Below are 72,089 nucleotides of genomic sequence, written 5' to 3' on the forward strand. Positions count from 1 at the left end.
CAAGAAAATATCCTTGCCAGAGACATTCATCTTCTCACACTGGCAATTCAGTAGAATTAATGATCTTCCCTTAAAGACTTTTAAAGTACAAAAATAACAAATACAAATCTTGCTGACATAAATGAAACCCTCACGCAAGCACCTCAATGTTAAAAACAAAAAAAAAAAGAAAAATAGAAGAGTAGAAGAGGTACTACCTTGGCTTTTTTTCCTCCATCTCCTATGCTTTTGTGCTGTCTGGCGTCAAGTTGGCCTTCAGCAGCTCATCCAGCATGCGTGAGACACACCACTCTTCTTCCCTTGGCTGCCATAGGGATTCTGCCTGTGTTTATGATTAACCCACTGAGATATCCGCCACAGTAGGGTGAGGCTGTTTAAACACTTAATTATATTCATTGCTCTTATTCCAGATAAGGCTTCCCAAAGCACTAGAGTGCACAAGTGCAGTTAGCTGCTTAGTGAAGCCTTGCAAAACTCTGTGGTTTTGGCTCATAGTGCTCTTATGACTCAGACAGCATTTTGGCTCATAAAACAGCTCCAGAAACACAGTAGCCTGATGTTCTGGCGTGTGACAATGCCAAAATGAAGTATGCATTTCCTTTCACAGGGCTTCATGAAGTTCAGGTTTGACTGCTGCACTAATACAATTTCTGCTCCTCCACATGCACAGACCCTCTCTCCAGACTTGCCAGTCCACATTGCTCTTACCAGTGTACAAATATCCCAGGCAGACGAATGGGAGTTTGGTCAAGATATTAGAAACTGGCAGAGTGGATGGGCACAAGAAAAGGTTTGAGAGTTTAATTCCCTCCAGGGTTCAGCCATATTGCTCCCTATATATCCTGGATCTGCAGAAAAAAAAATGTTTTCACAATGAGGACAGTCCAGCATGAGAACAAGCTGCTCAGTGAGGTCGTACAGTCTCTGTTCTTGCTCACGGTTCGCTCTCCTCTGAGCAGGAGGTTGGACTAGAGACCACCAAAGGGCCCTTCCAAGCTCAGTTCTCCTCTGATCCTGTCCTGGGATCCTATATTCTGATACTAGTCATGTTGTGCAGGTATCACACAGTATCACAGTATGTTTGGGATTGGAAGGGACCTCAAAAGATCATCTAGTCCAATCCCCCTGCTGGAGCAGGAACGCCTAGGTGAGGTCGCACAGGAAGGTGTCCAGGCGGGCTTTGAATGTCTCCAGAGAAGGAGACTCCACAACCTCCCTGGGTAGCCTGTTCCAGTGCTCTGTTACCCTCACTGAGAAGAAGTTCTTTCTCAAATTTAAGTGGAACCTCTTGTGTTCCAGCTTGATCCCATTGCCCCTTGTCCTATCATTGTTTGCCACTGAGAAGAGCCTGGCTCCATCCTCGTGGCACTCACCCTGAAGGTCTGTCAGGATGAAATCTGCTCACTGCAGCGATATTGGCATTACTGTGACCACACAAGTCACACGTCCTCTCCGAACTACTGCTTATGCAGCTGCAATAATGGAGTGATTCTCTCTGGGGCATTTGCAAGTGTAGCATAACATTTTCAAATCATTTGTACAGCAAACGACGTTCTACTGTGTCACAGTGATACAGCAAATGTAACGTTTCCATTAGTCCTTGGACCAATACAAATGTAAATTTTGGGACAAAGCACAGACATATTTTAGGCAATGTTTCGTGTAACCTAATTAAATTAACTGAACAGCAACCTGGTAACCAAATACAGAGTGTTAACTAGCTGATCATTTCTCCTCTTATATCAAAAATATATACATGCTTCACCGTGCTCCATAGTTCTGCAAAAGTAAATCTCTTTCACTTATTAAAAAATGCCATTCACACAAGAGGATAAACAAACAGCTGCAATTAATACAATTAGCACAAAAAGGGGAGACCTGGCTCACCGTGCAGTACATTGCATACACAGTCATTTCGCTACTCAGGTCAGTAGCTTTGCAATGTATGTTCAAGTGTTGCCAAAGAGTTGTGCTGAGGAGCAAATGGGGAAGAAAAGCCTGATCTCTTGGCAAGAGGAATGTCCTACATCACAAAGGTTAATTCAGGTCTTTCCAAACAGAAACTGCTCTCCAGCTTGGTTAAAACAGGTTGTATCAGAGCGACACAATAAAGTCTCAACAGTCATTAGGATTTTTTATTTGAATTTTAGGGTTTACGGCTGTTTTAGCACTTGGTTAGTCAGCACAGATGTTCTAGGTGCTAAGGTAAAGACACAGGGACATGTCCATATCACCAAGTTTAGACATTTATCATTGGTGGGTTTTCATGTAGCAATCTGAGCCAATTTAACAGCTCACTGCTGTTGAGAAAGGATGGGGACATCACTCCCCTTTACCAATCCCCTCTTCTGCTCTCAGCCTTGTTCCTGATGCTTGTTATGCCAAGGACAGCAGCACTGCTCTGAGCCAGTTTAACTCACCATTCCACCAGAAATGATGAACAATTTGGGACTATCTTGCAGGAGCCAGGAGGAAAGGAGGGAGAGCCACCATGGAGCAGGGAGCAGGAAGAAGAATGGGAGGGAAGATTAAACCATCAGGTTGGCTCAGCTGCTGATGAAGCCACAACCTTAAGTCCTTGTTCCAAATCCACAGGTTCCCTATGTGGCCTATGAAGATACCAGGAAAGCTGTTTCTTCCTTCCTTCACCCAAAGATAAGTTTATCCCAACAAAGTAATTTCAGCAGCTTGCTGAGGAAGGGCTCTAGGTAGGTCCATATGGGTCCTCATCAGGACAGCAACTGGAGACAAGAGAGGTTCAGAAATAAGAATGCAAAGGGAGCAATTCTGCCTTAACAGGGGCAATCAGTGTAATCTGTGGTGCTTCAGGACATCCTGCTCTGTCTCCCTTCACTGCTCCAGAAATGCGTGAGTGTCCTATGGATGCTGTGCTATACCTGCCAGCCCGGGTGGCTGGCTGAAGTCCCGGACATCTCTAGGGACACTAGATGCTTGTATTTATACAGTTCCAATTTCACTTGTGATAGCACAGATTAGGGGAGCTGAGTGTGACCCTCTAATTTTCAGAAGGAAATGTGACAGGGCTGAGTTCTGAAAACTGACTAAAATAAAACAACAGATGGAAATTTGACTCTTTTTGGAAGTAATTCCAAGCTATTCTGGTGAACCTAAATCAGTCCAGCTCTCACATTCAAAAGATTTTGCTTTTCACAGTGCTGAGTTCTTTCACTTCGTAATTATTTGTAGCATTTTTCCGGAGTGCAGTTAGCTCAGTGGGTGTTATAGCTGCCACTGATCATTATGTTACAGAATTGATGTAGTTTCCTTCACACTTAGGATACTGACTGGAAAGGAGCTTTGTGAGATTAAGTGACATTAATCTCACTCCAGGTATTTTTATTTCCCAAATTTCCTGGAAGTCACTAGTATCTTGGCTCTGTGGGAGACTACTGATGGCTCTACTGCACAGAGGGCCCTGCGGAGTTAATCTGAATTAACTTTTGAAGTGGACAAATTCAACTGCATTAATCGCTGAGCAGAGACACCTGCTCAGAATTACCATGACAGTAATTTGATTTGGTTTGATTAAGTTTGGAAATGAAACAAGTGAAAGTGAGATGAGGGACCCTTCAGTGCCCTGGACGAGGTGACCCAGGAGTCCAACGAGGTCTGTCTGATCCACTTGAGCACCCCGGGGGCAGACGCTGCAAAATAACTGTGACCTGGAAAGCAGTGATGGTCAGCTGTCTGCAGGGAGGAAAGGAAAAGTGTGTAGATAATAGGCTTTCACTCTACCAGTATCTTAGGGTTAATATATACTCATAGAAACGGCAGGGTATTTTTACAGTATAAATAGACTTTTATAGTACAAATAGTAATAATTGACCATACTGGAAATCCACAGTGGGATTTGGTTTGTAATCAGTTCACACTAACAACTCAAGAATAACGCATGAACACTGTTTTCAAAACAGCTGCTTGATGATTAAACGTGGAAAACATTGTGTGTTTTCACAGGGGCAAAAATAGGGAGAAGCAGGTCTGTCAGGACTCATCTCCAGCAATGCGATGCTGGTCAGAGAGAGCTCCCAGCTGAGGGACTTTCCTGCTTCCTGGGCAGGTGACTTCTAGAAACCCCTGTGACTCATAAGTGTTTACCCACTAATATTTCCTCAATCCCTGACAGAGTGAGTTAATCAGATAGTTTAGACAAGAGTAGCCAAAAGGTGTGGCTAGTTTTCATTATATGGTTATCGTTATTAGTTTGAACAGTGTCATTATGCTTGCAAGGAGGGGTTTGAGCAGCGTAGTGTAGTGCATTGAAATGCTGAGGAGAAGCACGGTCCAGGTAAAGCACCTTGTTGGACAGAGATGGGAAAACAGGCAATGAGGAACAGAGTTCCACCCAGGCAGCTGCCAAGCTGGCAGAGGTTCTCATACACTTCAGAAGGAAAGGAGAAAGACAGACAAACAGAGCCAGATGTAAATGTCAATCAAATAAATTTCTTCTCATTTGTATTCTTACAGCTACCCATGCAATCCATATGCAGGTATTTTGGTTTCCCTCTGTGTCTATATAAACCATTTCCCTCTGTGTCTATATAAACCATTCAAACTGCTGTGTCTACACAACTGTAGTTAAAAATGTGATAAAATCAATTTGTTTTCTTAGAATCATAGAATAGTTTGGGTTGGAAGGGACCTTCAAAGCTCACCTAGTCCAATGCCCCCTGCAATGAGCAGGGACATCTTCAACCAGCTCAGGTTGCTCAGAGCCCCATCCAGCCTGGCCTGGGATGTCTCCAGGGATGGGGCGTCTACCACCTCTTTAGGCAACCTGGGCCAGTGTTTTACCAACCTCATTGAAAAAGATTTCTTTCTCAGCTGTGTTACACTAGAAAAGGGAAATAAAATTTTTAGCATTTCTTGGATTCCCATATAGATACACTCTGTTGGTTTATTTAATCCACAACAAGGTTATTCATTTAAATTGAATCTGAAATCCTGTGGGTGACATTTTTATGCTTATATGTCAGCAGATGCCTATTTTGCTTTTTTTAAACTTCGACAGAAACAAGTTTATACAGCATTTTCTCAGCAGTGTCCATAATCCAATCTCACCTCTGGGCAAGCTTCCAAGCCTCAGCTGCTTGGTCATATGCATGAGGGAGTGTTTTGTGCTTTTAAACGTCACAGCAATCTTTTATTCTCCTTTCCAAAATTAATCTCATTACTTTCCTCTGATGCCCCTGAACCTACTTTTCAACAAACATGTTCTTTAAAATTAACATTGCCCATAGAATTATTTGTACACTTTCTCATCTTTTGCATGACCGGGTAGTTATTGCATCTGTAATAACACGTGCTTCTTCATTTGTTCAAACCTTATTTCATGGTATATACTTGGTAGGGGAAAGAGCAGCTATACCTTTTGATTTTGGTGTGAGTCAGACCGAGCCCCTGATTGTACATAATTACTTTCTTCCTTTTTCTTAATTTCTGCATTAAACAGACTAATTCTTCTGTTTCTCTGTGTGTATAGTTATGGAGAATAATTAGCATCAAAGCCATGCACAGCTCTCCCATTACGGTTCCAGCCTCAGCATCATAAGCCTTGCTCGGAGTATGCATTCGTATTAATTTATGGACAGCTGCCAACCAATTTCCATAATAGACATGGGGCTGCTAAACACATCCAGTGCTAGTGGATCTGGAACTGTTCCATGTATTTTATCTGCACCAGTTTGTCTTCATAATACCTGTGGGATAATTTGTAAAGCAGTCTTTACATTACCTCCTTATTTAATTTTCTTCTGTGATGTTTGAAACCAGAATGAAACAAGAATGGTGATGTCTTCACACGACTCTGCTTCAAAGCTGCATGCAGGTCTTAGACAGAAGATTACAGCAGTATTAGGTAGGAGTCTCGCTTCTTGATGTCCTAACATCACTGCGGACCGACTCCAGAAACCAAAAAGCAGCAGAGGGCCAGATGCAGACAGCCTGTCTTCAGCTTCCTGTCCATAAAATAGCCAGTACCTCAAATGCTGTAATGCAGAGCCCCTAAAATAACTCCAAATACAGCTGGTAAACACTTTTCAGGCATGGTCCTGCTTGCCAATACAAGGTGCCACTCTCCCCCTCATTTGATTTTTTAGGAAGATAAAGACTCCCCCTGTGAACAGCTCTGAGGTCCCTATACTGACTGTGCAGCTGACCTGCGCCAGGGAACATCAACAGGGCTTTTGAATTGGCAACTTTTGATTCAGCTCATTCAGGAACAGAATTTTTAATCAAATCAAGCTTTCCAAATGATTGCGTTAACTTTTGGGCATGGCAAACCTCTTCAACAATAGCCACATCGCCACTTCTGAATGCCTGATAACTTGGCCTCAATTTAGACATCCCAGATGGCATTCAGCTCTCATTAGTCCTCACAAAACACTCAGTCAGTAGTAGCTCAATTCAGGTAAAGAAAATGATAGAGAAATATTGCATATTCTGATATCAAAACAACAAATTTGAAGGGATTTTTCCCACTGGTGTCATTACTTTGACAGGAACGATGCTAGAAAATTTTCACGAGTATTTCCATGAGCAGGTTTATATTGATTTTGGCATGATTTTACCATTAGAGGTTTTGTAAGGTATCTTAGTATCCTTTTCTGTGTTTTGTTGTCATTTTGTGTTTTTGTTACTGGGGTTTTTTGTTTTTTATTTGTTTGTTTGTTTTTTAATAGCCTGAGCTGTTGGAACAATATCACCTGAGAATCTCAGCCTTTGCTTCCATTCTTTCCATTTCTAACATGCTTTGACTGCAGAGAAATACCCATCCACATATGCAGCAAAACCACCTACAGGCTGAGAAATCAAGGAATAACTCAGATTCTTACCTGCTGGGGCACTCCACCCATGGGTGGTTTGTAGTTTTTAATGTTCCCATATATCATGCAAATAACTCATAAGGGATCAGATAATTTGTCATGATTATTGCAAATCATTCAGGCGTAGCATGGAAAAGGAGAAGGAGATGCAATGCAAACTCCTGACTACAGTTCTGGCAATGGGACCCATTTTTTCCCTTTGCTATGGCTATTTTTCAGTTCTTGGCTTCCTTTTGACTGTCATCCCATTGAGACTGTTCTGTGGTGCAGCTTTTATAGCACATATCAAATGACAGGCCACGTACAAATATAAAATTGGACTATAACACAGAATTTCTGTCAAGTAGGCTGGTGTGTCAACACCTCCATACATTGTGTGTTCAGACCAGTTTGAGTCAATATCAAACATGCAGCTGAATTTGAGGAAGTATCTTGTTATTTCAGTGCTGCAGTCGTGAGAGTTTTCCTTGTGCTTTTGGTAAATGTTTATTTACACAGTCATGATTTCAGGTGCAACTTCAGATCAGAATATGCAAAGCCAGGATGGTGGTTTCTCTGGCTCAGTGGACTCACTTCCCTTATCAGGGCACAGAACAGACAGCAAGACTGGCAAACATCACCCAGCAAAGTCACCGTGGTGGATCTCACCAGCCTTGCCCTGGTGGGTACCTCCTGGCTCCACATTTGCACTTACACATTTTTCCTTGGTCACTCAAATCTCTTCATAAGAGAGATGCTGCTGCTGTTGCCCATACACGAGTATTTTACATTTCCCTCAATGGCCTCAGCAACTGCTAAGTGCTTGTGAGTGATCTTTTAGCAAGAGTGACCTCTCTTTAAGAATCTCACTCAACATTGGGTGCCACCCTCTTAAGACTCATTCAGAGCTACGCAGAGGGATAATTCCTGCCCCCAAAAGCTTAAAAACCTGGGCAAACAGGGTATGCTTCAGTAGGTATACTGGCCTATAAATAGACCCTGAGGCACGGCCTCTCTTCCTTGGCTTTGCTTTTCATATCACTTACACATAAAACTGACTTACAAAACGACAAGGTAGAAAAAAGAACTCAAAGTTGTTAAAAAACTCACAACTCCATATTGAGTCAAGAAGGCAACAGCGCAACATGGAAATACCAGAATCACCAGTGTATCCTCACAGCAGGGCACTGGCAAAGCCCTCAGAGATGCCAGCACCGGACAGCCGACCCAAGCTGTGCTCCATGGATGGTGGGACAAAGGTGGGCCAGAGCCTGCCCCTTTGCTTTCCAGTACCCAAAACCTGCTCCAAGGGAATCTGACTCCCAACACATAGACCCTTAATAGAGACTATTATAATGCCCAAAATCCTGGTCATTCTCACTCTGAAAGGTTTTTTTCTCTTGTTTTGTGGTGGTGACATTTAACCAGCAGCACAGAGCTGGCTGAAACATCGGTCCAAGCTCTTTCTGTGGCAGCATCTTTTTCCTATTGAGAGTTTGAAGAATGGACAAGAGCATTTTGGCCTCAGGGCTTTAATTCAGAGTTTCAAGCGCAAACCAGGGGCTGAAGGGATCTCATATATGGCATAGATTACTCCATCCCTCCCCAAACACCAAATATGCCATCTGGTTGCGGGGTGAATTGGTTTCACAGTGCGAGTTTGACATCTTCATTCTGATCACTGCCTCCAACTACACTAAAAATATGGTAACCACAAAAGGCAAAGGTAAAAGGTGATTATTATTTTCTTAAAAATCACCAAGTCATTTCTATGCTCCTTTTTTAATACTCTGTGAGATGTTCAAGTCCATCGAGCTCTGACCAGACCGTCAGAGAGGCAGGAAAACATAGTTGCTGCCTCAAAGCCCCACTAACCAGGAAAGTAAAGAGCAGATAAGAGATGAAGCATCTCCCTAGGCTCTCTGTGTTTGACTCACTGCTCATTAGGAGGGTTTGGTTTCTGAATAGGAGGAAATATTTCTTCATTTTTTTTTCCACACCAAACACATGCTGCAGAAATTACCCTCTTCGTTAAACAAGGAGGTGTACAAAAAGCTGCATTGCTTTGTGTCATTTATTCTGCACAAAATGTAGTTAGCGATAATATTTGCTATTCTGAACTGCCATAAGTCACAGTGAGACATCTAGTTATTGATCACACTCTGCCAGAATCAACACAGAAACAACCTGCCTCCTCGCAGCACCAGCACAGGTTAGCAAAGCTCCTGGTGTGGAAGTACATTTGTTGTCCTGCAAAGGAATTACTTCAATTTAAACAGGAAAAATCCACTGCACTGGGAACTTGAAAGCCAGATAAAACAGGCATCTCAATGAATGTGAGTTAAAATCTTTTTTTCAAGACATTTAGCCTAGTTTTGTGAAAGGTACTGTGTAAGCTGCTGGCCATGCTTTTCACTTTGAATTTAGATATTAACTTAATAAAAAGGTAGTAACACAAAGTTGAGGCATAGTGAAACTCAATTAGTACAAGGCAAACGCAAGCAGCGGTGTGAAAATCTTTGATATTGAAAATGCAGCTTCAGTCACCTGTGATATAACTAACTTACGTCAGCATTTGAGCACATACAGCTTTTGCTTTCTCCAAAATCTCTGTGGAATGCAGACCTGGATTGCTCTTATACAGGGTTTCATATCCTGGGGTAGTTTATCAAACCAGAAAACAGGATGATCTAAGAAATTTATATCTGTCCCTAAAAGCCTGTCTCTTCTCTGTTCAGATCCTTTCAAAATAATTAGCTGATCCTTCATGAAAAGACAGTGGATTTATTAATAAACGCACTGTCACATTCACACAATTTTTTTCCTCCCATTTCAAATGGCAGAAAAATTACTTCAGATGGAACAGAAGAAAATTCAGGATCTCTCAGAACAGCCACTCACAGGAATTTCTGTGTGCAAAAATGAGCAGCTGGATGTAGGAATCCTTGATTTGCAGACCTCAGTATTTGTAGGAGTCTCTGCAAGAAAGTCTGTTGGGAAAATGCTAGACTCTGTTTTAACTCCTCTGCCTTCTCCACAGCTAACATGTTTTATGAAAGATTTAACAAAGCTCATTTAACTGGCATTATGTTTTCACACAAACACTGAACAGAAATCAAGGGAAGAGAGCTTAATGCTTTTTTGCAAAGGGTAACCAAAATCCTTTGCCACTAAATTGCTTTCTTTCTGAGTAGAGAACCATTTGCAAGCAGAGCCCAAAGCCCATATGGTCTCTCCCTTTTCCCCCAAATCTGCAGCAGCAGAGCCCTCACCCCATTTCTTAGAGATTCATTTCCACAGAAAATAAGGTGCAGCATCAGGAACACACAGAGCTCTGACCACACACTGCAAATAATGCCATATCTTGGAGTACAATATATATATATTCAGGAGCCAAATATTCACTTATCAGAGGCTGGATAAAGCCAGTTACTAATCTGAAATGACATTTACTTCCGAAAACTCTAGGCATTTCTCCTAACGCGCCTGTACAGCAATTGAAGCTTCCCATGGTAAAGTCTTGACACTCACCACCTGCTAAGGTATTTTGTAAAAATGTGGGAAATGCCAGATTATGTAGCTGTCTGACAGAAACCCGACCGGGAGGTGAGCCTTCTGCATCCTGGCTGGATGTGCTCATCACGACACTGTGGTTTTAGGAAAAAATGAAAAGAGAGAGGAAACATGAGTCTCAGTCTCTCCTGAACTTGTTCTTCTGCTTTATTTAAATAACAGTATATTCATGGGGCCGCCAGGGAGAGGCTCCTGAACCAGTACATGCTCTGGATAATCTTCAGCTGCCACGGGCTCACCACCCCCGGCCGGGCTGGATCTCAGAGCTGGCAGACAAATATATTCTCCAAACAGAAAATCAAAAAATCTTGGATCGCTGCTATCCCCATCCCTCAGGTGCTAAGCTGCCATGGGCCAGGCTGGCCCAGCCCTGGGACAGCCCGGGAAGGCCTCAATAAGCATTAATCCAGCAGAGCACAGGAACAGTCAGGTGCTGAACTCAGAGCAAATGCACCCTGGAAGATTTTGAGGGCTGGTGTCAGTGTTTTCTATTTTATTTTTAGGTCAGCTACTTCCAAATCCAGTTTGCCTGCAAGAAAGATACAACCATCTTTATTTTTTTCAGATGGCAATTCCCAGGTTGCTGGAGCTTTTCCATTGCACTTTATTCCCCCTTGGGCTGGTCCCGAAGGGCACCTTTACTAGCAGAATTCTCTGGATTTATTTAACTGCAGGCTGGTCCCATAAAGCAAATCCTTGACTTGGGAAACCTTGAATTACTGCCCACATCTCTCTTTCCAGAACAACTGCAGCCTCTCTAGCTCCAAAACCCAGCAGCCATCTCCGTGGCAGCGCAGCAGTGACATGTCTGGTTGAAGACCAGTGTTACCTGGTCTCTTGTGGTTTTAAAAGCTCTGACAGATTTATGATCTGGAGTTAAATTCAGCCTTGAATCTTGCCAGAAGTTGCCTGAATAACTGGGGACTGCAAGGGTCCCTACAGACACAGGTCAAAGAGGTTGAAGTTAGACCTTGTATTTATGTTATCTGTCCCATTACACTACAATGACTGTAGCATCAAGTTCAACAACATTTGTGGGGTTTTTACGCTGATTTAAGCATACAGCAGGAACAAAATCCCCATTTTGGCTGACGGTGGGACAAAACTCTCCTGCAACAAGCACTCCGGGACAGGCATGTGGATTCCTCCTTGCCTTTGGAAATATCAAACCATTTTGTCCCCTAACTTGCAATGCCAAATCCTTGGTGTTAACAACACAGTAAGGCACAATTCCAGCAACATCTGTTTAACCAAATATTTGCCAGAAAGGCAGGAAACAGTGCATTTTTGTGTGTGTATCTAGAAATAGACTTAGCCTCTGACAGAGCCATTTCAAACTATGCTGTGCAAACACGGCTGTGTTTGAAACTACCAGACACAGGGATTTGCAAGCTATTTTTGGAACTAATCTGGTGCATTGAAAGACAAGATATTTTGCCCCTTTTATTGTTACAGGTCACAGTACCTGGGTTGCTCCTGGTGAACTCGCTCTTGTGGTTACCATACTGGCTTGGGAGTGTTTCAGTAATATTGCTCTTGGCACAGTTCAGAAATAAATGTTTCTTTGTTTCAGTGTGATGATATGGATCTTTACTCTTTTCCTTTAAAACAAAAGGAATTATTTGACCACCATATGATGGCGAAGCTGATGAACAAGTGAGTCCTAGAGGGTTTGTAGGGTCCACTGTAGTTAGGAGATCACTTCACTTCTGTCCTTCTATTTTCATCCAGGTCTTTACTCCTTATTCCAAAGCACCATTGTTCCAGGTGTCAGCCAGATGACACAGACACAGCACTGCTGCTCAGCAAGTTGGGAAAACTGAGGAATTACTTAGAGGTAAAATCTTTCTGGCCTTTACATCTCTCCAACAGAGGAACCTATTGACACAGCTGGTTACAATCTCACTTCAGCATTTTGCCTCCCCAAACAGCTTCCACTGGCTGCTTGGGGTTTGACGCTGCTTCTCCATCAGGTGTGTGGATTTAGGTGAAATCAGCAAATAGTTCAGAAAAAATAAAAACCTGTTTCATTTGCATTTTTTCAACAGGTAAACTATTTGTCCAAAATACGACATTCAAACAGAGTGTTTCAGCTCCGGTCTTCAGATTTAACTGGCTGCTTTGCCTTCAAAAGAAAATGGGGTGATGCTTCAGCCTGAATTTTAGAAATATTATGACAATTCCTTCAGGGATGATCATGTACCATAACATACCCCTCTAAATAAGCACTTTGCTATTAGTGTAAGCATTTTTTTCCTTTCATAGATGAAATTGCCTCAACAATTTTCTGATTAATTTTGTTTTATATCCTCCATTGAAAAAGATTAATTCAATTTCTTTAGAAAATACTAGCTATCTGTATTCTTCGAAGTGAGTGACAAAAACAAATTAGAGCTTGGTGCAGGCATGAATCTTTCTGCCATCCCACCTGCTGCACAGGACTGCAGATTGCTTTGCAATTTTTTTAAACAAGTGAGGGTGAAATCTCTAGATAAATCTGAGCAGCAGAACACAGACAATTCGTTTTTTCTTGTTGTCGCCGTTCATCCCAAGGAAGAGCTGACAAAAGCAGAGCCTGTGGAGCAAAGCTGTGAGGGGTACACGGCACAGCGGGAGAGGTGCACGGAACGGCAGCTCGATCTCCTCCTCCATAGCCAGCCACACAGATGTAAAAACTATCCCAGTTTTCAGAGTTCAAGACAACAAGCTGTGGAAGTGACATACTACCAGCTTCAGAATAAATAAAATATGATCAAAAGAAGACCTTCAAGCGATTTTTATTTCTGAAGAAGGGCTCACAGCACCCTGAAATGAAACTTTTGATACAACTGGCTACAAGCTCTTCTGACCTTATTTCTCTTAAGACACCTTTTGAGCCGCAGTTCCCACGGGCAGGTAACACGGAGGAAGGAAGCACAACTAAAACACAGACTGGAAAATACATGTACATGGAGCACTGAAACAGGCTCCCCAGGGAGGTGTCACGGCCCCAAGCCTGACTGTTCAAGAAGAGACTGGACAACACCCTCAGACACACGGTGTGAACTGTGGGGTTGTCATATGCAGGGACAGGAGTTGGAGTCGATGATCCTTGTGGGTCCCTTGTGGCATCTCACACTTGAACACCAGCAAGAGGTCATGCACATCTTGGGCAATAAAACATTTGCGTGTTTTGCTCCAAAACCCACCAGAGAAGTTGGTTTCTCCTGGGCTTTGCCCAGGATCACTGCACTTGCCCTGAGGTTTGTGGCACGCTCAGGTTTGAACCAAGCTCAAAGTGAGAGCCGGGGGACAGCACGTCCCCCTGGGAGAAACACAAACCAGAGTGTTATTTCTTACAATTTTAGTCCCTGCCTGTACTGGTGAAGCAAAAGAACAGCCCCGTCCCTGCTGGTAACCCAGCCAGCTGTCCCTGCCAGACATCCCATTGTCCCCCACACCTCACATCTGCCTGCACCCAAAATTCGGGATGCAAACAGGCCTGTGTGCTTCCCTCTCCAGCCACAACAACATTGGACCTGAAATACCCTATGTCAGACAAACACCCTGTGTGGGGATGTTTCAGTTGCCATTTCCCAGGGCTGACATCCCCATAGGGAAGAGCCCTGCACTGTGGAGCTCAGTCCACACTGTGAGCAGGGCTCAACAGAGCTGTCATGTCAGCTTTTCCTTCCCACATCATCGCTTGAGATGGGATATTCAGGTAGATAAATACACTTCAGAGAACCTCCGTTCTGAAAACCGTCTCTCTCACCTCAGTGGAATCAAATACAGTAGTACCACTGTGGCCAACAGAGCTTCAACTGCAGCTCAGGTTCCCAAACACAGGTTTTCAGCTAGATTTTCAGCACTAAATACCTGCTTCAACCACATCAAAAAGCTGCTGGCACGATTTGCAAGTGCAACTCAATAGATTTCTAAAAGTTAAAAAGTTTTGTGTCTAACTTAAAAACATTATTTGATTTTTTTTTTTTTAAACCATAAAAACTGCATTATTTTTAAAATAGTTATCTCTTTGGAAAAAGTGCCATGCTCAAATGATCTGTAAAACTAGGAACAGCTGCTCCGGAGTCTAATCCCATGATTTTTCAGCCTCTTTGGAGTAGATAACTAAAATCCATTTACAGCAACGCCAGCGCCCTGTACAGCTATTGAATACTTAGTAGAGAACTATGGCACCAGAACCAGAGCCAAAGCTTTATGGACAGCAGGTGTTAGGCGGGGATTAAACACCATGGGGAAGACAGTCACTTCAATATCCCTCTTTTTGCAGGCGAACACCGAACCCTCCATCCTTTCTGCTTTACTGTTCCCATCCTCAGAAGTACAACTCCATGCAGAAGCTTCTAACACAGACAATACCAGTTAGTGTTTCTGTGCATAAAATTAACATACAAACCATACTAAGTCACTCTGTCTACAACAGTCTAATAGGTTTTACAAATATAAATTGTCATAGCGTAACTATGCATCACATATTTGGTTTGGGTTTTAATTCCCATTAGTTTGCCATCAGAACTGTCTGATGAAAAGACTAACTCCAGTCCAGCTCACAAAATCACACTTGGAAGTTAAATATTTACGGTAAAAAAAAGCAAATATTAAATATGGCAGCAAAAAACCCATGAAGGCCAGCTGGAGTCTGCAGAGACTATGGTAAACTTTCAAATTACAATGACAAAATAGTGTTAATGTGTCTGGCACCCTCAGTCCCATGTTCAGACAAGTGTTTCAGACCCACTCCATGCTTTGAGCACCCCGCTGCTGCTGAACCTGCAGGACCCAACTTCGTTTGGTAACCTTTGTGCTGCCCTCCCAGGCACTTTCAGCCAAATCCGCTCAAATGCTCCAAGAGCATCTCCCTGACCTGCCACGCCACACAGACTTCTGTGCATCTTTTCACTTGTTACTTCCTTCATTATCATTAATAAAACATAGACATCTCAACTGTGTCATTCAGGATCTTCACAGGTTTGCCCTTCTTTACTCCTACAACACAGATGAGTGTAAATTTGGCATCTGATCCAGAAAAAAACAACATGCACGAGTCTTGGACAACCACGAAGCCCCAGGACATTTCTGACAAAATGACTGTTACCTCCGTAGTTAGTTACTGCTGTATCAGAGCAGAATCCTCCACGGTGTTCACAGCATCACCAACGCTGGATCTTCTGCTTGCATTTGCCAGAGACACCTGGGTTTGCCCAAGATGTTTGTGTTACACCACCAGTGTGACCAAGAGCAGATGCACCATGGTCTGGAGCTTCAATAACTGCGATCAAAGGCTCTCAAGGCTCTGCTATGCAGAAAGACACCAGGGCACAGCAGTGCATATTGCCATGCACAGCAGCACTCCTCCTCTTCTTCAGCCCCCAGCTCTTGGCCCAAAATGACTTCTGATAAAGGAGCAAGACCCTAAGCCAAGCAGAAATCAGAGCAGTGGTGTTTTATTCACAAGGTTTACATAGCAGCACAGGTACCCAGCACAACATGTGGAAAGTGTCACCTGTGTTCAGTGATGCCATCATGAAAACTTAAACCCAGCAGGATGAGGACTCACATACATGACCTCCAAACCATGTTTCATGCCATTACAGACACACTAAGCAAAACGCCCACTTGCGTGTTTTGCTGCATCATGCTGAAGCATCATAAATTGTTATAACAATAATTTAAATTGACTGTGCAAAGCATGTAAAGAATGTGCAAGAGAAAGTTAAGAAAGGGGTTGTGGGGCAGAAAAGGTTAGCAGTCCCTGCAAAAGTCAAATAATTGACTTAATATCATTTGTATACTTTGAAACTAAAAGAAGGGGCATCTGGACTATGAATTGACGGATTTTTGTCTTTGCCTGTTGTGATACAAATAACCATTTTTTCTTGCTGAAAGCAACACAGATTCAGAAAGTCGCCTTGCTGCATAATTGGTGCTGCAGATAAGAACGTCAGCGTTTCCTCCTGGAACGTGTGGCTGCACTTCACTATCATGTTCATTTCTCAGAAAACTTAGTCTTGGCCCATGATTTGAGCATAAAACACTAATTCTACAATCAAAGGCAAAAATCCCTCAACATAGTTCTCTCATATTTTATCACTTTTTTTAGGTTGGGAAGACTCATCCTGGCCAAACACCTGAGTGCTGCATCTCTGATAGCGTGTGAAACAATGACAAATCTGGCTAATTTTAGTCATTTCGTGAGAATTTGGTATCATCTGCCTTGAAATGAGACAACAGCCAGCAGAGAAAGTTGAGCTGTTCCCACAGGATTACCAGATTTAGACTTTAATTAGTGCCGAGCTATTCATTAACACCTCTGATTTCTTCTTTGCTCTTCGGTATTTGAGTATAAGACTTTCAAGCAACTCATCAGTGGGAAAAAGATGAACTTTTGCTATGAATGTGTATATTCAAGATCTGCCTCTTTTAAGTAGCTAACAGAAGGGGGATGATGTGTATCCCCCGGGAGGGTCCCTGACAGGGTGATAAGGCCAGAGCTTTTCTGCATTTCACACATAGAGACTCACCCGTCTGAGAGCATTTGCTCCAGAGCCATTTGTCAGGGGACACATTTCAGAGCAGGGAAAGAGGGCGTAGAAGGAAGAAACACACATGTGGCACTACGTATGGATGTTACACAGATACATACACAACTTCCCTACCAGCTTCATACAAAACTATCCATTAGAACCCTCGGCTTTGGCAGAAGCAGGCAACGCTGCATAGGAGCTCTTCGCAACAAAGGGCTGTCCCTGCTTTGCAGTATGCAGAACAACCTTCCAGTAGCTTTCTGGGCAATTAAAGTTATAAGTTCAGTCAAGTTTGCAAATCTACAGCAAATTCATTGCTTCAGGGCTCGGTGCTTTTTAGACACAGCCCAGCACAGATGCAGCACAAGGCTGGAACATCTCCTGAAGCATTGCCCTCCCTTCACCCACGTTTGACCTTCTGCTGACTCCAGCTCTGGAGAGAGCTCCAGCAGCAACCTAGGGAAGGGGAAAGTCAAGGGGAAAAGGTCTCCATCATTTGTAGAGCATCAGCAGGTATCAAACAAACACCACGGTGCCAGCTGCAAGACCCTTCTGACCTCATTATAATTCCTTAGAAATGCAGTCTTCAGGAGTAAAGTATCTTTTTTTTCTAATTATTAATAAGGAGGTATCTATGCTGCTCATAGCGAAGTCAGTGGTGGCCTACCTGTTTTTATTTATAAATAAAATGGCACAATGCAGCCACAGTCACTCTCTGTCCCACTTAAGGCAAAGATAAGCCTGCAGCAAAATGCCTTGATACACAGCGTGATTCTGTAATTTTCAGAGCTAGGAGCTCTATTTCTAAATATGAATGAGATGTCCCAAACCTCAGAAGACCTTCATGCATTTTATTTAGGTTTAAGTATCCTTTCCTCCCTCCAAAAGTGCAATCTCTGCCCTGATCCTGCTTCTCACATCACCCATCCATATGCAGCCTCACACAGCCCGAGGCACCACTGAGCACTGAAGCCTCAAGCCCACGTGTGACAGGCACAGCAATACAACATGAATTAACAAAGGGTGTCTGCACTGGTATCATAATAAAGCCTAGAACTGTCACTGTGATAAAATACAGATCTGCAACAGAAATAAACTCTTCCTGAGTCTGACCTGTGCCTGAGCAACGCAGATGAGTTGTTGGCAGACAGGACTAATCTTTCCCCACAGCTGTAATTAGCATGATAGATTCATCATTACATTGAAATCTAGATTTGTTTGGAGACAAAAAAGCCTACTGGGATTCTGGTGACTGTATTCATTACCTGCAGAAGTTTTTGCATCTATATCAGGGTTGGATACAGCTATAGGTGCTGCTGTGAAATTCAAGAGCACACTCGCTGGTCTGTAAATGTGGTACTGGGAGCACCCCAGGAACAGATGCTAAACATGTCCCCTTCAGTGCCACCAAAGCCCTTTGATTTCTAAATACCCAAAGCTAACCATTCTGCAGTTCTTGTCTTCTGTGTCACCATAGCTCTGTTAAGATGACAGAGGTGCAGAAAGATGAAGGTAATGAACTGTGTCTCAAGCATCCAGACCCCTGCCTTTATTTCCACAACCAGAACTGGGAAGTGCAAGGCTACATTAAAACGCAACGTAGCTCAGGGGTGGCAAAATGAGAAAGCACCTGCAAAGGGCAGCGTTTGTTCCTTCCACAGCAGCATGATGGTTTACAAGAGCTGCTGAACATGGGTACAAGATCACTCCAGGCACCTGCTGGTTGTCCTTCGGTTGGAGATGTACCAAATCCCAGCTAGTCCTGATGAGCTGCATGTTAACCATGTTACACTGGTGTATTAAACAGGTCGGGGTGCTCTGGCGTGCTGCTGAGCCTCCCAGCCCAGCTGCCCCACGTGCTGCCTTGCTGAAATCCTCAGAAAGAAAGAAACTGAACCTGCTGGGGAAATCACAAAGCCCAAAAATAAGCCAGACTTAGGCTAGCATCTTCCCTGCAGCTTAGCCTTGGCAGAAGGGAGCTCAGCACAGCTGGCCCGAGGACCTGGTCACCACCAGCTGTGCTGAAGTGGCCCCAGGAGAAGAGCAGCTACTTCAGCCCAGCTCCCTCTGCAGCACTTGCAGCAACAGAAACACTCTTACAGCAGCCGTCTCTGTTTCTACAACTACCTGAAACGAGGTTGTAACAAGGAGGGGCTTGGTCTCTTCTCCCAAGTAAAAAGCAATAGGACAAAAGCAAACAGCCTCAAGTTGCACCAGGGAAGGTTCAGATTGGATATTAGGAAAAAATTCTTCATGGAAAGGGATGACAGGCACTGGAACAGGCTGCCCAGGGAAGTGGTAGAGTCACCATACCTGGCAGTGTTTAAAAGACACATAAACGAGGTTCTCAGGGACATGGTTTAGTACCAGAGTTAGGTTAATGGTTGGACTCTATGATCTTGAGGGTCTCTTCCAAACAAAGGGATTCTATGATTACTCCAGGAGAGGTTTTGAAGAGGTGACAGCAGCCAGGCTGGTGATGTTGTATTTGCATCTCACAGACAAGAAAAGAGGCAGAAAAGCAACTTGCCAAGGCCCATTAGGAGACAGCAGCAGGCCTAACGTCAGAAGTTGAACTCTTGCACCCAGTTTAACCTGTTGTTTCTTCACCTGCACACAGCGCTGGGAGCAAAGAGGGGCTGGAGGATGCCACCAGCTCTCCCCCAGCACCCTGTGGTCCCAGGGTGTGGACACAGAGCTCAGCTCTGTCTCTCAGCCCAGAGCCAGGTCTGACACCCTGACACCATGGAGAAGTGCCCCTCCAAGGTACCTGTTTCTAAAGCATCTCAGTCTGCTGAAATAAATTGTCACAAGGTCTCAGGACACCAGGGCGAAGCTCCACATGCAGGCAAGCTACCCAAGCTCACATCAGCTGTGTGTCGCCCCTCCTCTTTACACCCATGTTGCTTATACCCCTTGTGCACCTTAGCAGAGCTTCCTTAGAAAGACCAAGACAAAGGAATTCATGCTATTTTTTGGTGATAACAGTTTTCCTCCTGAAAATAACCAGCTTCAGCTTCTACAGTCTGATCTGCTGCAAGGAAATCTGCGTTCAATGGTTTCGCACAGTTGCTCCAAAGCAGGACGTTTCTGAAGGCAGCAAGCGCCAGAGTCTGTCCCCTCCACCCACTGCTGCCTGTGCTATGTGGAAAGATGAATCTGCTCTGGGGACAACGCCTCAGTTGTTCTGCAAACCAGTAAGTCAGAAAATGAATCTAATTTATCCGCAGTACAAAACGCCAGTGCCAATCAGTCACACCAGGGCAGAAAAGAATTGTTCGGTGCTCTTCACATGCAAACTCTGACCATTTTGTCAGTGTAAAATTCAGAGGCCATAATTGCTCTGGAGCGTTGGGTGCTTCAGGACTGGCCTTTGAAGCCAGGAGACCATGAGATATCTGGCTACAGGATCATGGCAAGGAGATGAGAGGTATATATTCCCACAGCAGACATTTTAAATATACAGAAATCATACTCAGAATGAAGATTTATGCTGTCTGCTAGGAAAACCTTTCCAGCCCACCGCTGTACGTGTGTCAGGTGTCTGAGAAGTGAAGACAGCAAACTGGCCACTATAAAAAGCCAGAACCCTCCAGGAAACGTTCCCAAGTGGGAAGTGACATCCAGAGACACACCAGTGCCATAGGCCGCTCTCTCCCCTCCTCCTTTAAACACTTTTTAAAACAAAATACTATAAAACCACAAGGGAATGGGAAGACGAACACATTTATACCATGCACATCCCAACCGCAGCCACATCACCCACAAAGCGACCACTGCCACCATTTCAGTCACCCGACTGCTTTGACTCACAACCGGGTGAGCTCAGGAGCTGCAGCCGCCTTCTTAATAATCCATTAAACCAGGCTGAAATTCAGCCAGGCTGGACTGGGTTCTGCGTGGAGAAGGGTCCCTGCGGAGCAGCTCTGAGCAGCAAACTCTGCAGCACGTCCAACCTCTGCAAAACTCCCAGGGGCAGAAATTTGCCAAGGAACAGGGGATGGGAGGCAGGAAGAGGTGGTTGCACCCCATCTGTCAATACATTTATGTGCAAAAGTCAACACTAGTTTGGAGGTAGGAGCACAGTTCTGTAAAACCTTTTCTTTTCAAGCTAAGCCTGACCCCAGAGGACAGTTACCAAACATATATGGTAATTAAAAAAAAACCTTATTTGACAGGTAAACTCAGCTGAAGCTTTTTTGAAGCATTTGGAGGTTTTCTGTCATTTTTCCCTTCATATGCAAGTCAAGTTTGATTGGCAAGTTTGAAGCTTGCTATTAAATTACCTCCTATTTTTACACCTTGGGGACCATAATATAGGACAAAGCAAACTTTAGGCAAATGAAACCTCTAAGACCACACGAGGACAGAGGAAGGGGCGAGCAATATTCCAGCAGAGGGATGGGGCAGCTCAGGTACACCAGTGTAACTCCCATGGGGGCACCTAATCCCAGATTAAAAATGACCCTGTTCCAGATTGATGTCTCCACTTTGAAGTGCAATTACCCTCTTCCCAAGTTGTCAATCAATTCCCCACTCTACAAAAATTAAACTTTATAGTTACTATGATTGAAAATATTTTAGGGACACAAATAATTCACAACAGTTGAAAGAAGTTCACAGCATTAAAAAAATAAAAGAGCTTGCTGTGTTTTTCCCCCCTGTGCAACCCTCTGTGTTTTCTAACACCTTGCAAGGCTCCTTCCAACATCAGTCTTTCAATTTTTCTCATGCACAGAGAAATCCTTCCAAATGTAAAGGCTACGTACAGCTTTGCAGCTCTGAAAGACTCAGGCATCACCGCACACCTTCGGGAGACACAGGTTCTTCTTACAGAGACAGGGCAGCTCGGTCAGGGGCCTCTCTGCTGTTTATTGTGGCCCAGCTGTCCCTTCCAGCCCCAGGTCCCTGCACAGACCTTTCTGAAGCCACCTGAGATGACAGGACCCGGAGATGGTCAGGAGCAGTTTGGGATGGGTTTGATCTCCATCCCTCTGGCACGGTGAAGGTGCCATGGGTGGGAAGGGGAGGTGAGCAGCGTGGTATGGACAGGAGCCTCGGCTGATGGACACAGCGTGACTGCTGTGGGGAAAAACACTTTCCAAAGAGCCGTTGTGTGCTGGAACAGCAACACGGAGCAAGTTGGGGGTTTGACAGCAGAGCCAGAGCAAATGGAGCAGGAAGATCTGCAAAAGCAACCCTGGCCCAGCAGTCGTGGCACGGAAATGCAGCAGCAATAGCAATAAAATCCCTTTGAGTCCCCTCAGATGTGTTATACCATCAATTTCCACTCTTCTTCCCATACAGCCCTGCTAAGAGCCCAGAGATACCCCGGTGTCAGGCTCCTTCCCTTGGATCACCTCACCAGCACTGCTAATTGATCTCAGCACACACTAATTGGTCTCAGAAAGGGAGATTTTTTTCCCCACTGTGGCAACTTTCTTCAGTGGCAGACCACATAGCATTTAATCTAACTAAACCCATCACCTAAATATTTTAAGAAATCCACCGGAGCTCTTCTCGAGCAAGTGGGAATCTACTAACAGTACTAAAAATTCTTAGGTTTCTTAAAGTCTAATAAGATTTACACACTAAGAATCATTTCATTCTCTCTCTCTCCTTCCCTCCTCCCACAAAATATTACCCAACTATACGCCTGACTATAAACCCATTAAAAAAACAAAGCATAACTTGGAGCCCAGGGGACACTTGTCTACGAATCATAGAATCATAGAATGTCCTGAGTCGGAAAGGACACAAAAGGATCATGGAGTCCAACTCCTGTCCCTGCCCAGGACAACCCCACAGTTCACACCATGTGTCTGAGGGTGTTGTCCAGTCTCTTCTTGAACACTGTCAGGCTTGGGGCCGTGACACCTCCCTGGGGAGCCTGTTCCAGTGCTCCAGCACCCTCTGGGTGAAGAACCTTTTCTAATGTCCAGCCTAAACATCCCCTGGCACATCTTCCTACCATTCCCTCAGGTCCTATTAAATAAGATCATCTGCCACATTGTGCCACCAGCTTGGGTTTGTTAGAAGCCAGCCAGCACTCCCACGTTGCGAGAGCACCAGGGAATTCAGCCTCATTTCGCCAACATAGATAGTCCAAAGGGGCTGGACGCAGGGATGAAACTGGTTTTGGGGGCATGTGCTTGGGCTGCACTGCTGAAGTGGTCCAGGGGTCCCTTCCAAGCGCAAAGGCAGCAATGGTCTCTGCCCCGGGGGTGGACGATGTCTGCACACTGACTGCACCGAGCACGCACAGAGGCTGCCAGCTGGGATGTTTGAACAGCACAAACTCCTCGTCTTCGAGAAAAAGCAATCGAACGGGGTATGCAGCTCACAGGCTGCTGGGCACACGATGGCAATGCCTCCCAGGGCCTGCTGTGCAGGCACCGCACCTGCAGACGGCGGGAAGCTTCGTCTGCCCTGTGAGAACTTGCAAAGATGAAGTAAAAGCAAGAAGCCAAGCCAGGAGCTGCAGTCAGAAACCTAGCACGTTCACAACAAGCTCATCCACTCTCTGCAGGTGGAGATTCAGCCAGGAATAGGGGTAGGAGGGGAGAGGGCCTATTTGGAAAAACAAAAGTACATTTTTGGAAAACCAAGAGCTTCTGGGTAGCTGCTCTCACTCCTGACCTAGGAGGAGCAGACAGAACAGCACTTCTCTGCAATACATCGGTCTCATGTTTCAAATGCAAGACTGCTCTCTGTTGGACTGGAAAAGCCCTCTCCACTGTTTGCATCCTATTAAAACCCCGTTAGGCAGCAACTGGTACTTTCCCAGTGTCAGCAGGAAAGCAGCACCACTGGCTAGGAGATAAAAATCAGTTTATGAAAAAAGTAACGGTTTGTTCTGCCTCATAAGAAAGCGGAATCTAGATTTTTCCCTTGATAAACGAGGCAGCTGTTCTGCCCAACTCAGAGCAAGGCCTGTAAACAATTCTTCTACATGGGATGCTGATTTTTTAATTTTTCTAGCCTTGGGCTACAGAGTTTCTTTCCATAATATGCAGCTACTTATATGAATTATATTAGTTACAGCAAAGTAGAGCATCCCATTTCAGAGTAATGGCACATCTGGTTCAAAGCAGGGACTGAAAGCCCTGCAGACAAAAAAGACATACACACACATACAGGCATCTTGGGCCCGTGGGGTTCCCTTTCAGCAAATAAGCACTTTTTGTCCAGGACTGCTTGTAAAACGTCCCCAACCAGTTCCAGTTTTGCTGGTCTAAAGTGCAGGTTTACACAAAGTGTGCAGAGAAGGTGTCCACGTGCAGCTTCACACAGGTGTCTCCTGTGGCACAAGCTGAGGGACCTGGGTCTCTCTCACCCGCTGCCCTCCCTGGGTTTCCAAAAGCAGAGGTTGATTCTGACATCCCCGGTATTTATGCAGCTCCACGGGTGTATTGCGTAGCCAAGGTCAAGCTCTCCATTGCTGGACTTTGGACAGGACAGGCTGCCTTTGCCCAATTCCTCTCACTTAAAAAAAGGCTCAGCAACATTCCCAGGAGCTCCTGGGTCCATCAAGTCAGTCTGCATGAATAAATTCATTTTTTCAATGCATTAGCTCAAGTCAAAAGACAATCTCTAGACCATCCTGTCCAGAGAAACTGCATTTTATCTTCTTTCACTCATATCCCATGGTACCTGCACCCCTATACAGCCAGCCTGAAGACAAACATGCAGAGCACTTCAAATATAGATCCTGCTGTCTGTTTAGTACTGGATTTGAGATGCATCTGCTCTGAAGAGTAGGAAAGACAGCACCTCCTTCTCCCTTCTGAAACATTATCACGTGTGTTACCATGGATAAACCTTCAGCATCATCGCTGACATCTATCCAGTCCCCTGCATAGCTGTAAAATCTGCCCTCTAGAAAGAGGGCAAGAAATGTTGGTCCAATGGAGAATACGAGTCAACATAATCAGATCTGTTTGCCAAAGAAACTTTAGGAACTGCTGTATGGAAGTTCAGCTAATAATACTTTATCAGACTGCCTTGGAAGCAAGGGCCAAGGAGAAGAGCTCCGGCTGGTAATTCACAAGGTAAGAAATACAGAAATGGTCTAAACAAATCACCAGCCAGGATCAGTACAGAGCAAGAACCACAAGGAATGCTACAAAACTGAGCTTCAGCTCTCTTCTAAATAAAAATCCCAATTTATTTCCAAATTAAATGGCTATGCTACCACTGTCAGGCTTTCCAGGCATTTGAGGGAGTACCAGCTCCAAGACAGAGGATGCTCCATGCTGATTTTCTATCTATGCATTAAAAAGACATTTCAAACTCACTCTTGCATCCTCCCAATCACAATTATATATATAAAAAACACTTATGTAAACAGAGTTGAGCTAAAACCATGTTCCTCCTCTTGTTTCCAAGGAGCCCCACACTCAGATTCCCCAGGTTGCTCGGACACTCGAATCTCACGCAGTTACTCAGCACAGAACCACCTTTCCAGAGCTGGACTCGGGTCCTCCAGGAGAGCTGAGTCACATTAAGCTGCTTTTGTTGGGTGTACAGCAAACTAACAACAAGAACACGAAGGAGTTGCGCGTAAGGAGTGACAAAGTCCTACACCCCATCCGTGTCTTGGGTTCCTGGTTCTGCTTCAAAAGCCACAACTTGGCCAGCCTGGAGCTAATGCTTAACCTAAGCGACACTGTTGTGTATCAAAATGCTTATGGTATCAACACAGTTGTTACAACTGATGAATGTAATTCATCATATCAATATTTGCCAAAGGCTTAGTCCTATTATATAGGTAGTTTTATAAAGAGATACGTGATACTCTGCAAGTAACATTTTAACCAAGTCTATTTTCTGAAGCCTCTTTATCCATGAAGGAGAATTCTGCCGCTTAATTATATTAAACTGCCCTATTTCAGTAGCGTTCACTAGCAAAGAACATTGACCTGAATAATACCTTAAAAACAACAACAACCACAAAACAAATCCACAGTTTCTTCCTGATGCTGCCTGTTGCTGCAGGTGAAGACAATAATAAGAGAAGTGCTGACACCTACAGGGCAAGACATCACTGTGTCGAATCCTCCATCTGGTAAATCACACTGTATGGTCCCATTCAACAAGCACATAATGTAAGAGTATGACAGCTACTAGATCTGATTTAATTTTAAAAATTATTGGAGTAATACGTCATCAGTCCTTTCCAAAATATGTCTTGTTTTTACACATCAGGTGAAAACACCATCCAGGCCAATTCATGTTGATTGTTTCAAGGAGTTCAGAGAGCTGGAAAAATAAGCCATAACTTTCCAATTCAATTTCTAGTCCCTGTTTGCCTGTCTGCTCACATCTCTCATTTCTGTGTCTAACTTCTTTCCAGGTTTTTTGGGGGTAAGAATGGTCCCCAAGGACTTCTAATGAAGAGGTACGATTCCATTTCTCTGTTTTGCAAGACTTAGCTCTGGGATGTAAAAGGTCAGACAGACACTTCTCCCCTTCTCCCAGAATGTTTTCTACACTGTTATTCCTTGCCCCTCCTCATCATTAGCTTATTTCCCATTTATATTCCCCTGTTGAATGTATTCTTTCTATCATAACAACTCTTTCCAGTCAACAAGGCTGTGCCAAGACTCCATTCACTAAATCTTGTGGCTCATACGAATGCTATACGTGTCGCAGACTACACATGCTTACAAATGACTGCAAGTTCAGCACCTATGTCACACGGAACATTTTATTCCTGATGACCAACTGAATTCTTCCCATTGTTTCTAAATCTCTCTCTTCCCAGGTTCAGGGACCCCACTGTCCTGCAGCTTTTGAAGAAGTACTTTCCAACTGAAGAAACAAAGCAGCAGTGTCTTGCCAAGCCAAATCATTCAATCAGAACCTGTGTCTGAACCTCTGTCTGAATTCAGGAGCTTCTGGGAAGTAAAGGCCCACATAACTCACAGAAATGTAGAGCTATCAGTGTATGCAATGCTACTCTTCAAGCCCATGGTGTAAGGGGTGGACTCACGAGCAGGGTAGAAGCTGATATTACTGTGATGGAAAACCAGAATAACAGAGATTCCCCCAAACCCATGTGAGATTTTATGCAATAACTGCAATGAAAGAAACCTTTCAGCTTGCCGAAGGCTTCAGAAAAGGAAAAACAAGGGCAAGTGTAGGGTCCTGTACCTGGGGAGGAATAACCCAGTCACCAGTACAGGGTAGGGGCAAACCTGCTGGAAAACAGCACTGCAGAGAAGGACTTGGGAGTTCTGGTTGAGCATGAGTCAACAATGTGCCCGTGTGGCCAAGAAAGCCAACGGTGTCCTGGGCTATATTAAGAAGAGAGTAACCAGAAGGTCAAGGGAGATTATTCCCCCCCTCTACTCTACCCTCATGAGGCCGCACCTGCAGTACCACATCCAGTTCTGGGCTGCCCAGTTTAAGAAAGATAAAATACCACTGGAAAATAGTCCAGCACTGGGCTACGAAGATTATTATGGCCTAGAGCACCTTTCTTATTAAGAGAGACGACAGAGCTGGGTCTGTTCAGCCTGGAGAAGCTGAGAGGTGATCTTACCAATATTTATAAATATCTCAAGGGTGGGTGTCAAGAGGATGGGACCAGACTCCTTTCAGTGGTGCCCAGCGATAGGATGGGGTGTAACAGGCACAGACTGAAGCACAGGAGATTCCATCTAAACATGAAGAGAAACTTAGAGGTGCCAGAGCCCTGGACCAGGCTGCCCAGAGAGGCTGTGGAGTCTCCTTCTCTGGAGACATTCAAACCCACCTGGACACATTCCTGTGTGATCTGCTCCGGTGAACCTGCTTCAGCAGGTGGGTTGGACTGAATGATCTCCAGAGGTCCCTTCCAACCCCAACCATTCTGTGATTCTGTGAACCCACATGAAGATTATAAATAACAGGAAAGACAAGAAAAGATTCAAGGCTGGATTTTGCACGAGCGTGACAAGCACAATATAAAGTGACCAAGAGGGATGTGTAAGCTGATCACGGGTAAAGAGCTGAGGCTGCAGTGCAAAAACTCATGGGAAACAAAATGTCACAAAGAACATGGGCATCACGAAAAACATTATTTTCTGTCTGCAGAAGAAAAGCAAAAGCTACAGCCCAAGAATGACAAGTTCTATGATGGTAGAACCATAAAAGAACTAAACCCTTATTTACAAACAAAACAGCAAATAGGTTGAAACAAGACAAACACAGAAACCACCGTTCTCAAGTGGTATCATCATTGACTCAGACAACACAGAACCAGTTCAGAAGACAATGAAACCACCTATGAAAGCTCTGCAAGAGATCTCTTCACAGTTTTTCACAGTGCTTTTTTCAGCTGAGATGCTTCCTACAGCTACATGACATCAAGAAATAAAAGATGGAGACAGTTCTTTAGTAGTTTCCTCTTTCACTTGAGGGGGAAACAAAAAGAGAAACCAATAAAAAAGGAGCCCTCTCTGAGGTTCAGAAATGAGGTTAGCTGCCCAGTAACCAACAAATAACTCTCCTGTATTGATCTACATAACAGAGCCACAAAAATCTCACTCCTGCAGGACAGCGGTGGCTGGAGCAGTGGTGGGTTCCTCAGCAGCAAAACACCCCCAGAGCTTGAGGCCCCAGAGGCCGTTTGGCGCTGCTGGACCAGGAAGGCGGCAGTAGCTCAGTGCAGCCCCCACAAGTACTTTACACCTCCAAACCAGCTCAGTTCCTAAAGCCTGCCCAGTTCCAGCTCACCAGAAGGCCCATTTCCAAAAGGTATCTTGTATCAAATAGTTCCTAAGCAAGCGATCTTGATATCAAAGTCATCCAAAGTTTTCTTAAAGAAGCGTTAAGAAGCATCACTTTGTTCCAGGGGATGGGGAAAAATTTAATATTAGCTTTAAGTGTTGAATGATAAGACCAGATACATTTCTCTTGCGGTCTAAAAGGAGCCTTAAGGTCTATCACAGTGACAGAGCTAGAGGTGCTCATATGGAGTATTCAAGTGAAACAAAAGACTGTTGGATGGGGCAGGGGAGGGGGGCAAATCTATATATAGTTACATATATCTTCTCAAGAAAATCTGAGCTAGAATAAAGGAAGGTTTAAACCCAAGAAGGAGGTTAAAGTTTCTGTCAACATCTAGATCTGTATTTCTTCTTTATATTGTAATCAGACATTCAGACAGTTATACTGCTAAGATGAATCCTGGGCCTGGCTTACTTTAAAGAAATAAACTAATGAAAATTTTGGTCTCATTTCTTCCAAGTTCCCAGCCAAAAATATCTTTAGTCAAATAGATGAGACACCACACACACAAGTGCCTTCAGATATCCAATATCAAACACTACAGGTTTAGATTGTTGCTGAACGAGGCGGCAGAACATACATCATCCTCTTGTACTTTCTCTTCTTCTTAGAGGTTAAGCATATGGTATGGAGAAGACAATAAAATAAGGTTTCCATTGATAAAATGACATTTCTCCAGGAAAAAAATACTTTGACATTCAGTATTTCTGAGCACTACAGGGACAGGGTGACATTTTAGTGCTACGCCCAAGAAGAAAACTACTGCATGTGAAGGATTCTGCACATGTTTGACCTACACCACAGTTTATTTGTAAACAGTTTTTACATGTGCCAATAATTTAATTGAACACAGACTTTGTACAATTCAATGTATAATATTAACAATGTCACACTAGAAGAGTGCAACTGTATTCCGTTACAGTCAGACTTTAAAACTTTCAAAATACAAACTGTTTGGAACACTGAACAAGAAAGGAAAAATTGAGGACAATCATAAAAACAAAGAACTGTGAAATAGTATGTCACGATCAGAACAACTGAAAACAAACCGCACACTTTCTAGCTGGCTGCTGAACAACTTCAGGTATATCCATCTTGAATGAAAAACACTTGGGTTGTGCCAGAGCACAAAGCCAACTTCTCTTCTGCAAGTTAAAATATCCTGCTGAAGACAGAAACTTAAAACAGGTTTACAATGTGTAATGCATGTGATTTCTCCCCACTGCCAATAAAACTACCTGAAAAGACATTGATTTAATTTGTCTTTATTTGCAATACAATATAAAATAGATTCTTTTGGTATGAAGATCTTTGAGATCTTATTTTTACACCACGTTTAAAATAAAAGTCACATAATTTGAGTAAAGCCTCTGGACCATCCCAGCACTGGAGCTGTAGTTGAGTTTCAGGTATTTTATGGACTTCTTTGGTTGCAATCTACTCAGTAAACTTCGGATATACAGACTTGAACATTTAAGCTCCTAAATTAATGTTGAAGCACCTAAATTAGAGTGGCTTGAGTTCTAAAACACTGCAATGTAACTGTAATTCTCACCATTAAACTCATGGGTACTAAACTCCGAAGAGCAAACTACTTTTATTTAGAAACTTTAGACAACCTAACAACAAAGTGTATCCTTCACTTAGTAACACAGAAGAATATGCAGTGAGAACAAGAAATTTTCATCCGTTTTCAAACTTCCATACAACTTGTGCTATCATCACTTTACATACTAGAATAGACAGTGCATGGCAAAATTCAATACAATATGCCCAACTAGCTCATTACTACAGCTCACTGCAGCATTTAAAGTGACACCTATAGTACTGAAAGCGTAAGTCATCGCCTACTGCTTGTTTCCTCTACAGTGCTAGATACTGGCCTAATCTCCACATAACAATTCTCACAGTAACTGTTTCCTCTGCCATTTCTAGCAGATTGACATCCAATTCCCCTTTAATTTCTTTTGAAGGAAATAAGGCAACTTAAAAAAACCCCAAACACTATGGAGAATATGCACATCCAGTACAAAAGTCACTGTGGTGTAAATTATCAACTTTATATAGATAATCTAGCTCTGTAATATATGCAATATACCAAGGTCAGCTGCTGTTGGTGAAATACAAAATCAAGACAGATGTAAGAAAGCAGCACTAAGCAAACTGAAGTACTACAGACTTCCAGTTTCTTGGAGCGCAAGTCCCACACTTACACTTTAGGAATGTATATAAAGCAAAGGAAAAAAATATAAGGATGGACTTTTCACAGTTGTAACTGAAGCCACTGCATTATCCTCTCACGGTATGTTTGTCCTTTTCAAACTTCCGTCACGTTTTTTTCTCACAGCCATACAGAACAGGATACAGACCCACGTTGCCATGTTTCTCCCTGCTGTTGTGCAGCATCATCTATGCCAAAGATTCTTGGTGCATTGTGCACTGTGGGCTAGTAAAGACAGGCTAGTTAAGTCTCATTTTTAATTATGACTATCTAAAACAAGGCAGTTCCAGCAGAGAAGGGAGTTGGCAGAGTACTTTAGACAGTCGAGTTAAGTCTTAACATCTTACATCTCTTGTTCTCCTCATGTGCTAAATGAGACAGACTTCTTTTAAATTGACAAAAAGTTCTTAATGACTAACATAAACAAAGTTAAATCATGCTACGTAAAATCATCCCCTACAAATAAAGCCAGAACATGATTTTAGATGAAAGAGTTCACTGTTAATGTTTGTCATAATCAGCAGCTAATGGTTCAAGGAAAATATTCAGAGAGTTCTCTGCCTACACATCCTCTACTGTTATTTTCCTTTGCTAATGACAGCCATGTGAAAAGTCAAGAGTTCTGTTCTTTCAAACATTAATCAACAGGACAGATTAGTTATTTACCTTAAACTCAAGTTATGACATCAGGAGTTCTCCCCCAGCAATCGTCACCAGCTTCAAGTAACAATGAGGGACTAACCCAGAGTGATCAAATCTCAGACACTCCTGGTTTCATCCAAAGCACAAGATGAATCCATTATCACAAAGAACCCCATGAGCAGAGCTGATCACTTCAGCCCTTCCGTAATCCTGCACCTCCATCAAATTCTGCCAGCGATGAGAGTGCAACACTCGTCTTCAGAGTGGCCTGAAGTCACCAGCAGGCCTTTGACTCTGTACTAACTCGCCCTCCTGAAGCGTCAAATCTCTTTCCACTGTACTAAACTGTCAAGGCCCCAGTGTTAAGCTGGACTACACAATTCAACAATTCTTAATGCCCCATATCATCATGGTACTTTTTTTTTTTTTTAAACAACTGGTATCACTGAGCTTTCAGAGGAAGAGCCAAATCTCTTACCTTCATACAGAAAGATTTTCAGTAATACAGTACAAAATTAAACAGAATTTATGTCTGAGTAACGAACATAGAAAACTACTATTGCAATTTTGTGGTGACAGCATAGAAATTTAACAATCATCAGAAAGCCTAGAAAGGGCGTGTTTAGTTATAAAAGAAAGATTGTCTCAAGATAAAAACAGTGCTGACAGCTTAAAAAGCTCTCTGTTGCAGCAAGATATGCAGTAATGAGTAACAAGTTCTAGACGGTTTAAGCACTTCCCCAATACTGCAACACAACACATTTTTGTAACACTATTTTTACACGGGTTATGCTGCAGCAGCAGTACGCTTCTTAGTGGTTGGCACTAGGAATTAACCATAAGAGAAGAAAGGCATTTAGTGATCAACACACGAGAATCCCTATTTGACCTGTTCCTTAGGTGTGGTTGACAAAAACTGCGGAAGGAGCCCATCCGTTCCATTCGGATAATACACCGTCTTTGAACACCAGATTCTTGGCGGGAAGTGGAACACCCAGATCTGCAGAAATAGGCTGCAAAAGTGAACTTGAAGAACCAGCATCATGGAGCTGATCCAGTGTTGAAATACCTTCCTAAAAGCAAAGGGAAGAAAAAAAAAGTGTCTTAAAAGCAATACAAACAATGAAGGATTTAACAGGTAGACTATGACAAGGTAATCTCATCTGAAAACATATTTAGGGTTTCTGAAGTGTGTTATTTTAATCCCATAAATACCAAATCATTATGGACATAAGAACAGAATGAACACAAGGAAGCATACATTTGCCTCAGCTGCAACTCTGAACACGTTATTTGGGTTCCAAGAAATCTTCAGGGAAGCCTTGGGCTTAGAATTGAAGGAAAGGCCTAGGAAAATGAATATAAAGCTAAAAAATCCTGATGAGAGCTATCGTAGTGCTATTTATCCCATCCTGTGCTAAGAGCTATGCCTATATTTGGAGGCACTGACTTGACCTATTTTGAGTACTTTTTTGTTCCCAGAACATCTTAAAAATCACTTCAGCACCTTCTTTTTTTCCTCTCTGTACATATCATCAAGAAAAGAGTATCTCAGAGACAACATCTAAGAGATTAGGACAGGAGTCACTTCAGACTGTTTGACAGAAGGTTTCAAGGTCTCTAACCTACTGAGAATCTGCAGCATTCTCATCAAGAAGTGGTTTCAGAGTCACATAATCCATAACACTACCTGGTCAAGTAATCTGCAAGTTCCTTACCATACTGAAAAGAGAGAATTTTAGAGAAAAGTATCATAAGGCATAAGCAGTTAAGCAGACTCCATGTTACCTGTGGACATGCCTTGCTAGCATACACTTCCATGCAGAACTACAGGAGGCTGCAGACTTGGGATTCCCCCTTGCTTGCTACACAAGACCTTTATTCTCTATCTAGGCTCTTAAACTCCTCCCAGAGTATGCAGTTTTACATATTTACACTCATTCATCACGATTTTCTAGAGGATCTTTGGACAAGTGCAAGTAGTAATGAGTTTGAAACACATGTTAATGTATTTTATTTTTTCCTAGGGGAACACAGTTGACTTGAGATGTAGATAGAAGTCTCCAAAGGTTAGCACATACATGGTTTGCAGGAAATCTCCCCACATGTCTAAGAAGCAACCAAGTAACCAGCAGAGTAGGCTGCCTTACAACAGGAGGAGTGAAGAACTATTTTGCTGTGCACATTCAATTAAAAAAATCCAATGAAACTAATTACACACAAGATGCAATCACAGAAGTTAAGGCACAAGTATTAAATAAAGCTAGAAAAGGGACAGGGAAGTACTAACTTCTTACATCCAGTAGAATTTGAGGTTGATAGTGCTCTTAGTACAGTTACAATTTCTAAAAAAGGAAATAAAACAAACCACACATGTTTCCATACAGCCAGGAATAGCAAGCAGAAGGGGGATGACAGACCATACAGAATGATTTACATCTGGGTTATTGCTCCTTACCTGGAATGAATGAACAAAATTAAGGACCTGAAGAGACAGCTTCCTACTGGAATGCAAGAGTTTTTGAAGGCTGCCAAAAAAAAAAGAAAAGCAGCTATGTCCAAGGTGCACAAAGTTTGACTAGTCAAGTACCACCATAGTAACTTGCTCATAAGCAACTCCAGTAGTACCTAACATAAGTGACAAAGTGAAAAGCTTTCACACAAAGCTTAATAATACTGCCATCACTGAAGAGGTGTTCAGCTTGACTCATCTGCTCCTGAGTCTAGTCAGCTGAACGCTATTTTCCCTACCATTTACACTGCACTAAAGTGAAGCTATTGCAAGTGAAAAATACTATTTTACAGCAGATACTGTAAATGATATTAGATTTTATCATGTCTCATTCTTATCTGGCACAGTCTGGTAACGTGACTTTTAAGGAGCAGATTAGGGACACACTGTTAAAAAGCAGGTCAACTACTATAATAAAACCCTTAAGCCATATTTTCAAGCACCGTTATTTTTGGTCTCCAGAACCATGCCCTAGAAAAATGAGAAAAAAGTGAAACAAAAACCACCATACACACAGGCAAAACAAGGAGACACACCTGAAAATCCCATTGTAATCTTCCATAAAGAAAGGCTACCATAAAAAGCAGAAGATGGCTTGGTCATAAGCCATGACTAAACTTAGCAAATAAGATACCAATAGTAAAGAAAATTTCCATATGAGCTAAAAGCATTTTACATCAAAGCATGACCAGTAAGCTTTCCCAACCCATAAAGGTTAGGAGGAAGAAAGGAAGCCTCTGCTAGGCTAGGAAGGGGAAGTGAGTAGGAAGGCATCCAAATTTACCTTTTTTCCTGGTCTGTTCATAGACAGTTTACTAAGAGAATGAATATTCACCTTGCAGAAACTAAAAAACCGCATAATCTTAATCTTACCACAAGTAAGGACTACTAGATTGTACATTATAGCTGGTATCTATGAGCCAAAAAGGAACCACCGTACACACTAGAATTAGATATTCTCTCTCAGTTCTGCTCCTGTAGTCATAGAGCTCTATGTATCATTTTTTGCAGAAGCTCAGGACATGACACATACAACCTGTTGAACATGCACCTGATAAATCACAGCTCACCTTTCTTTTCTACATAATCCATGAGTGGCAATTTTCCTGCAGACTTTCTGATTCAACTCAGAGCTGAAGAGTGGAATGCCAAAGCATAATTCCAGGGGAACCCATTCCAGTTCTGTTGTGGGTACTACAGAAATAAAACCAACAGACAATCAAATTTTAAGAAAAGACAAAGCGAGAATATTGAGCCCAGAGTCAGTTATCTCAGACCAGGATCCATTGGATAGCTCATACTTTTAAGACAGTTAGTGTTGCACTCATCCCAGGCAAAAATCAAACTATGTGTTCAGATCCTTAAAAACAAGCTCCCTCATCGGACTGAAAATGTTTAGTACAAGCCACTCATCTTACTTTTACCTTCAAGGTTTTGCTTGACAGCAGAATCCATTGAGGTTTCTTCTATTACCATCTCAAATGATTCTGTGCTTCCATTTACATCAGATCCTGATGCTAGTTCAGCCTCTCCTGAAGACAAAGTTCAGTTAGCACCTGATACAAGGAACATGACACAAGCTTTGCTCAAAGACCATATAGCTATAAAACTGAAGGAAGGGACATGAAGAAACATAGGGCCTTATTCATTTTAGAACAAAGAGTCACGAATCCTCAACACACACAAGATTCAGTTCTGGCACATAAAAATGACTCCACTTTTAATATTTTGAAATTATTTTTTCCCCTTTTGTTGACTGTTCTAGTCCAGTGATTTTTCAGTCTGTATTTGCTATTTCCAAGCTAGTCTCAAAGCAGAATTAAGAAGTAACCCCACTGCTAATAGATTTACACTCAAAACGGGTTCCTGTCTGTGTTGGAGAGTATTTTCTAAAGTTCCAAAACAAGGAACTTAACCATTCGTTCACCTTTACCAAAGTGATTGTACACAAAATTAAGGGAACACTGCCAAAAAAGACAATTATTGGTAACCAACCTCTTCCATCAGAAGCATTGCTCAGCTTTCTGCTACTGTGCCAACTTGAAGGATTCAACATAGTGACGTAGCCACAAAAATGCTGCAAGTCTACTTTGTTTCTCAGTATTTTTAAAGCCGTATGATTGCCCATGTTCAGACGAGAGAAATCTAGTAGAAAACAAAACACAGTCCAGCTTACTTTACAAGAATCCTCCTTCATAACCACATAGATCACCTCTAGGCCAGGCTAAGCTTTTTATCTGGATTCTCTCTTGTAATGCTCCACCTTAGTGATCACATTGGTAGATCTGTGATAACACATAAGTGATCAGTTGTCCCACACCAAGTACTAATTGGTATTGCATAGTAAAAGAGCCAAGGAGAAAGAAAAATACAAACAGAAGATGATCGATCTCTCTCTCTCACACAGACAGCAGACATGGCAAGGCTCAGCTAGGAATCAGATGTCCAGCTCTTCCAGTGCCAGAGTCTCTTAAGGCAAATTCAACACAATACTACATGTTCCACATCTCTGAAATTCTGAAGAATTATAATACAGTATTGGAGGTTAACAAGGAGTTTCAACATCAAGTTGTCCATGTTAGAACTTAGAGATCCTGCCTTCAAGATTTTTCACCTAGCATCAAGTGGGAAGAAAACAGACATCCCAGAGACAGTGAATATAAAAGGAGCTAATTTTGAACCCAGTGGAAACCAAATTAGGAAGATAGTTTTACTCCTGGTGACCACAGATTTTTCTAAGTGGTAGCTTAAATAAATACGGAAATTCACACTCTCTTGACAGCTCTCAGTTGGGAAGGCTATAGCCTCAACTATGCAAAGCTTGTGTCCTACTAATCAAAGACTATTTCAGAACACGTTAATTCCTGCCTTTCAAAATCAGTTGAGTCAGAAAGACTTCAAAAGAATAAGAGATTTTGCTATCAAAGCTCTTCCTGGGGAAAAAAATCTCCATAACAGTTCCTAGTGTTACCAATCAGATAAGTTTGCTCTGTTTTGGTCTCACCTGTCTTACATCTAAGATGTGTTGAATAGAAACATGGAAGTTAATAAATATGGTAGTTAATAAGCAAGTCTGTAAAGATTTGGAGGTGTTTGTAGAAGTTACTTCTTTAGATCTGTGCTAGGAGAGAAGAGAGGCCAGAAAACACATTCTAATTAGGACAGATAGAAAGAAGACCATTATCTCTAAGCTCAGAACAGACTTGTCAACTAAATATTCTTTCAATTTTCTCATAAAACTTGACTTCTAAGTACAAGAAAATATGTATTAAAAGGATAACTGCAACCTTACTGCAAGAAAATTAAATGTGGTGGTGTAGATATTACATTACAGACAGTCAGTTTTACCTCCTTGCTGCTCAGCTTCATCAAATGGGAAAGGTATGTGCATTGTTTCTCCCATCCCGTGCATGCCATGCCCCTAAATATAAAGAAATAAAATTAGGCACAGAAAAATCCACTCACCAGCTTACCTTAGTCCTACTTACTTGTGCTTACTTTTAAGAAGTACCAGTCAAGTTAATGAAACAGATAAGCAGATCATTGAAGTACTTGCTTCGATTAAATAAGTAATAAAATAAAATACTGCAGCCTTCCCCCTAAAATGCATGTGAGTAAACACACTGAAGTTAAACTTCAGTGAGGAGGAGTAAGTTTTCTCGCCAATTACTATTATAAATGGATTTCATAATCACCAATCCCTTCTGCAGCAAAATGGAGTTTCCACCCCTAAGTACAGAATATTTTTGAGCAGTCAAGGTTTTCATAAGTGGGCCTTGGAGAATGTGTAATTTTGTGTCTGTTACAATATTAAACATCTATTTATTTGAAGGATTCATCCTGAGAGTTCAGCTGAACTTATGAAACAGAAGGGGAAGCTATTTTATCTCCCCTAAAGAGACAAACCAAATCTATTTCTGCTATTTGTGATAAAGCACATGTTTTGCCACTATTTACAGTAAGAGCTAAACATCAAGCACCACAAAAAAGTCACTTCTTGAGTAACAGTTCAGACTCCCAGCTACCTTATACCACTACCGTCTGAAAAGCTTGTGGGCTCTTCACTTTCATTCCAGTTTGCTATATCGTCAACTCTCATAAATCCACATCTAATTGTTAACTAGTAAAACTCTATAACAACTGCATATGTAATACATGTTCAGTTCCAAATCCATGTCTTAACCACCACTGAATCACAGCAGCACTGGCTACAGAAGTTCAACATCTTCTTCAGCTCTTGGCAGAAGTGTAGCTCTCCGACACTGTTACTCCCCTTTATCACATAATAGCTTATCTCAAGGAATCCTGCATGTTTTCGTCCTTTTTACAAAGTGCTCAGTACCTGAATTAGAACTGCAGAATGTGTTAAAGCATCATTCAACATTGTGAGTACGTTTGAAGTAGGAACTACTCCTGGGTCGTGACCCCAAGATGTTATTAGTAAGCGATCATAACCCTGGAAGAGAGAAATTAAAGAGTATTTACACTTGTAATGGACTACCCAAGCACGTAAAGTGAAATACTAGAGTTAGACATTAGCATAATGTTGCAATTAGGAAGTTACCACAGGCAACTACAACTCTGTAGTGTTATATTTTGTACCAATGATCACCCATGTTCATATTCCTGGTAAAGACAGAAATTTGCCAACCTCAAAGTTAAAATGCTATTTTGAACAGGAGGTATCTGTCACTGATTCCTGTAGAACTATGTGGCCATCACAGCAGCCTCCTACCAAACAGGAGATGAAAATAATCCCATAAATTTAAAAACAAAATATAAGCTTCACCTTCAAAAGAGAACAAAGATATATCAACCCCCACAATACCTATCCAATGGGGAGGGACGGGAAGGCAAGAACACTGATTAGGAAGCAATTTTCCTGTTTCTCAGATTTCAAGATTGAATTCCCCTGCATCTCCGTAAGATTTCTAGAAATGTCTCGACAGTTCTCTAAAATGAGACAGTAAAACAGTAGCAGGAGACAGGAATTCACGTGTGCACACAGAGGGGAAAAAGCTCCAATAAGTTCGTGATTGTGCAGAATGTGAGATCACTTAGTACAAGAAACGTGACCTATCAGCAAACTGAGATTCAAACAGCACCGAAGTCTTCCAAGGCTACCACACTGAATGCTTTTTACAAATACAAGTGCACAAACCATACATTTACTGGCAGTTTAAGCTAACGACAGCTGAAGTTTGTATCAAGCTCATCACTAACGGCCTTACAAAATGCCTTCTGCACTATAAGTCTTGATTTACTTAATCCTATGTTATCTTAGTCTTAGGAATAGAAGTATCACAAAATTTTGAAATCGGAGAGGTAAAGTACACATGTAAGAGGTTTGAGGAATGGAAAATACATTTACAAATCTTAGAGCCAGAGATAACTGCTGATGTAGGTACATCTAACAATACACACCCCTCTCTGAATATCTCTAGACCATTCTGATATATTTAGCTCCTTAAGTATCTCCCCAAAATGATGAAAGGAAAACTGTAGACATCTCTCTGCATTTATAAGTTTGAAAAAATATAATTTCACAAATTCCATTGTGAGCAGTGTGACCCAAACTGTCCTAAGTGTCCATGACATTTCAAATGAAAGATACAACAATTTTTGGTTCACATGAGTTTAGAAGTTGCCACAGCCACTTGCACCTGGGTTTGCCTAGTACACAGAATACGTAACAGTACTTCTTCGTGGCACATTTGTCCTTATTAGCATCTCAGAGACAAAAATGGGAGAAGGCAGCATCTGAAGTCTTTCAAGCATGAGTTCATCACCTGCACTGTTTTGTGGGACTTTTTGCCAAAGCACTGTATGGATGCTAAAAAGTTAGGTGGATTTAAGGCTGAAGGGAATTCAGGAGAGCAGCTGATTGCTGCAGAGACAAGAATTCCAGTCACAACCTGTATACATAAAAACACCATATACAGCTCAGGAAGTTCCAGACCAGAACATGGGGAGGGCTGGAAAACTCTTAAGGTAAAGTATTACATAGTGTGCTCATTCTTCCTATGTCCAGCCACTGCTAGAGACAGGCTACTGTGCTGGGAAGATCTTTTGTCCAACCTAGTGCAAACTCTATTAAATTATTCTGTCACTTAAACTGCAGGGGGAATTACAGCCTAGAATTTAAAAGTCTCCACCACAGATTTCTACACTGGACAAATTGGAAGTGATCATCTTTCCATCTTCTAAACCAGGCAAATCTATGTGTAAACGTGTCCTTTCTTGTATAATACTAGAAAAAAAAACACAATATACTAGGTCTCTATCTTTTGATATAGCTCTTCTATATCTTTGCAACACACTCCAGGGATGGGCTTACAAACGTAAATTCACAACTGCAGTACCACATTTTACACTAAAATTGAAAGAGGTGGCAAATACACTGGAGTCACGATGTGACAAGAGACATAAGTAGTATTTGTTTTTCAGAACCTAGAACTAAAACAAGGATGCTACAAAAAACTTGTTTCTAGAAAAGGTACATCGTCTAAAATGAACTGTACCTCTGACTTCAACTGTTATCGCTAAATAGCATACATCATATCTTTGAAAGGTTTGGAGAAGGGAAGGAGAATAAATCGTGTATATGCTACCTGAAATATGTCCGGAAGTTTTCGGAGACGTGTTCCTTTAGAGAGCAAGAGAGAGGGTGGTCCTTGTCCAGTTATATGATAAATGTACAGTTTGAACCAAACCGAACTGACTTCTGGTATCGCAGGCCCAATATGCTGAAGAGAGATTATTCAAAAATTAGAACTTAAATTAGAACTTAATATTGCAACCATTGTATGTACAGATACAATTTAAGAAGTCAACCGCTTTAAAGAAATATAAATCTAGTTTTGCAGCACAGGAGTACACAAATGTATTACTCAGCTACTGATGATACTCTCTGTATTTAGTCCAGTATTGCAAGAGTCTTCACAGAAAGGCAACAGCAAGGTATTTTCTATGAATGTAAATTCAAGAACAAAATATCTGTCATTGGCTCTAACATAGAAACTGTTAATAAATTAAGCAAACTTTAATAAATATTAACATTTTTCCTCACTGAACACTTTTGGTGTTCACTACAATACTATTCCACTTGTCAATAACTGAGCCCCTTTAAAAGGGACACCTAATAGACAAAGCTATTAAAAAGATATTATATTACTAGATACTGGGAGGGGGGGAAGGGGGAAAACAGTATTTTTTCACCTGGGGTGTACAGCTGCTAATAGGTCGAATTTCATTGGTGAGTGGTGCCATGGAAACCAGCAGAGTATAATTTTTGTTGAGCACTCTGCTGCAGGTAGCTGGATCCAGGCCAAGCAAACTCTCACATCGCAAGAGGTCCAAGGGAAACCCTATGTTGAAAATGTAAGATTCTTAAATTATCATTGAAAACGGAACATACAGCTCAAAATATTATTTCACATTTTCCATTCTCCCTGCTGAGCCATAAATACAGTATTTTCCACAACTAAGTTTTAAATTATTGGGGTGAATTTTAATGAAACTGCCATAATTTTAGCCCTCCAGTCATACATGGTTGTCTGGCACAGAACTACAGCTTGCACCTCACCAGCCAGCTGATCCCAGGAAATTAGCACGGAGATACTGAGGAAGTTAAGTGAGATTTAAAAAAACCCAAATCGACGCCAATTAGAACACACTCCCTTTCATAACTTGAAAAATGCTTCTTTGACAGAACAACTCTGAATAAACAATGACTTCTTTATTCTGGCCTTCAGAAGCACATCATTTGAAACCAACCCCTTCCTCAAGTTCAGCCTGTCTTGCCATTATTATGCTTTAATCTGTTGCTTTAGATGTCAAGTCCAAGCCTTGGCAACCAAATCTGTCATTCAACAGGCAAACCCAGCAACGCAGGCTGAAAGGATGATGAAAAAGTGACATTTTGGCCTAAAAATACTTTTAAACAAGTAGGATACAGATTGTTTTCTGAAACAGCAGTTTAATCAGAAAGCTGAGTCCATGGTAGAGAAGTAAACAAACTTCGGAGGATTTCCTCAGAAGTGCTCACAGTACCGTTATTTGGTTGATCAGGCTGTACAGCTTGTGCTCCTAAGTCCTTATTGTGCCGCAAAAACAGTATTGTGTTTCTCAGTGTAAGTGCATGATCGAAGTACCGCTGTGCTTCCCCTTCACCTGTGCTTTGAACCTAAACAAAATACAACATAAATGCATACAAGTGGCACGTTGTTTCCACAAGCCTCAATTACATAAAAGGAAAGATTAACAAATTAGCATTTTAAGGCTTTGTAATTAACAACCCTGCAGCTTATATGCAAAGGTGATTTACAGCAACTATTAAATGAAAGGGAGTCTTGGCCATCTTAGCAAAATAGTCAAAAGGTATCTATAAATCAGAACCACAACTCAGCCTTCAGGTAAAAGGATTTAAATGTCCAGTCATACTGACCGGTATAAAAAGATACAGCAATGAACAGCAGTCCCCCTACATAATTCCGCAGTTGTCTTTCTAAAAGGCGGATAGATTAAACATACTAGCACATAATGGTCACATTTTACTACAAAACTGATGTCCAGACTCTCAGAAATATTAACATCCTTCTAAAAAGGAAGTGGTTTCCATTGAACAAGCCCTAATGCAGGTGTGTGTACACAGGCTCTGGCAAATGTAGTTCACAAACTCATTTTGCTCCCCAGACTCCCCACCTTCGTATGTAATACATGCACAGCGTGTCCCTGAAAGTCACTAGAGGTATAAATGCTGTGAACGAGAAACATTTTAACTGAACCTCTTAGGTTTGGTATGATAAAGTGCTTGTTCTTATCACTGTATGGCTAAATAAGCAGTCTTACACAATTAAAGCACTTGGGGTTTTTGGCCCCTTTACACTTCAAGTGCTGAAAAAGCATTTGGTCAAACATGTTTTAAACGTGATTACCTTTTCCAGCTCTACCAGGAAGCTGTCAAGACTCTCATCGGACAGCTTCCCAACTTCAAACATAGTGACTGCATGACTTTTCAAGTTCTGCAACAACAAAACAAAACTGTCTTAATTCTTTGAGAATGGAGCAGGTAAAGTTTTATTAAACAAAACATTCCTTAACAACAAACAATACAGGAGTCATTTAAAATAATTCCAGCAGTATTATATCAAAATCAAAGTATTTTAAAGCTCTACATATTTATTCTTAGCATAATACGTTAAACAAGTTTGACATACTGGTGAAAGATTTCCCATCATTAAAAAGGCAGTGAGAGTAGAATCAAACAGGAAGGCAATACGCTTTGTGTGTCCACTAGACAGATTCAGGCTGCTCACGCTGGCCGTTTCAGCTAATAGAGAACAAAAAGGAATATATGAACACATTGGTTTTATTTAAAAATTAAAATCATCACATTTAAGTCTAATCTATTAAAAAAAGGAATTTAAAAAATGTTAGTTATTGCCACGCTGAGTAGAAGAGAATTCCCTTATCACTACTAAACTACTGACTGACTTAATTCAGAAGTTGGTATCTTTGCACCAATGGATACCCACAATACAGATCAGCCTCGTCTTCTGAAAAAAAGCTATTTGGCTATGGAATTTTAAACCCAACAGTAGACATCACCTCCCCCACTGTATATTCCATATGAAGAAAGGATCTATAAAACCTGTGTTTCACTTGTTTCTAGACCCCTTTACAGCCTACAGCACTCTAGAAACATAAAAATAATTGATCCTAATGTATTAAAATTTACTGTTAGTGCTAACCTGGATCATCTTGACTGTTGGTATCTGTATCTGTGGCTGATGACCCAGCTTCCTGTACAGGACTTCTGTTTTCCCCACTGTCCCATGAAAGCAGCATCTTTTGAGGGTCCAAAGTACTCCTATTAATGTGAATTAAAATCCACATCTATCGGTTGCTGTAGCATCAGAAAAATCTGCCTTCCGGTGCTAGTAGCCCGCGCACAGGCATACCCAACACATGACTTTCAACACTTCTAAGCCCTAAACCCATCAAGCTTGATGTCCCTCAGAGTCCTGCTTCAGCCGAAAAGTTTATTTGGGGGTTTGAAAAGACCAGATTTTGAAAAAGAGATCTGAAAAATCAAACCACCATTATTGAAGAAGGATCCAACGGAAAAAAAAATCAAATTCACCTTGTTCTCACAGTCTCAATTAGCATTAAAGAAAACTCAGGCATAGCGGTAGTTTTAAAAGGTCTAAATGATATTGAACTGAAAGTGTCTGACAATTCTCAATTAATGCAACTTGGCACTCCAAACAAACAAAACAAACAAACAAAAACTCAAACAAAACAACCAATAGCTTCTGCAGTCAGATTTTGGTTCTAGCTGTCTCTTCAATAAGAAAAATAAGCCTTGTGAAAGAATGGAGACACTTACTTCAGTCTGTTTACCGAAGGAACATTCTTCCACGATGGATGAAGATTATCCAGGTTTATTACTTGGCCTTTTTTATGAGCAAAGCCTAACCGACAATACATGGACACAGCATTCTGAAGAAACACACATATACGTAATAAGGAATTGCTGTGTGAAACCAGGTTGCAAGACACTGAACTTTCCACATCAAGTTCAACAGATGCATCACACACACACATACCTTTACTAAAGATAAGTCAATCTCTAGGACGTTTGCAAGCTGGAAAAAAAAAAAAAAGGAAAGAAGAATCAATAATACAGTATTAACAGCACCAGATAAAGCACCACCTGTGCGTTTCAGCATCTTTATGTTGGTTTTCTTTATTTTTAAACCCAGCCTGTACTAGCAGGAGTAATTTTGTCTTCATCAGAAGTGATGAAAAAGGGGGTGAAGTCTCATAATTGTCCCTCTTAAAAGTACGCAAAAGAAATACAAGGTAATCTTTCACTGTGTCATTTCTAGGTTAAACATGTATATCATTTCTAGGTTAATCGTGTATCAGAAGACACACAGAGGAAAACACTGGGTACATTTAATGGGTATTTTTCAAGTGCATATTCACCAAGTTTTGAGAGTACCTTATGAAAACATATTTCTCATATTAAAATTATATATACTCATGCAAAAGTTATATTCCTACTCTAAGCCAACACTCTGCATGCTTTCACTGTCAAAGGAAAAAAATATTTTCATTTTTCTTATTTCACATTATCAAAACAGACTGTTCTAGTTCTGGCTCCTATAAAATAGTCTACATTAGTCACCCCTGTATAAATTCATTCCAGCTGATAGAATTGTTTCACTGAATTGAAGGTACTCCTTCAAGCCTGAAGCACAAGATAAAAGAAACAGGCTGGATCTTAAGCCTGATATTACCTCTAAATAAAAATATTTGATATTGATCTCTGCCTTAAGTACTTTCAGCAGTGTACTTTGGCTCCTTTTGAGTCTTCCTATCTCCCTGATAGTAAAAGTTTAACTTACCTCTGCCACATTAGTGTGTTCATCTATTGAAACAAATATCTTGTACAGAAGTGTTTCAAAGTAATCGCCTTGCACTCTGTTCATCACAAAACCTTCAAGTGGTGGCACTGGAAAGAAGAATTACTTGAAAAATTACAATTTTGTAACTTTATTAAACTAAAACTGCATAAAACTAAAAAATATATTCACACTTGTTTCATTTTCATGGTACCTGCAGTCACAAAGAATAAAAGCCTAAAGATAGCATACATGGTATTTAAAATTCTCCCACTCCTTCATAAAAACAATGATTGTCAATGTGTTTTCTTACAAAAAGTAAAGCCACTCTACCTCACATCATAATCTTGCTGCCTTGTGCTTGTCTGCTCTGATAATTTCCAGTCACCCAGCCCACAAAATGATTTCGTAACGTGGATGGAGATTACATCACGGCTCCAAATGGAGTGGATAACAAAAAACCCACCCCACCCCCACACTCCAGAGCTGAGACTCCCAGAGCTATTATCTAAGCATAACTCTCTTGTACTTAGAGGACTTTCACTTAACTGATCTCTACTACAGCAACGACAGGTACTCCTGCATGGCCAGGTTCTAAACGATTTACACCTCTGCAGATTATACTGAATCCAAAAACCCCCAAGACCCAGTACAGCAGCTGTTCAACGGGCAGCCATATGCTGTGCTAGTTCCAGGTCCTACAGAGTCCCCAGACACAGCACACGAACTATAACTGAGGTGACAAGACCATGAAGGATGGAACAGATAAAGTTGCACCTGTCTAGACAACAGAAGTCAAAAAACCCATGTACTTTTGGTGAGGCAAGTATGACTCTCTACGCTACTCCTTTTCATTACAGACATATAGAAGGGTACTTATTAATTCATGCCATGACTCTTTAAAAGAATCTCATCTTACCTAAATATGTATACAAAATAATCTAAGAATGCAAGATGAAATAAAATCTATATACAATAAAAAAGTGTTAATAGGGCTGAAAACATTTAGTCAGGAAAAAATTTCATAGCTCAAATGTTTCATTTCAGACAGACACGCAGCTTCCAAGACAGACGTATACAGGCCAACTAAAATGAAACGTAGGTATAATACCATTAAATATTTACTTACCTGCGATACAGCTGTCATCAGATATGGGTACATCAAGGTAAATAAATCCTTTGTTATACAAACCTTCATAAATAAAAGCACATCATTTTAGAAAAAAAAGCATTTTCAAGACTACTAACAATACATAGTAGTCTTCCCCATTAGCAAATTCAGAATTTGAAGTAATTTTCTTAATAGGCTCTGCAGTAGAACACTATTTTGCAATGCATGGATCAATAAACCACATCTAATATTAAACAGGCATCAGCCTAAACCAGCGTTCTTTAGTTGCAGACCGATACAGCACACTTGGAGCTCTATAAGTATTTTCAAGACAATGAAGCACAGTAGAAGACCACAGATTGAAGCAGCTACATTTGACAAAGATGAGTGTGTCCCTGCCTACAGTGTGTGTGTAAACAGGTATATATCTATAGTATATATCGTAAAATTATTGTCATCAATAAGATCTTAAATAAAACGCCTGCAGTACATCAAGAACTACGCTGTCTTCATGCTGATACAGCTGCTGTTCAGCACAGGCAGTGACACATACTCAGCTACACAAAACAAAGTCTATCACAAAACCAGCTTTAATGGATGAGGATAATGATACAAGCGAACACAAACCCTAAAGGTGCTTCTCAATCTCTCTGCTTCAGATTCAGCTATCATAGCTGATACATCCTTACTTACCGTGCCTGAAATATACTGATGGTATCACAGCTGGACTAAACAGTCCTCTTTCCCCACAAAATCCCATCCTACTGGCAGTCCATTACATTAATCGTCTGTACATTCTTTTTCTACCCATGACTTAGGGTAGAAAGGTATGTTAGATCCTTCTAAACCCACTAAACCTGAGCTGTAACCATCTCCGCAAGCATCACCAGGCCACGTATAGAAAAAGATCATTAAATGCTTTCTGAATCCAAATTTTCTTAAGCCCTATGCTGTTTCAGATGCACTCCAGCACTTGAATTTCACCTAACTCAAGTTTGTGTTTATTGTTTCATTTTGCTTCAGCAACAGGCACAGCAATTCTACCTCATTTTCTTCAGAAAAGTACAGGGCACAGATTCGATTGCCTGTAGTAAGCCAACCATTTATAGACAGACTTCTCAAGGAGTTTGTCAGTGAATTTGTACTCCCTTGACTAATATGATTTGTCTATAATACTTGTTACACTGAAACAGGGAGACTCGTGCACATCATTTTTCAGTAACAGAGGCAGCCCTTTGAAAAACAAGACACATCTTAGATTTAAGCCCCATTTTCATGGTGTTTAAATGGTACAACACCACAAAAACTCTTTGAAAAGCAGGAGGCGAAGTTTCACCACCCATGATTACATTCTGAATGCTAGCTTCTCTTGTCCTCATCTACCTCCCCCACAATCTTTACTTACAGTTTCTAATGAAATGTTTTTAGATACATAATAACAGAGCAAAAGCTGCTAATGGCTCACTGTTAAACCATTTACAAGATCCAACTGCAATTTGTACAAGCTCCTCAGTATTTTCCTCCAACTCCTCTTATGCTTCAGCTGTCCACATCCCCATTTATTCCTGCTCTCAGAAATCAATTAGCAAGATCTACAAACAGAAGAGGAATGTCCATTAAACACTTACTGTGAACTACATTGAAGTCCAATGAACCAGCAAGCTGAGGACCAGAATCTATTATCTTATCAATAGCAGACTTCTCCGATGTAGTACAAATCTAGGTAAAAGAAACCATGTTAATCTTTTATAGAAATGAGTCTATGCAACTTGTTTTAATACCACTCAAAAAATCCAAAAACATTACAGCCTCATCAATCATAAGTAATATAAGAATACAGGAAGTAACCCATGTTCTTAGACAAAATATTTGCACTGAAGAATTCACTGAAGTTTCTGTTAAAGTCTTAATTTTTTTTACTCTCGTCCCCACACAAAATTACACATGCTCTAGGAACAGCACTTAATTGCACAAGCATTTGGCAAGTGAAGTCCACAGTATAACAGGTTTGCTCTTTAAAACTTCGGAACTGAGTGTTCAGCCACACAACTGGATCATCTAGAAGGATGTTAATGACAGTATCAAAGTAACATGCCTCAGGTTTACTGTTCTGAGGGGATGTGAGAAAACAAGTCACTGTCTCATATATCCCAAATAACAGCCAAATAAACTATTCCATCAGTGCTTTAAATAAATTACACTCAAAACAAAAGACTTCCAAAGAAGGAATAAATCCAGAGCAGATGCCTAGTTGACAGTCAAAAGAAACTGGGAATGGATGGAAGGTTCAGACAGGACATTAGGAAGCATTTCTTTACCAAGAGGGTGGTAAAACAATGGAATAGGCTTCCTAGAGAGGGGGTCAAGAGTCCAAGGCTGTCAGTGCTTAAAAGCCATTTAGACAATGCCCTTAATAACAAGCTTTAACTTGGTCAGACCTGAATTGGTCAGGCAGTTGGACCAGATCATCATTTTAAGTCCTTCCAACTGAAATAGTCTATTCTATGTCAGCTCACAAGTTTTTCACTTGCAAACAATAAGAAAAATAAGGACACACAAGGAGCAGCAACAATGACAACATATATGAAGTCCACCGACATTCTGATTCTAATTATACTGAAGGTGAAGACTCAGTCAAAACTGAGCTGTCAAGGCTTAATGATGAAATTTAAGAAAACATCTTTTATTGCTTGTTCCCTACAAAGGGCATCATCACACACACGAGCTACTACAGATCAGCTGATGCAAAACCACCTCAGTATTCTATATAGTGCAGAGGGAAGCCGCTGGTTTTGGGGACTAGGACAAGGGATGATGGTATTAAGCTAAAGGAGGGGAGATTCAGACTAGACATGGCAAGAAATTTTTTACAATGGAGGTGGTGAAACACTGGCCCAGGTTGCCCAGAGAGGTGGTGGATGCCCCATCCCTGGAGACATTCTAGGCGAGGCTGGACAGGGCTCTGAGCAACCTGACCTGGTTGAAGATGCTCATGGCAGGGGGGTTGGACTAGATGAGCTGTGAAGGTCCCTTCCAACCCAAACTATTCTATGAATCTATGACTATCAGTATTCAACCGAAGTTAGAGATGCAATCCATACTAAAATACCTTGATGTCATCCTCAGTGATGTAGCCAGACTGCACAACCCACCAAGCTTCTATAGAGATCTCCACAGGTTTCATGGGTAACAGATCATGAGCAGTTTTCCTTCTGAAAAATTTCTGCAGTGGTACAGTCCATTTGAGATAGTAATAAAGAGCACTTCACATGTGCAAACAGCCTTTATATAAACTGATTTTTATATCCATTTTCAAGTACATTATATTCACAGACTGAACACACACAAACACTATTAGCCTTGCCATTTAGTAAAATCACATACCCGGTCACAAAAAGAAAAAGCTTCTCTCCCTGCTCAAATCATATGAAATTGGGAAGGAAAAAAAAACATTTACACCTAACGTTGCTAAATCAGCACATAAACCCATATTGTACTGTGTCACTGATTAAAAACCACACTATTCAAACACAGTAGAATCAAGATCAAATTTAAACTATTTATGATATTTTCTAATGTGAACAGGCAAGAGAGCACAGCAAACCAAATATACAACCGGGTATTTTAACGAAGTCCAATGATATTTAAAAAAACCACACCACCACACATTTGAGGAACATTTTACTTACTTTTTAAAAAATTTGCTTCAAAGGACAAAGTACCCCACAATCTCAGTAAGCTCAGTGCTCTAAAGTACAGTGAATTTCAGCCCAAGAAAGAAAAACTGAAGGGTCCTGTTAATTTATAGACCTCAACAATTTCTCTTCCATTGTACAGTCATCACTTTTTGGTTCACTCTATCAACTCCACGTTTTGGTGAGCACACTTTTGGCTGAAGGGGCACTGTGAAGCTACTGCAAGAGCACTTATGAGTTTCCTAAGAAAGAGAGGACTGTTGCAAACTAAAGGACTGACTTTTATCACCAGCCGTTACCATGCTCTCCATTTGAAAGGATGACTGTTGAGACTCATGATCGTTGTCTCAGAGAAAAATACAGACTACAAAAATTTACGTCGAGATGGAAGACTGTCCCAGAACAAACTCTGATCAAAACTGCACCCACACAAACATGAAATAATTCTTCCAGAACCAGTATCATTATTCCATGTTTGTACTATCCAGGAGGCACTAGTTATCTGGTGCTACAGAATAAACATAGTTCTGAAAAGTATACGTTTGGGAAAGAAAAAAAATAAGACATAGCACTGAATATCTTTTTCTTCAGTATACCTCAATTTTAAATTAAAATATATTAGCTTCAGGAAACACAATATAATTAGCAATACACTATGTCACATTCAATTAGCTATACTATCAAACTAACCAGATCCATGAAATTATTCCATTCTTCATTTCCTATGAAATAATATGGTAGGGAGGGGTAGAATGGGAAGGAAGAGGAGGGAAAAAAAAAAAAAGAAACTTACTTTTGAAGACCTACATTGGTTCATTAGATCTATATACTGGTTTCTTCCTATACCAAGAAGTCTTAGACCTGAAAAATAAATATGGGTTTATTTCTCTTAAGACAGATTTAAACTTAAGATACATAAAACGTCCTTCAAAGAATCAGACCTACTTTTATAATAATATTTTTAAGTACTCTTTCTTCCCAAAATAAAAGGATAGTTATCGGAGCTAAGTTCAGTTTTAACCAAATGTGACAAAGAACCATATGCATCTAAATCCAGAATCCGTGGCCATTTATTTACTCTGTGTAGGTTAAAAGAAAACTCCATACTTCATATCTCTCAAGTCACAGGGTAAGCAGGGAATAATCCAATCTCCTCCTCTCTTATACTCTCATCAACAGGTAATAACTGTGCTTCAAATTAACAGAACTAAAAGTGTATGAGACTTTGGTCAAGAGTTTTTCTTCTCCCCTAATAAATCCCACACCACGCACTGGATTAGAACTAAGAATTAGAGCACAAAAGGTCACATAAGCCTCTAAAGGAGATGATTAAGATGTAGTTGAGTTAAACTGAAGCTGAATTTAATTCTATAACCTCCAGTCTTCAACCATTAAGGAGGTATGAACTGGAAAACTACTCAGTTTTAAAACTGAGACAGAAGTCCAACTTTCTAGTTTGACGCTACTTTTTATGATAAGATGTTAATAAACATGTTTAGCCTAATTATACCTCAGTAACTGACCTGCAGCTGCTGCTAAAATAACAGAATTGCTAGGGAAAACAACCTACCACCAACGGGGAAGCATTTTCTCTTCATACTCCTGGATAACACTAGATTTCCAACAACCTACATGGCACTGAATGAAGTTTTTCCTGACCTCTTTTCCCAGTGTGAACACGACATAGAGGCAAATCAGTAGAGTTAACTGACAATATCCTTTTAAAAAAAAAGTACCAAACTGTTTCAAAAGCTGCAGGTTACTCCTCACCTGACTAAACACTATCCTTACAGAGAACTATATAAATTCACACCAAAGGTGAGGAATGAAGTATTTAGCTATGAATAACTTCTCAGTAGCGGGTTTAACTAACACTCTCCCTATGCCAGCAGTTTGCATTCTCCTCTACAAGGCGCTATTGCTCTTACTCTGTCCTCCTCCACCAGGTTCAACAATTTTGCTTTCCTAATCCCACCATCCTGTACCCACAACAGTCTAACATAAAGCAGGATAAAACACCTGGCACATGCAGGAGTGTCATGAAATACACATCATAAATCATTCCTCCATCCACACTGACACTAACTCACAGGGGTGTTAACAGCCTTTCAGAGTCATCCCAAAACTTTCTGTCCCAACACATGCCAAAAAACACACTAGGGAAGGACCAGCACCTCATCTTGCTGGTGCACAATGGCCAGGAAGACTTTCCACCCAGAAGCCCAAGCAAATAGGAATGCAATACAAGGAGAGAACCTGCACAGGGTTTTGCAACATTCCTATTTGTACCAAATCAGCCCAAAACCAGCGCTGACCATATGGACAGAACTCTGTACGGAGAGCATACACTCCTTAGTATCACTATGTAAATGCTTCTACACCTTCATTCACACACTTATGCTCAAGCAAACAGATGTCTGCAAATCTGTTTTCAGAAGCTCCTTATTTCAAACTAACTGAAAACAGTAGTGCAGCTCAGTAATACTTACAGTCAGCAGCAGTGAAGTTGGGTAATGAATCATAGCTTTTCTCACTGTTCATTATATCCTTAAAAACACAAAAAAACCCTTAATTGCAACAAGAAAGCCATCATTTCAGAGATGCAGATCCAAGATTTTGCCTTTTTAACATCAAAATAAAAGTTTTAAAAAATCTAGTAAAGTCAGTTACCTTATAAAACATGCCAACTACTTGTCTAATCATTACACAATAAGTTAAACAGATAAAAAAGAGATTTCTGTTTAATATGAGCTTTACAAAGAAAAATGTTGACAGAATAAAGACAAAATCCTGTCTTCAAAAAAATTAACCCACAGCACATGGAATTTCTAAATAACAGAACAGCTAACAACTACTCCATTATGTCTGCAATCGCTGTTTATAAAATTAAAAAAACATTTCTGAAATTCAATGAAAACAAAAGAACTTTGCCACAGCGTTGACAGAAAACAGAACCACCTTTGTTCCCATAAAAAAGGATTGCTCCAAGTTTTTGAAAAATTTTCTAATATGATTAAGTGTTCTTTTTGAAAGAGAACAAAAAGAAAATAACTGTTCAAATGTGCTGGTTTTTAAAAATGGAAAGTCTCATTGGTTTATTAATCTAACAGAATGAGCTATTTCTTTTACAGTTCAAAGTGAACAGTCACAATCTCAAATATCTAAAGGGAAGGACTGGCCTCAGAGCGAGTCCCACCCCTGCTCCACATGACAAAGTCCAGCTCTTGAACAGCTTACGGGGGCAGAAGGGGAAAATTCTGCAGGTACAAGTAGCTGTCTAGAAAGCTTCCTTAACAGTTTCCTCACTTGTTAGCATTACCATGCCCAAAAATGAACAAACTACATGCTATTGCCTCTCATACAAATCTCCAGGACAGAAAACAACATTCTTGCCACAGTTTTGTACTCACCTCCATTATGCCAGTGTAATATGAAAATGGTGTCACCCTCAGACCTTTTACCATGATGTCAGACAAATGATAAGGGTACAACATGAGATGATCTCGACTGTATTTTAACAGATCCTCATAATATTTACGTTCGTCTTTCTTGACGTGTTTAACTACAAGGAGAGAAAAAAAGTTACACTGTTCTATGAAGTTAATTTTTTTAGAAGTGTTACAAAAAAGGATTAAAAATAGTATAATAGCAATTCACAAAAAATAAAAAACAAAATAAAGGAGGGATGCAGGGCACTCAGCATCCAAGGATTTCTACATACAATGTACTCTCAGAGACTGTAAGAATAACATTAGAACAGAGCAGATTTATTTTACAGGTTACCAGGAAGGGACCCATTGAGACAGAACTCACGCAAGCTGTAGAAAATTATCTTCTAATTAGTAAAACTATTATCTACTTTGGGAAGATGAATTAATGTAGTCAATGAAAAATAAATTTAAAGTCTGCAAACAAGTCATAACCAATAGATCACGTGAAACAAGGCCACTGTCTGCATCTCATCTAGTGACTGCCTTCAGTTTATTAGTCAAATCCTCTCTTAAAATTTCTTAATTTCTTGGAAATGGGCAGTATAACTACAGCAGGAATTCAGTTCCACCTGCCAACTCCACAACTTTGAAGAGTGCATTGCTAGAAAAGCTGCCAAACAGACTCAAAAGTCAAGACTTTTACTGAAATTTTATCATTTAAAAGCATTTCTCTTCAGGGAATGAGGGCAGTTTTACAATAAAGACAAGCTTCCACAGGGAAGAATCAGACAGAAATGAGAAGTTACTTCACTTCTTTACTCACCTAAGTTATTCCGGTATCGTAACTGATTGCGGATGCTGTAGAGTACGACCTGCCTTTCATATTCCCTCTGAGAATTTCCAAGGCCCTTGGGGAAAAAAAAAAGGTCTTTTAGCTGACACATAAAACCTTTTCTACTTAAACCACTGCATAGTGTCTTATGAAGAAACATTTGCAGGAAGTTATCATTACCCAAGAAGTCACTCAGTTCGATACAGTGATAGTATCTCCAATCCCTGTATGAGGTCAAAAGTATCTTCAGTTAAATATGTCTCTCTACATGCAATGCAAACTTAAGCAATATTCTTTAAATTTCTTTCCTAGTACCATTCCAATAAAAATAGAGAGCACCTAATTCTTAAATCAAAGGTTACAAACAGTCTTTTAGATGGCATAAATCACCAAGCATTTTACCAATCATTCAGCATCCTGCAGCCTTGAAGAACTGGCCAGAATTAACATATCATAAACCGAGCACAGTGTGACATGTGAAGCTTCAATTGCTGCACCTAAGCAGCTTATAATGCAAAAAATAAATAATGAAACAGCTCAAGTTGTAGCTTCACACAAGGCAATCAAGTGATCTTAGGTCACAAGATTAGGGTATAAGTACAGGAGACTACTTGACTATCACAAAAGAAGATAAAACGAGAACTCTGACTGATGCTTTAAATGTCTTATTTCAAAAACTGTCCCCTCAAAATCCTTCATATTCATCTTCTATTCTGCAATTGCAACAAGGAACTTTTTTTTCCCTCTCCTGATTCCCACATTGATGTTCATGTTAAAAAAGATCCTAAATAAAAAGGTACTTTAATGCATATGTGGAAAACAAGTGAGTTGCATACATGCTGCAGAATCAGGTACTAGAAAATAAATACCTGATATCACAGATAGGGTCTATAATCAATTAAACATCCAAGTACAAAAATAATAATGGCTATTCTAACACTAAACAGAATAGTATTTCAGAAGTTACATTAAGTAAATAATGCATTAAATACTAGCACATAGCCAACAGGACAGCACTCAGCTGGGCAGGTAAAGAGAAACCATCATTCAGCTCCTGAAATCTCAAACTCAAGGAATTCAGCTCCTCAGGGCCTGCAGGTGTTACTCATCCTCTCCACCCATTCTTTGTGCAAGGGCAGGAGTTGTTTTTCAGCATCTGCTTTCAAGCCGCACAAGACACTGGAGTTGAGAGCTAGCTCTCAACGGGACCCGATACCTCTCCTATGCTCTCAGAGGCCCATTAAACCCAGCAAATCAAAATTTCATGAGGTTTTCTCTTCCACAAGCCACTCACTGCAACAGTTCCCTGGCTACTGAAAGGCAGGGCTGAGCAGGTCTCCAGTGACACCTGTCCTGGCTCAGCTCACACTGTTGGTGGTTGACATGGGGGACACCCCCCATCAGCTGCTCCTGCGCCTGCACAAGTCGAGAGAGCGCCCCACACTCCCCTCTGCCCACAGAGACCCCAAACCAGCCCCTACACAGCCTTTTCCTCACAGACACCCCCATAAACACCCACATACAACCCCCGCTCCTCACATACACACCTCGCACCACTCACGTCCCACTCGCCCCACAGAGACCCCCACACACATCCCCCCATCACCCCCTCTCCACATGCGGACCCCACACCCGCGCTCGTACCCCCACACACCTCCCGCCCCACGGCCATGCCCGTCTGCCCTTCCCCGGGACAGGCAGGGCCGAGTCCCCCGCCTTTCCCCACACTTTGCCTCCCGCCCTCCGCTCCCCTGGGCCCGCAGCTCGCTAGCCCGGCCCCTGCCCGCCCGCAGGTACCTGTTTGACGCTGGCCGGCAGCCGGGCCCAGGGGTAGTTGTGGCGGATGTGGAACTCCACGTCGATGTTCATGGCGAGCAGGCCGGGCCGCGCCGCGGGGCCCCGCCGCCGGGAGGCGCTCCCGCCCGGAGGAGCTGCGGCCCAGAGCGGCCCTGCCCTCCGCCCCACTCGGCCCGCCGCCGCTTCCGCGGCCCGCCCCCGGAAGCGCTAGCACACGTCAGTTCCGGCGGGGCGGGGAGAGGAGCGGTTACCCCGGGATGCGGGCAGGGCGGCTGGAGGAGCGGGGGTTGGTGGGTTGGTTTCCGCCCGGTAAAGGCCCGGCCACCGCTACCTGCCCACCGTATCGCCGGGGTTATTCCGGTCGGGTTTAATAACCACAAGCGAGGCCTGGACATTCGGTCACCACCTCGGCTGCGAGCGGCGGGAGCGAGGCCTCGGGCGCCGTGTGTTCCCACAGATGCTGTGGGGAGCCGACCCTGAGCCTTGGGGCGGGCTTAGAGCCAGAGAATCGTTTGGCTTGGAAGAGACCATTAACATAATTGATAAAGAGATTCACAGAATCATAGAATGTCCTGAGTTGGAAGGGACCCACAAGGATCATCGAGTCCAACTCCTGTCCCTGCATAGAACAACCCCACAGTTCACACCATGTGTCTGAGGGTGTTGTCCAGTCTCTTCTTGAACACTGTCAGGCTTGGGGCCGTGACACCTCCCTGGGGATTAAACAGAACTGGCTCCAGTACTGAGCCCTGGGGAACACCACCAGCTGGATTTGTCTCCATTCACAACATTTTGGGCCCGACCATCCAACCAGTTTTTATCCACCGCAGATACACGCATCCAGGCCATGAGCTGCAAGCTTCTCCAAGGGAATGCTGTGGGATATGGTGTCAAAGGCCTTCCTGAAGTCTTAAGTACCCAACATCCACACCCGCCTTTTCCTCATTCACTAAGCAGGTCACCTTGTTGTAGAAGGAAATCGGGTTGGTCAAGCAGGACCTGTCTTTCATAAACCCACGCTGACTGGGCCTGATCACTCGTTTGTCTTGTATGTGTCATGTGATGTCACTCAGGATGATCTGCTCCATGACCTTCCTTGACACCGAGGTCAGATGGACAGGCCTCAAATTTTTTGGATCCTCCTTCTGGCCCTTCTTGTACATGGGCATCTCATTCACCAACTTCCAGTCAACTGGGACCTCGCCTGTTAGCCAGGATTTCTGATAAATAATTGAATTGAATAATGGTCTTCCCTCAACTCGGCTGCTTCCTCCCTACACCAACGCAACCGCCCCTGGGCTGACACTGGCGGGGAACAGATCTGAGATTAAAATACCTCTGTTACCTGCTGGGTTAGTTTTAACATTAGTTTCCTGATGCAGTTCAGACATACCTGGACAAATGCTAGTGACTGCTCAAGGCAAAGGCAGGTGCAGGAACAGAAATAAGTATTCCGTGACAAGGAGCAGGCAAGATCATTTAATTTAGTAGTGCCTCCAGTATGTGGTCTATATAGTGTGGGGACTGAAACTTTGCAGACCTGAATACCAACAGCAGCCCGTCCTCTTGGTACGGGGTCTTGAGCAAGTACAGGAAGCGGCTTCAAATAAAATAGCAGCAGGTGCCCCTCCTTGTCTTAGTATCTGGGTTTTTTTGAGTCATTTAAAGTCTTATCAGTGTCAACTTCCCATGCAGAAGCATTTTCTTATTGTTTAAGTGTCATAGAGTTGCAGACAGGGGAAGGGCTGTATATTTTTGACATTACAAAACAGTGAGTGATTTGATATGTAAGTAGAACAAACAATGCAAGTCAGCCCCTCATCACTTATACCATTTAATTTTTAAGGCTGTTGTCCTCTGTGCTTGGTAATAATCTCAGAGTAATGGTGACAGAGCTGAAAGGAGACTGATAGAAAGAAACTCAGTGCTCTGGCATCTTCAGATAGGTCCCTAGAGAACTACAGACCCAGGTCTTCTGCAGTGTCACAGTTATCTTCAGAATCCCAGTTCTGCATAACTGCAGAAACATGAAGCCTCAGCCTGCAGATGTGCCCTGTGTTGCCAATGCTCAGGAGGTGGTGAGCAGCTCACACAGTCTCCAGTCTCAGATAAAGGCTCCCTGTGCATATCACTGGCAGGATTCAGTCCAGGAACACGATCACAGCCTGCCAACCTGACCTCATCCTTATTTCTTCTACCCCCAATTGTCAGGTTTCTTAAAAGCCTTACTCTGTCACACTCCACAATGGTTTATAAATAAGCTATGAAAAGAAATTAATAAGAAACCCTTTTTGCATTGCCTATTGCCACATAAACCAGGTGGTACGGATCTTTGACCAGTACTATCTGTTTGCTTTTGATATCAGTCATTAGACACACCTCTCAATAGGGCAGGACAGTTTTTCTTGGATAGTTCTGAGACAAATTATCTTGTTAGTGGCAGCAGCACCTGAATATGAGAATCCACAAGCTAAAAATTCAGGTGCTGAGAATAGCAATAATGTATGCAGTATTCCTGTTCTATTACATTCCTATCAACTGCCTCAGGCTTTTCAGTGAGGATAGCACTAACAGAGGGAGAAAAAAACCCATAAGATCATTAGAAAGAAACTATTGACATGGAATAAATCTTCAGAGAGGCAGAATAATTGAGCACAGATGTGATGAGAAGCAAACAGTGAATGTGCTTGATTTTTAGCAGGATTCTCATTTATTAGCAGAAAGGGTGCCATACAACAAAGTAGTTCTGTGTTTATTAATGAGTTTGAGTATTTGCAGGCAACTGGTTCAAATTCACTTTGTAAATGATGATCTGTTGTGGTTTAACGCGACAGGAAGCTCAACACCACACAGCCATTCGCTCAGTCCCCCTGCCCAGTGGGATGGGGGAGGGATTCAGAAAAAATAAGTAAACCTCGTGGGTTAAGATAAAGGCAGTTTAATAAGACAGGAAGTAATGATATTATTAATAATAAGAATATATAAAACAAGTGATGCACAATGTAATTGCTCACCACCACCCAGCCAGTCCCCAAGCAGCGGTTGCCTGCTCTCCTGCCCAAGTACCCCAGGTTTATAGACTAAGCAGGACAGCATATGGTATGGAATATCCCTTTGGCCAGCCTGGATCCGCTGTCCTGGATGTGTCCCCTCACAGCTGCTTCTGCACTTCCTCGCTGGCAGAGCATGGGAAACTGAAAGTCCTTGACTTAGTATATGCGCTGCTTAGCAATAGCTAAAACATCAGTGTGTTATCAACATTATTCTCATACTAAATCCACAGAACAGCGCTATACCATCTACTCAAAAGAAAATTAACTCTATCCCAGCCAAAACCAGGACAGTATCCACCCTTTATTCTATACCATTTGTGTCATGCCCATGTGTTTCAATGCATCCCAATTAATCGCCACCACTTTTCTTGTCTTTTGTTATATATACATAGATATCATTCCCTTAATCTGTGGGCCCTCTCTCTAAAATGTACATTGAGTTCATTTAGTCCATGACTTTGGGCTTCATCCATCATAGCAGTCCTTCAGGGCAGGAGCGATGGTCTGTGCTGTTGGGTTGTTGTATGGTGAAGCCAATTCTGGTTCCATCACTGCTGCACTCATCTGATTCTGTCATCTCTGCACTTTGTTCTGTTTCATCATCTTTTTTTTATGCTGGAACTCCTAGGACAGTTTCTCCACAGCCAAGATGAGGGAGGAAGAAAGATTTTCTTCATATTGTCAGAGTTGGCCAACCAGTTCATCCACCGTTGGTCCCTCTCCATTTTTCCAGCTCAGAACTGCCAAGGGGTTGGCATATGGCATGAGAACACTCCGTACAAACTTCTGTCAGATTTCATCTGGATCTTTGGACAAGGTCATAGATAAAACACTCTAAACTGCTGCACCTTCAATTGACACTGTTGAACTCTGAGGTTATAATCACATTGGTTTAAATAATGTATGGAAAATACAGTGAGCACGAAGGATCAGGCCACTGACCTTTTTTTCCAAACCTCAGGTTATCATTAAAACCACATCCACTCCCTCCCAGCTCTGCTTTTCAGGATGGATGTTTATGTATGGGATGTTGTGCAGTTTACAGTTCCTCCAGCTGACCCCTGCAGCAGTTGCAGGAATGAACAGAATTGTCCCAGAACACAGGCACTGTGTGCAGCCTTCTCCGGTGTTTTATGACCTTTCCTGACCTGTGGTAGTGCTCACAGATAATCAGTTCTGATTCAGAGATTGCTACCCCTAGTTTTGCACTCACTAGGCCTGCGCTGCTGACTATATATAATGAATATTCTTCTTTTATTTTTTTTTTTCCCCACGTGATACATATGACTACTTAAAGGCATTCACTTCTGGCTGGAATAATCTTTTGTGAAGACAAGCAAAACAAGAACTGGACAATTTACCCGGGTGTGCATCATTCATTAGCTGCTCTCCTTCCACATTCTGTAACAAATTTCCACTTACCTTTGTTTATCCCTTCTGAAATATTTTTAGACCACCTTCTTTTTGCCTTTGATGACTCTTGCTATTCATAATTCATTCTGTCCATTTGTTTTTCTAAAGTGATTCCCATATTCTTGTTCTCTGTATCTACACATGGCCTCAGTTATGGTTCGTTGTCTTTTGGAGTTTCATTTTCTTGAAGAGCAGCTGCTGCAGACTTATTGCTACAATTTTTTCTTCATATGTTTGCTATTTTTCTTTCCTAGAGAGACAATTTGCCTCTTGGATTTTAATGTATTCTCTTCAGTTATTCTCAGCAGCCCTTATTCCTGAGATCACTTACTCAAAAAGCATTACTTTTCAGTTCACTGACTTTTCAAAAGTCTGCTTTTTTCTTTATTCCAAGTCTCTTGTGCTTTTCCCTTGCACATAAGTTAACTCCATGTGTCATTACCACTTTCAAACTACCTGCCCCTTCTGAATTTTCCACCAGTTCCTCCTTGTTTAAAGTCAGAAGTAGCAGCTTGGCTTCTTCTAGTAAGTTCTGTTTCTTATGTTGTGCTCAACAATCTTGATGGCCTGGTGGGGGGCTGCCAGTTTGCTTTTCCCACTGATGGGCAGCTGAGACATATCTACAGAGTAAAATACAGTGCTCTGAAACAGCGAGGTGAGCTGCGTCAGCACAGCTGTCCTCTGAATGGAGCACCAGCACTGAGCAGCTGGCTGCCACCTTCACCGACATGGGAGAACGTCTGTTCTCCAAGATGACTCTTGTCTCTTTCTCGAGAGCGATTTATACAGCATGCCGAAGCTGCTTGTTCAAATTGATAACTGTTGATCAGATCACAAGACCAAATGGTTTCCAGGAAACTCTTCCCTCAGAAATAATGTTTGCTTGCATATCCAGAAGCAGGACGGTGACTTCCAACTGGAGACAAATTTATTGTAAACTTCAGGTTTTAGCTGAGTCTGTTGGCAGGATGAATTGTTTATTTAGGACTTCCGCTCCAGTTTTCAACCCCATAAATTCCTCTTCAAAGTAAACATTTGAAAGCTTAAGTCCTTCCTGCACCTTATCCGTGTTAATGAATGTCTTGGTAAAACTGTCTGAAAATCTTCCGGTCCCTGATAGTGTCTGATCAGTCCCTGGTCAGCCCACTGCCCTTTTTGTCTGGTCTGGATAAATCTCCAAATACTGTTCAGAATTCTTGTGGCTGTCTTTACTTTCTGCAAATTCTCTGTCTCACACAGGTTCACCAAGGATCAGCAGAGTTGAACAGGAATGCCAGGCACTGTAAAAGCCATTTCAGAGCTCATACCAGGGCTGCAGTGGAGGTTGGTGGAGGCATAAATTCTGTTGACTCTGGTGTAATCCACAAGTCTTGTTTCTCTGTCACAGAGAAATCCAGGTGCCTGTCTCTCCAGGGAAAGTTCTGCCTCTTCTTGCAGCCGAAGCGCTGTCCCGCTTCCCAGCTGTGTGGGCACGCTGCTACCACAGATATCTCTGCAAAAAGCACAGAGCTCTGCTTCACTTAGTTTTTACCTGTTACCCCCCTGGTACTTTAGTAATTCCCTTACTTCACTAGACTGAAGATTTTAATTGATTCTTCCATTTAGCCTCAGTTAAGGCCCATCAGCTTTAACCTATTCTGTGGTTACATTTAGAGGAAAGACTTGCTTTGTGGTCACCAGTGATGATCTCCAGAGTAGCACTGTTACCAGTCAACAGTTACACACTACACTGTGCTGTGTTTGTTACCCGAGATAATATTTTGTCTCCTTCTCAACTTTTTGGATTCTTTCCACTCCACCTTTCAGAGGAGAATGTTTATAGGCACCTTTCTGATAAGTCCTTAGTGCCTCTCGTCCTTGGCATCCAGTCTACTTGATCTTGCCATGTCATAATACCCCTCCCTCAGTTTTCCATCTTCCTGGCAAAAGAAGGAGGAAGGAGGTGGAGGCAGATTCCATTCACCAGATATCAAGAGATGCCCGTATCTCGTCACCTGGAGTAGTCTCCCACAGGAGTACAGCCCTAAGGTCTTCCGCAATGAGTCAGTCCTGTTGTTAAAAAAGCTGAAAAGTACCATACAATCCTGGATTTTTGGTTAATTATACAAACTTTAAAACTTCCAATACATAAACTAAGTCAACTAAATTGATCAGTGGGAATAGCACATAATTTTCCTACTGATACCCTATTTGCATGTTTAGATAGACCATTTGCATGCACAGCACCATATAGTATGACTCAATCTACTGTTTGTTTTAAATGTTTAATGAGTTGTACCTTCTGGGCTGCTGTGTTTCACTCTCAACCAGTAAAAGCAGTAGGGTTACCAGTCTATTTGAGCTTATGAGTGCCCTCTGATGTGATAGATTCCAGAGAAACCTCCAGTTGCTTTCTCTCCAGCTTTAGTATTTCCTTCAATGTCAGTTGGAACTGCTTTATTCCCAAAAATATTATGAAAGAGCCGGGTAGTTCCCAGCTCAGTAAAGGCTTTGAAGATGCCTTTTGAGACAGTATTTTTGCACAAAGTATTGAATTCTGGATAAAACTCTTCATGCTCACGTTTGATTTTTGCATTGCATGAGTTCAAACACCATAACCAAAGGTGATAATTTATTTTTAAGTGTGTTTGAATGACAGTGAGGTCTTTGCAGGAAAGTACTGTCTGTCAAACCATTTAAGCCCTAGAATTATTACCACACTTGCAGTAACAGTGATTTCCTTTTGCATAGTTTAGGTAATCATTGCATAGCTTTTCTGTTCGAAGTATTTTGTAGGAGCTGAGGGTCCTCAATGACATATTAAATACCACTAAATCCCATAAGATCTGATATAAACTCTTCAGAGGAGGCATCCTTCTTTCTAAAATGTTCATAAAGTGTTGGGCACTACCATAGCTGTATGTTTTAAATCATTGTAATAACAATTAAATAAATGAGTATGTGTCATCTCAAGGCTTATGTTGTGAAATCCTGATTTTCCTTGGAGAAACCAGCCTGCTTCATGACCTAACAGGATGTGATAGTAGATAGTAGGGATAATAAAGCCGCCGTGTCATGATGAATACGCCCCACCTTGAAATGAGTAAAATTTAAATAATGTCAGAAGTTATTGATTAACCGAGGGTTGGGTAGGATTTAGCTGCTCTAGTAAAAGTTGACTATTCCATCTGAATGCTTGTTTTACTGAAGAGAAGAAGAGTTGCATCTTCCACGCTCAGACTAAGCAAAAATGGGCAGTTCACATGTGAGTAGTTATTTAATTTGGATTGTCAAGAATGCAACAATTTCCCAGCTTTACTTTTGTCCATTTTCACTTTGAATGGCATCAATATAGCTGCAAATTAAGATTTAAGCTCAAAATCTGCTTTAAGTGTGGATGGGAAACTTGTATGTAACTGGTAACGATGCTTAATTGCAGTACATTAATAATGAAACTATCACTATAATACACAGGTTCTGCATGTTTTAACGCTCACTGTGGCTTAGTTAAAAAGAGCAGCACTTCAATGTTGAGGAAAATAATTGATGCATAGTATGTAATGGGAAAACTAATTTGAGTTAGCAAATTTGTGTTGGAACATTCTGAACACTAAAATGATTCTGTAAAGATGTATGAAAACCTTCCTGTCCCAAAGGCCAGCACTTTCAAAATTTGTCTAAGTTTCTCACTGAGTAGTAGGGACGGAAGTAATCTCAATGTTTGGTGCTCACAAAAGGACCGGATTAAAATCCAGGTGTCAGTATTTACTACATCAAATTACAGTGTGAGTTTTAACTGAAAGAAATCTTATGAGGAGCAGCTGAGGGAACTGGGGCTGTTCAGCCTGGAGAAAAGGAGGCTTAGAGGAGACCTTATCAGTGTCTACAACTACTTGAAAGGAGGTTGTAGCATGGAGGGGGTTGGTCTCTTCTCCCAAGTAGCAAGTGATAGGATGAGAGGAAGTGGCCTCAAGTTGCATCAGGAGATGTTCAGATTGGATATTGGGAAAAATTTCTTCCCTGTAAGGGTTTTCAGGCACTGGAAGAGGCTGCCCAGGGAAGTGGTGGAGTCACCATCCCTGCAGGTGTTTAAAAGACGTGTAGATGCGGTCCTGACACTGGAGAGCCTTTCACTGGACACTACACTGAATGCAGTAAGAGCAAACATATTCAATTAAACTAGATAGTTGAGGTCCGTCTATGGCAAGAGAGATCACAGCACTGCATCTCAGGCACATTTAGCAGTTGCGTGAGTTCCATGCTGGACAAGATAGCCTGGAGTTGTGTTGCAGGCTTCAGTGGGAAGAGGTATGAGCCCATGCTGGAAGAGAATCCCATGATTCATCCCATGACTCATTTGGGAGTTGCATCATTCTTTGTCTCTAGGCAATTACAGGTAATCTTGGAGAAATGCCTACATCTGTAACAGCCTGAAGATACTAAATTCTTAACAGAGCTTTTCTACTGCAGTTTGTTCTTTCTCCTAATCTCGTGTTTTGCAACCACAGGTTCCATAAGTGTCTTATGCATTGTGTTTTTTAAACCTCCAGAGCAAGTCTTACAAACTCGCAGACGATATAAGGAAACCAACCGTAGGGGCTACCAGTTTGTCAGCAGATGAGCCAGTAAGCACCTTTTTTGTGAAGGATGAGAGGGGCACCGTGGTGTTGCAGCACCTGTTGCTGTGGTTTATGGTGGCTTTGGGAAGCACTGCAGTGCACGAAGGCAACTCCTCTTTCATGGGCAAGACTGGCACTGGAAAGCTGGGTTAAACTGGGTTGTTTCATTCTGTTGAGTTCAGCGTCTTTCCAAAATTTTGTTTGCTTTGAAATTTCAGAAGTGAATTTTTTTTTAATAGCCCAAATTCCACCAGGAGAAATATCAAATTAATCATCTGTGTGGAATGATGTATTTTATTTGGTTAAATTGGCTTAGGTTTTAAAACTGTTTTTAAAAGTTACCATTATTAAATCAAGTTTTCACTGAAAGCTAAGCATTGTTCAAAGAAAAGTTCCATTACATGGATGTTAAAATGGAACTTTTCAGCTACATTAAAATGTCTCATTTTAAAATGCTTTCATCAAAACTAATATCATCCTGAACACGTTGATTTGAAAAAAAAGTAACAAATCTTACTGAAAACAATACTTTGAATGAAAAATTTCCGACCAGCTCTAAAGTGTACCTTTCTCTTAAAAACTAAACTCTCAGTTAAGAGCTGCATCTCCTGCAACACTACAACTCCAAATCTGCATATTTCCACATGCTTTTTACTCTCTGAATTTGATCCGGTCACTTTTTCCACAATCAAAGGAAGTTTTTTACTGCACATCCTTAGAGCCTGGAAGTCTCTAATTATTTTCTCTGTTTGCAGCCTTGCATCAACCTTGTCTATATTTCTGCTGTCTTCAAAATTACCACAAGTAGAATCAATTCAGCTGAAAATCTGGGTAGTTGCTCTGCTGCAAGCGAGGTGCTTTGGGAATCGCAGCAATAATTTTGATGATACAATGGTTTGAAGTTTTATGGATTTTTGTCTTTTGTGAAATTGTGTAATTGTGTTTTTTAACCTTCTGTCTCTCAAGAATCCAAGAAGGTTCTTTATGCGTTATTCTGTTCTCTGTGATCTTTGTGACTTGAATTAATTTGGGGGATGGGCGAGTTCTTTGTTTTTAATTTAAATCACTTTTTGAGATTCTCTGTGACACCCTTGAGTTTCGTGTTCTCATTGTAAAGCAACCCAAACCTTCTGTAGGGAGCACTCGATAATGTAAGAAGAGGGTTGGCAGGTTGTTGTGGGCCAGATGGTTTGAGAACTTGAAGGTAAAAAATTTAAGTATAATCTGGAGAACACATCTGCCTGGGGCTTCTCTTGGGGATAAGCTCACAAGCACCACAAGGGCCTCTGTGTTGCCTGTACACATTTCTATCCTTGTAGAAATGTTTCCTTAGTACAAGCATCACTTACCACAGTGTCATTTTATTATCTCATCACAAAGCTGAACAATTGTTATTTGTTGCTTCCCCTGACAGACCAGTATTCAGTGACAGGCGATCTTGTTCTATCCCTGGCCACGAGCTCACAGGCGGCTGAAGACAGAAATATCTTCTTGTTCAGCCACCCAACACTGGAAGAGAGCTGTGGCAGATTCTTTACATTTTCATGGTCCCCTTTTATCCAGGACATTCGATGTTCCTATTAGGTCTCAGGCTGTCCTGTGAGTGCAGCTGCAGTAGGCGTTAACAAGCATCTATGCATGAAAAATTTATACTGCATTTGTGGCAAAAATTAAAATAAAGAAATAAATTAGAAATCTGAAGCATCAAAGGGTCATTACATTTATGTTGTATATAATGTAAATAGGCCAAACAATTCATTTTTCCAAAAACATTTAAAAATTTGAAATATCTGAACCCTAACATTTTTCTTTGTATACAACATTTTGAGTATAGTGTATTGGGTTTTGTTGTTGTTGCCCAGAAAAATTGCTCTGCCTTTATTGTTGGCTGTGACCACTGACTGGAGCAGTGGGCTGGTTACTGCTGCTCTGGGCGACTCGGCTGACCTGGGAGTATCTTGAGACCCTCCTCCACTAAAAAGGAGCTGGACACAGAGACCTCCAATTTTGGTGGACGTGGTTGGTTTGTCAGACACTAAACACACGATGCCTGTATAGTAACAGCCCTTGTATGTGTCTATGAATATGCACATAGTGTTTACATAATGCATCTTGCAGAGGGATGTTTTAAAAGCAATGAAACATTAGGGACCAAGGAGAGAAACGTAGTTTGGGGGCTTCCCTGGTGGGGTGCTACATTCCTCCAGTCCTTCTCCTTTTAAATAATTCAGTTTTAGCATACAAGAAAGAATCAGTGTGATGTTCCCAAAGATTGTCTATGTATTTCAACGCTGCATCGGTATACCTAGCTTCTGTGCTGGCATATACAAGAATTAACTTCAGCTCCATGAACATTAACTTACCAGAACTCATCACATGTCTTAGTTGAGGTGATAAGTGTACATTTTTTAATAAAATGTAAGAATGCTTATCTGTGCATCAGTATGCAAGTCGAAGATTTCGTATCTCAACTGAAAAAGAGATAGAATATGCTGGTTTTCAATCATTTTAGTTATCATTGTCCCTAAAGGCCCAAAGTGTTTTCCAACTAGCCATTATGGTCAATAAAATAAAAGTAGACAAATCAACCCCCCCACATAACAGAGAATTAATTATTCTGGGTGGGGAATTCTAGATTTGCTGCCCTGGGTGAAAAAAAGCCATTTGTTTGCTGTTTTTTGTGGCTTCCATTTTCAAGATAAATATTAAAGGGAAGCGATGTGAGGCATGACTTGTGCCTGAAGACAGGCATGACGTATCTGGAGGTTTATAGCATCCTGTCCTGCCTCAGCTTCAGCTGCCACACCAGGGGAGTCAGGTCCCCATCAACCCCATGTCACCTCTGCCCGCCCCACACAGGGGCTGAGTGCTCTGACTCAGCTCAGAGGCCTCTGTTTTTAAGCAGGAGTATCAAGCCCTCTAGGAATAAAAGCTGCAGTTTTACAACATGGGTGTTCCCGCTGCATGTTACCTCTGATTTTAAGAGTAATCTGCATTGAGTTCCACCAGCCACAGGCGGGTTTGGACACATTAGAACTGGGCAGTGTAAAATTCATCCGTGAGAGAACCCTCCAAACATATTTTTTCCTTTTAATTGTGGGCTTCTCTATCATGGTGATCAGCATGAATAAATTAAGTGGATAAAAAAAATGACCATAAGTTATTATGAGATGGTATATTAACAGCTACTTAAAAACAGGACATTGCAGGACAGAGGTAGTTTTAATTTTGCAGTTTAATTAACTGGCAGAGCAATTCACTTCGTTGTTGCCACCTGTTTATAATAGGAAAAATAAATACAATTAATTCTATTAGGATCTTGTCACTGTAGTTTTAGTCTCAGATGTGAAAAATAAGGTTATTTGCACCTCTCAGTTTGGAAAGAGGCACTGAGTCGTTGCAAAGGCTGTTGAGTAACACGGTCTAACCTACATGCCTTACATATATTGTATTATCCAATATAGACTTCACAGAGAAATTGTTTTGTTCTTGACAGCAACAAACTGCCAGCAACAAGCTGGCCTGGTGGTCCGTGTTGCTGTCATACGGCTGTTAGACCCAAAACAGCTGCAAGGACTTGGGGCAGTGACAACCTGGCTGGCAGGGGGCGGGTGGCATTCGGAGACGCCGATACCATTCTCCAAGCAGTCACGGAGGCAGATGGCAATTTTCCAGTTGCATATTGTGTTTGAATGAGAAAATTACTCAAACAAACAAAGGTGACAGGTAGGTTTTACAGAGCAGCAGAGGAATAAGCCTCACGGTCAAAAGGACACATGTAGTCCTTAAGGTAGCGCTTGCCAATTGACATACGTCAACAAGGTGTTTATCAACCACACCTTTTTATTACCTGAGCAGAAACCCTGGTGCTTGCTGATATTGCCCTACGGCCAACATGCCACAGCTGTTCACTTCTATTTGTTTTTAGATGTTAGCGCCCATCTACTCTGACCTGTGTGCTGAAAGCCTTTACATTTCTCATTAATTCCTACCTGAATAATTGAGACCAATTATTTGAATTTTACTGAAGAGGCACTTGAAGAACGTCTTTCTTTGATGCAATGACGATAGGAGATAGCGAACCCACTATCTACTAATGATGAGGTATCCTCACCCATGACCAGCAGTTAGGTGAGACCTGACCTTGCCTACCAGTAATTCCTCTTTGTTTCTTTTGCTTCTCCACTATATTAAAGAGCTCTAATATTTGGAAGATTTTTCTCATGGAGGCATCTGTACACTGAAATGAAATGGGCTTTATCTGTTTTTCTACCATTTCTGATTGATGGTCTGGAGCTTTCTGAGCAAGTCACCTTTTCATAATATAAGAACATACCTTATATAGCATTAGGAGGCTGTGACTATTCTTGTTCTGCTCATACCTTCTGCTATGGTCCAAAAGCTGACCCAGTTGAAAAGGACCTTAGGTAGCATTACAATAGGTTGAAAAATGTTTTATGACTGGAAATACCTGTTTCAGTAAATCAGACTATTGATTAAGTACGAAAGTAGCATCGTGTTTTCAATCTGTCTTTGGAAGCAGATCAGAATCAAAATCCAGCAGCCTACTCCCATGTTTATTCTTGTATTTTATTCTTAGTACAAGGAAGTGCTTTGAAATGAGTGATGCGATTTGAGCTGTTTGTCACTAAGACTGTCCCTTTGGGTGGGAGGTCAGGGTTTATTCTGCTAACAGGATGTTATTGTGACAACGTGTGACTAGAAGACTGAAAACCACCAGGTCTAAGACAAAGTGCCTATTTTATTTTTTTCCTATCCAGTATTGTCTGTCTAGTTAACCTTGGATTCCAGTTGCATGATAGCTCATTAAAGGCTTCTGCCAAGATAAATAATTAATCTTCAGTATATGTGCGTTGATAAAATATTAATCATGTAGGCGCTCATTTGCCAAAAGCTGTCTTCTGTGATTGTAGCGTATTAGATACAGTTTAACTGATGAGATGAACATCCCAGTCCTGTTGTTTACTAAGTTAACAAGGTGACTAGATGGTTTGGGACATTTTTTGATAGACAGAAAATAAATTTTCCTCCTCTCCACACAAGTGAAGAATACAGAAAATCATAGAATTGGAAAGCATCTCGAGATGTCAGCTCACTTATCCATTGCCTACAGCAGGACCAGCTCTGCCCCAACCAGTCCTGACAGCTCTGGCAGTGCTGAGCTGGAGGACAACTGGTTCATCAGCTGGAGAGGAGGCTCCCCGACGGTCTTTGAACTGGCGTTTCAGTGCCTGTGCACTGTGAGAACTGAGAAATCTCCACAGCTTCCACAGTTTCTGATCTAGAATGGTTTTTCAATTGTTTTGGCTTGTCTGTTGGTTTTTTCTGGCATTCCTGTACTCACCTTGGGGACATTATGGATTGTTTGGGGCTTGGTTTCTTGAAGAGACAGGATGAATGATAGTACACTATGGACATAGCTAAAAATATTTGGACAACTGCTGGACAACTTTTAGATTAATTGTCCAGCAGGATGTTAGTCTCAAAATCATTAGGTGCCTGTCAAGTTTCTTGAAAATCTTGAGAAGAGAGAGATTGTATTAGAAATCCCTTGAACAAAAGACTGAGGCATGAGCTCAACCCTTAGAGGACACCAGAGAATCCACAGGGTGAGGGGCCATTACTCCTGTGCCCATCAGAGGAATTGCTTCAGCTGCAGTAGGCAGCAGGGGCACCAAAATCAGCCAGACGAGAGATGTCAGTCCGTAGGAAACCAGGCAGAGAGGTTTCTGGTGCCATCCTGCTCTCTAGAAAGGAAAGCTCAGATTGTTGTGTGGTGGAACTGGTTTGTGTAATTCTTTCTAAAACCTTGCTTTTCTCCAATGCATTTTTGTAAATATAATTAAATATATGTAAAAAATAAGAGAAGTGGTGAAATAGCTGTGGCATGATTCTGTTGCCCACCTCCAGTAACCACTGGTGATGCCCTCGGGTATGTGAGATATCTGCAGCAGGTTGACAGATGCAGGTCCCACAGGAGAGCACTCATTTCTGACAGACAGTGGGCACCTTACCCTGGGGCATCTCTAACAGCACCAGATACCTACACTTAGACAACCGAACATTGCCCTAAATTTCATTCCAGACCCCACTCGTGTGTAGTAGTCAGGGCTGTACAGAGCGTGGCTGGGTCAGTCTGCCCTGTCTACGTGCTGCCATTTTGAGATTTAATTTTTATTTCTGTTGAGCAAAAGAAAAATGAAAACAGCAATTGAAAGAGAGGCCTGGAATTAGACATGCACTAAATAAAGCACATAAAATGGACCTGGCAAAAATGAAGACTGGGGTAAGCACTCAACATCCCTGCATCAGTTTTAGAGCTCTGCCCGTAGCTATTAGACCTGCATTTTCACTGCTCTGGTCAGCAGACACATTCCTGCTGGCTCTTCCTAATAATTTACTTTTAAGGGTCTGCATCTGCGTTTATCTGTGTGCATTATCAGCATTGATCTGTGTCAGAGCTGCAGTGGGTGAGCACTGTCAGCAGCAGCCATCCTTTCTGTTTTGATGGTGCTTCTTCACAAACCTCTGTTCCCCAGAATGGTTGTGGCATCTCCTTGAGATGATGGAAATGAAAAAATAGTGATTGCTCAGCTGTATTATCAGATATTTTCAGGTAGGGTACATTGCTGTCTTTTGCAATACAGGAAGCT

General features: G+C 41.6%; 2 protein-coding genes across 2 annotated transcripts in view; one reads left to right on the forward strand and one right to left on the reverse strand.

Moving 5' to 3' along the window:
* Window positions 1–29,486: 29,486 nt before the first annotated feature.
* Window positions 29,487–56,524, reverse strand: FAM91A1 (family with sequence similarity 91 member A1). Its single transcript, XM_065831537.2, has 24 exons — window positions 56,352–56,524; window positions 54,546–54,630; window positions 53,702–53,853; window positions 52,781–52,838; window positions 51,085–51,152; window positions 49,706–49,819; window positions 48,225–48,315; window positions 46,615–46,677; window positions 45,489–45,595; window positions 44,685–44,723; window positions 44,465–44,577; window positions 43,827–43,945; window positions 43,293–43,405; window positions 43,011–43,097; window positions 42,127–42,259; window positions 41,293–41,441; window positions 40,686–40,820; window positions 38,417–38,530; window positions 37,423–37,495; window positions 36,070–36,219; window positions 35,499–35,606; window positions 35,145–35,268; window positions 34,021–34,090; window positions 29,487–32,635 (listed from the first exon to the last, which is right to left on the reverse strand). Exons 1-24 carry the CDS (start codon window positions 56,421–56,423, stop codon window positions 32,459–32,461), a joined length of 2,514 nt encoding a protein of 837 aa, XP_065687609.1. The 5' UTR covers window positions 56,424–56,524; the 3' UTR covers window positions 29,487–32,458.
* Window positions 56,525–63,967: 7,443 nt separating this feature from the next.
* Window positions 63,968–72,089, forward strand: part of ANXA13 (annexin A13) — a 24,081-nt gene continuing 15,959 nt past the window's right edge. Inside the window, exon 1 of the mRNA XM_065832082.2 lies at window positions 63,968–64,061. Within this exon, the coding sequence (XP_065688154.1) occupies window positions 64,047–64,061 (15 nt within the window). The 5' untranslated portion in view covers window positions 63,968–64,046. The remainder of the gene's footprint in view (window positions 64,062–72,089) is intronic.

Source organism: Patagioenas fasciata, chromosome 2, assembly GCF_037038585.1.
Source record: "Patagioenas fasciata isolate bPatFas1 chromosome 2, bPatFas1.hap1, whole genome shotgun sequence".
NCBI classification, from domain to species: Eukaryota; Metazoa; Chordata; class Aves; order Columbiformes; family Columbidae; genus Patagioenas; species Patagioenas fasciata.

What these genes read in the sequence shown, in the direction of transcription:
- FAM91A1 (XM_065831537.2), bottom strand. Translation starts at nt 56,423, where the DNA reads ATGAACATCGACGTGGAGTTCCACATCCGCCACAACTACCCCTGGGCC. An exon ending in GGACTTCAATGTAGTTCACA is followed by an intron (nt 46,678 to 48,224) that starts GTAAGTGTTTAA and finishes TTATTTATGAAG; the next exon opens with GTTTGTATAACAAAGGATTT. An exon ending in CAACAGTCAAGATGATCCAG is followed by an intron (nt 43,406 to 43,826) that starts GTTAGCACTAAC and finishes GTTCTCTATTAG; the next exon opens with CTGAAACGGCCAGCGTGAGC.